At 49.7% G+C, this 72,089-nt stretch overlaps 4 protein-coding genes across 4 annotated transcripts in view; 2 read left to right on the top strand and 2 right to left on the bottom strand.

Moving 5' to 3' along the window:
* LOC123756985 (mucin-4-like) overlaps positions 1–1,483 on the bottom strand; it is a 9,858-nt gene extending 8,375 nt beyond the window's left edge. Inside the window, exon 1 of the mRNA XM_069331607.1 lies at positions 1,464–1,483. Coding sequence (XP_069187708.1) covers positions 1,464–1,483 — 20 coding nt within the window. The remainder of the gene's footprint in view (positions 1–1,463) is intronic.
* A 282-nt stretch (positions 1,484–1,765) lies between these two features.
* Positions 1,766–5,547, top strand: LOC138368890 (proteoglycan 4-like). Its single transcript, XM_069331606.1, has 2 exons — positions 1,766–1,830; positions 4,197–5,547. The coding sequence occupies exons 1-2, from the start codon at positions 1,766–1,768 to the stop codon at positions 5,545–5,547; spliced, it is 1,416 nt and encodes a 471-aa protein (XP_069187707.1).
* A 106-nt stretch (positions 5,548–5,653) lies between these two features.
* LOC138368889 (uncharacterized) lies at positions 5,654–7,400 on the top strand. Its single transcript, XM_069331605.1, has 2 exons — positions 5,654–6,279; positions 6,512–7,400. The coding sequence occupies exons 1-2, from the start codon at positions 5,654–5,656 to the stop codon at positions 7,398–7,400; spliced, it is 1,515 nt and encodes a 504-aa protein (XP_069187706.1).
* Positions 7,401–43,819: 36,419 nt separating this feature from the next.
* Positions 43,820–68,561, bottom strand: LOC138368888 (fap1 adhesin-like). The gene is made up of 2 exons (XM_069331603.1): positions 68,264–68,561; positions 43,820–44,085 (listed from the first exon to the last, which is right to left on the bottom strand). The coding sequence occupies exons 1-2, from the start codon at positions 68,559–68,561 to the stop codon at positions 43,820–43,822; spliced, it is 564 nt and encodes a 187-aa protein (XP_069187704.1).
* Between the last annotated feature and the right edge of the window lie 3,528 nt (positions 68,562–72,089).

Raw genomic sequence — 72,089 nt, 5'->3', positions numbered from 1 at the left:
GAGTACTGACCCAGAAGTATGGGGGACGTGTGAGTACTGACCCAGAAGTATAGGGGACGTGTGAGTACTGACCCAGAAGTATGGGGGACGTGTGAGTACTGACCCAGAAGTATGGGGGACGTGTGAGAACTGACCCAGAAGTATGGGGGGACGTGTGAGTACTGACCCAGAAGTATGGGGACGTGTGAGTACTGACCCAGAAGTATGGGGGACGTGTGAGTACTGACCCAGAAGTATGGGGGACGTGTGAGTACTGACCCAGAAGTATGGGGGACGTGTGAGTACTGACCCAGAAGTATGGGGGACGTGTGAGTACTGACCCAGAAGTATGGGGGGACGTGTGAGTACTGACCCAGAAGTATGGGGGACGTGTGAGTACTGACCCAGAAGTATGGGGGACGTGTGAGTACTGACCCAGAAGTATAGGGGACGTGTGAGTACTGACCCAGAAGTATGGGGGACGTGTGAGTACTGACCCAGAAGTATGGGGGACGTGTGAGAACTGACCCAGAAGTATGGGGGGACGTGTGAGTACTGACCCAGAAGTATGGGGGACGTGTGAGTACTGACCCAGAAGTATGGGGGACGTGTGAGTACTGACCCAGAAGTATGGGGGACGTGTGAGTACTGACCCAGAAGTATGGGGGACGTGTGAGTACTGACCCAGAAGTATGGGGGACGTGTGAGTACTGACCCAGAAGTATGGGGGGACGTGTGAGTACTGACCCAGAAGTATGGGGGACGTGTGAGTACTGACCCAGAAGTATGGGGGGACGTGTGAGTACTGACCCAGAAGTAGGGGGGACGTGTGAGTACTGACCCAGAAGTATGGGGGGACGTGTGAGTACTGACCCAGATGTATGGGGGGACGTGTGAGTACTGACCCAGAAGTATGGGGGGACGTGTGAGTACTGACCCAGAAGTATGGGGGACGTGTGAGTACTGACCCAGAAGTATGGGGGGACGTGTGAGTACTGACCCAGAAGTATGGGGGGACGTGTGAGTACTGACCCAGAAGTATGGGGGAACGTGTGAGTACTGACCCAGATGTATGGGGGGACGTGTGAGTACTGACCCAGAAGTATGGGGGGACGTGTGAGTACTGACCCAGAAGTATGGGGGACGTGTGAGTACTGACCCAGAAGTATGGGGGACGTGTGAGTACTGACCCAGAAGTATGGGGGGACGTGTGAGTACTGACCCAGAAGTATGGGAACCTTGTGAATATTGGCCCAGAAAAAGAGAAATGATGGTGTTGGACTGTCATTAGCTCGTCGTGCAGAGTTATAGTACCAATAGCAACTAGTGATGAACTGTACAAAATAATGACAGTTGTAACTGTAAAAGTTTGCGTTTTCAACTGCTGGTATACTGAAGACAATGACATGTAGGACCAATATACAGAATCTAAGGCTTAATTTAGCACATATATAATCCCCTTCTCGGGGGCAGGAAGCCTGTACTTAGGGTTATGGAGGTCCATCTTGGTCTAGTTATGATGTTCCTTCAGGATGAAGCATGCAGCTATTATTTAACTCTGAGACATCAGGTGGAAGAAAACGTGCCTAACCGTTTCTAGCCTGCCCGAGGATTGAACCCGGGGCCCTCGAGTGTGAGCTGAGGACATAGATCACTGTGCTACAGGAACCATTTAGGATATGTACTCAACTAGGCCTAGGCAAGGTAGTAAATGGGTCAAGACATTTGCTACAAAATAATTAATAATTAATATAAAGAAACAATAATAAGGAATGAGTGTATGATAATGTCAAGCCACAAGTGCTTCAGTTCGGACAGACAAAAGGCACTCCAAGTACCGGAGTGTAAGAGGTGAGGGACTCACAACTGCTCCTCAAGGATGGGTCTGCCAGCGAAGGTCTTGCACACCACCCGACGACACCCTGGCGGGTACACTCGCTGCCCCAGCTCCATCACACCCCAGGGGTGTACACAGCCGACACCTGCAACACCACACCACCGGTCAGCATCACCACACCACACCATCTCTACACTTTGTGAAAGTGTCGACTACACCATGTGTCAACATTGTGAAAGTGTCAACTACACGATGTGTCAACATTGTGAAAGAGAAAACATGCACTCCATTGAACATTATATTGTAAAAAGTCCTATATAGGCAGACTTTCGCCCCCTTGGGTAAAGATATGATGAACTCTATAAATACTATATGATTTTTATTAATTTACTAGCTGTACCCGGCCACGCGTTGCTGTGGCTAAGCAACGCATGTGCATTGCTGAGCCACAGCAACCTCCCCCTGTCCCCTCGTCCTCCCCACCATCCCTCACTTCCGTCCCCTCGTCCTTCCCATCATTCCTCACTCCCTCATCTGATGATCAAATGATCTGATGTTCCCATCAGATAATTGGGAACATCAAATGATCTGTGGCTAGATTCACAAAGAAGTTACGCAAACACTTACGAACCTGTCCATCTTTTCTCAATCTTTGGCGGCTTTGTTTACAATTATTAAACAGTTAATGAGCTCCGAAGCACCAGGAGGCTGTTTATAACAATAACAACAGTCAATTGGCAAGTTTTCATGCTTGTAAACTGTTTAATAAATATAACCAAAGGCATCAAAGATTGAGGAGAGATATACACGTTCGTAAGTATTTGCGTAACTGCTTCGTGAATCTGGCCCCAGATTTTCCCATCACTGAAATATAAGAAAAACATTTAAAAAAACGAAATGAAAAATAATGAAAAAAAAATAAACTATACTCAGGAAATGAACGGTATGGTAAACAACACAGCTCAATTCTAACGCAATGTCATACAAAGAAATTAAATCAAAATGAAAATAAATCGAAATCTATGATAATTCAATTTATCAATGAAATCAGAAACATTGAAATAGAATTGTAACATAATTAGTATAGCGTGTGTTAGCCTTATGTGCAACAGATGGCGCTGTTTTACAAAAACGCATGTTTTTACCTGTCACAGGGGTTGCATCTATATAGTAGGTATATAAAAACACGCGCGTATTCGAATGGAACGTTGTGTCAAAATTTCAAAGCAATCGGTGAAGAACTTGCAGAGATTACAGCGTGTGTTGCTACTACGTCCAACAGATGGCGCTGTTTAAAAAAAAAACGAATGTTTTTTCCTGTCACAGGTGAGGCATGTATATAGTATGCATATTAAAAGACGCGCCTATTTGAGTACAACATTGTGTCAAAATTTCAAAGAAATCGGTAAAGAGGTTTCGAAGATTTCCCTCACATGAAAAACACAGTTAAAAAAACAAGACGTTTTTTTTTTTATCGTCACAGACGTGACCTCTATATAGTACGTATATAAAACTTGATCGGATACGAATGGAACGTTGTGTGAAAATTTCAAAGCAATCTGTGAAGAACTTTCAGAGATTAGCGGTTATGAACAAACGAACATTTACATTTTTATTTATAAAGATTATATATATATATATATATATATATACAGTTCAGAAGTGACTCGAACCCATACTCCCAGAAGCAACGCAACTGGTATGTACAAGACGCCTTAATCCACTTGACCATCACGACCGGACATAATGAGGTGATAGCCGAGGCTATTTGAACCACCCCACCGCCGGCACTCGGATAGTAATCTTGGATTACTTGTAATCCAAGTAATCTTGTTACTTGATAGTAATCTTGGATAGTAATCCAAGATTACTATCCGAGTGCCGGCGGTGGGGTGGTTCAAATAGCCTCGGCTATCACCTCATTATGTCCGGTCGTGATGGTCAAGTGGATTAAGGCGTCTTGTACATACCAGTTGCGTTGCTTCTGGGAGTATGGGTTCGAGTCACTTCTGGGGTGTGAGTTTTCAGTTGCATATTGTCCTGGGGACCATTCAGGCTTGTTCGCATATATACAGTTCTCTACAGTCTTGTGCGGTCACTAGCACGCATAGCGTTTCGAGCGAGTCCTTAATCCTAATTTTCACACACACATTCCCAGGAAGCAGCCTGTAGCAGCTGTCTAACTCCCAGGTACCTATTTACAGCAAGGTGTACAGTTGCATCAGGGTGAAAGAAACTCAGCCTATTTGTTTTCGCCTCCGCTGGTGATCGAACCCGGACCCTTAGTACTACGAACCCCGAGCGCTGTCCACTCAGCTGTCAGGCCCCCCTAAATACTGCAACGCTTGACGATATACTGAACGTCATAATGAAATCACAGCAAATCCCGCCTCTGTCGGTCTCTTGCCGGCGTGCCAGGAAGTGGGAGCTATACCCCAACTTCCTCTCCTGCCACACCCAATATTGCCTCTCCTGCGACTCCTAATATTGCCTCTACTGCCACACCCAATATTGCCTCTACTGCCACACCCAATATTGCCTCTACTGCCACACCCAATATTGTCTCTCCTGCCACACCCAATATTGCCTCTGCTGCCACACCCAATATTGCCTCTACTGCCACACCCAATATTGCCTCTACTGCCACACCCAATATTGCCTCTACTGCCACACCCAATATTGCCTCTACTGCCACACCCAATATTGCCTCTCCTGCCACACCCAATATTGCCTCTCCTGCCACACCCAATATTGCCTCTCCTGCCACACCCAATATTGCCTCTACTGCCACACCCAATATTGCCTCTACTGCCACACCCAATATTGCCTCTCCTGCCACACCCAATATTGCCTCTACTGCCACACCCAATATTGCCTCTACTGCCACACCCAATATTGCCTCTCCTGCCACACCCAATATTGCCTCTACTGCCACACCCAATATTGCCTCTACTGCCACACCCAATATTGCCTCTACTGCCACACCCAATATTGCCTCTCCTGCCACACCCAATATTGCCTCTGCTGCCACACCCAATATTGCCTCTACTGCCACACCCAATATTGCCTCTACTGCCACACCCAATATTGCCTCTCCTGCCACACCCAATATTGCCTCTCCTGCCACACCCAATATTGCCTCTCCTGCCACACCTAATATTGCCTCTCCTGCCACACCTAATATTGCCTCTCCTGCCACACCTAATATTGCCTCTCCTGCCACACCTAATATTGCCTCTACTGCCACACCCAATATTGCCTCTCCTGCCACACCCAATATTGCCTCTCCTGCCACACCCAATATTGCCTCTACTGCCACACCCAATATTGCCTCTCCTGCCACACCTAATATTGCCTCTACTGCCACACCCAATATTGCCTCTACTGCCACACCCAATATTGCCTCTCCTGCAACACCCAATATTGCCTCTACTGCCACACCCAATATTGCCTCTCCTGCCACACCCAATATTGCCTCTCCTGCCACACCCAATATTGCCTCTACTGCCACACCTAATAGTTCCTCTTTCTCCACTGGACTTCGTAATTCCTTGTGGTCTGTACAAACTGGCCGCCATTCACGACGTCGCCCCTGGCTTCACCGGCTTGCTGGCCGGTCGGTGTGGAGGAGCAGAGTAAGGAAGACACAGAAGCTGCCCGTCCTCTACTGCTTCTCACTCTCACTGTCTATGGGCCTCTTGCTGGCCGTTGCAAGTAGAATTCCCACCTAAAAATGGAAGAGCAACGAACTACATCTCCAGCCTCCAGCTTCCACTACTCAAGTGCTTTCCAGCCAATCAGCGACCTTCATCTTCCACGTTACAGTTGTTACGGAGGATGACGGCACTTTACCCATATGTTGCCCAGGAGCACAAGGACCTCAGCAACAACACAGGGACCTCAGCATCAACACAGGGACCTCAGCAACAACACAGGGACCTCAGCAACAACACAGGGACCTCAGCAACAACACACGGACCTCAGTATCAACACAGGGACCTCAACAACAACACAGGGACCTCAGCATCAACACAGGGACCTCAATATCAACACAGGGACCTCAGCATCAACACAGGGACCTCAGCATCAACACAGGGACCTCAGCATCAACACAGAGACCTCAGTATCAACACAGGGACCTCAGTATCAACACAAGGACCTCAATATCAACACAGGGACCTCAGCATCAACACAGGGACCTCAGCATCAACACAGAGACCTCAGTATCAACACAGGGACCTCAGTATCAACACAAGGACCTCAATATCAACACAGGGACCTCAATATCAACACAGGGACCTCAATATCAACACAGGGACCTCAGCATCAACACAGGGACCTCGGCAACAACACAGGGACCTCAGCAACAACACAGGGACCTCATCAACAACACAGGGACCTCAGCATCAACACAGGGACCTCAATATCAACACAGGGACCTCAGCATCAACACAGGGACCTCAGTATCAACACAGGGACCTCAACAACAACACAGGGACCTCAATATCAACACAGGGACCTTAATATCAACACAGGGACCTCAGTATCAACACAGGGACCTCAGCATCAACACAGGGACCTCGGGAACAACACAGGGACCTCGGTATCAACACAGGGACCTCAGCAACAACACAGGGACCTCAGCACTAACACAGGGACCTCAGCAACAACACAGGGACCTCAGCACTAACACAGGGACCTCGGCAACAACACAGGGACCTCAGCACTAACACAGGGACCTCGGGAACAACACAGGGACCTCAGCATCAACACAGGAACCTCAGCAACAATACAGGGTCCTCAGCATCAACACACGGACCTCAGGAACAACACAGAGACCTCAGGAACAACACAGGGACCTCAGGAACAACACAGGGACCTCAGGAACAACACAGGGACCTCAGGAACAACACAGGGACCTCAGGAACAACACAGGGACCTCAGGAACAACACAGGGACCTCAACAACAACACACGGACCTCAGGAACAACACAGGGACCTCAGGAACAACACAGGGACCTCAGGAACAACACAGGGACCTCAGGAACAACACAGGGACCTCAACAACAACACACGGACCTCAGGAACAACACAGAGACCTCAGCAACAACACAGGGACCTCAACAACAACACACGGACCTCAGGAACAACACAGAGACCTCAGCAACAACACAGGGACCTCAACAACAACACAGGGACCTCAGGAACAACACAGGGACCTCAACAACAACACAGGGACCTCAGGAACAACACAGAGACCTCAGCAACAACACAGGGACCTCAACAACAACACAGGGACCTCAGGAACAACACAGGGACCTCAACAACAACACAGGGACCTCAACAACAACACAGGGACCTCAGGAACAACACAGAGACCTCAGCAACAACACAGAGACCTCAGCAACAATACAGGGTCCTCAGCAACAATACAGGAACCTCAGCAACTCTGGCAGTGTCACTCACAGCGTCACTGGGGGTCCGGTATTACCGGGGTGGACGCCTCTACACCCAGGACGTCCACTCCTATAACATCAACCACACCAAAAATAACATTGGAGGTGAGGAGACCCCGATGTCGTAGGTCCTATTCCGGGTGAGGCTGGCCATGGCGCCGCCCGTAACGTCTCATGTAACACCGCTAAGACTGGACCAGGCGGGCACGGGTTGCCTTCACTTCACTTATAGCCTCACTCTCCTCCACACACAAATTTGTCAGTGATTGACTAATTTCAGTGATATTGTAAAATGGTTACAGTCTCTCACATGGATCAGATCATGGTCGAGCCGGTCGGCCGAGCGGACAGCACACTGGACTTGTGATCCTGTGGTTCCGGGCTCGATCCCGGGCGCCGGCGAGAAACAATGGGCAGAGTTTCTTTCACCCTATGCCCCTGTTACCTAGCAGTGAAATAGGTACCTGGGTGTTAGTCAGCTGTCACGGGCTGCTTCCTGGGGGTGGAGGCCTGGTCGAGGACCGGGCCGCGGGGACACTAAAGCCCCGAAATCATCTCAAGATAACCTCAAGATGGTATAGTTGAAATAGAGGTGCAGGGAAGCAGTGTTTAAAGCTGATACCAACATTTACTAAAGAATAATATACAAATGCAAAATAATAACGTGTAAGCACAACGGAAGGCCCCGTCCGTTGTTAAACTTAACGGCCACTCACGGCTCTAATCACATTAACGTTACTGGAACAGTTCTGGCAGCTGTGATAATACTTTAGTACATTAATTTACCTTCTCAAGAAATAAGGATGCTTCAAACCATATTTTAAATTCTATTACATAATAATTATTTGTGAATAATCTCTCAGCAACACTAGGCTGCCCTCAGTTGTGAAAATTAAACTTTACAGTCTTTAATTATTCCTCCACAGTTCCTCATATACACTCTTACACACATATATATTCGTCCTAGTACAAGAATTATAATATAGTTATACCTAACTGTTCCTTAAAGGAACCTCACGATAAAGATGGGCATTGGGAGGGAAGAGTACGTAGTTACCTGTTTGATGGGGTTCTGGGAGTTCTTCTACTCCCCAAGCCCGGCCCAAAGCCAGGCTTGACTTGTGAGAGTTTGGTCCACCAGGCTGTTGCTTGGAGCGGCCGCAGGCCTACATACCCACCACAGCCCGGCTGGTCCGGCACTCCTTGAAGAAAACTATCTAGTTTTCTCTTGAAGATGTCCACGGTTGTTCTGGCAATATTTCTTATGCTCGCTGGGAGGACGTTGAACAACCGCGGACCTCTGATGTTTATACAGAGTTCTCTGGTTGTGCCTATGGCACCTCTGCTCTTCACTGGTTTTCTTCTGCATTTTCTTCTATATCGTTCACTCCAGTATGTTGTTATTTTATTGTGCAGAGTTGAGACCTGTCCCTCCAGTATTTTCCACGTGTATATTATTTGACACCTCCCGTCGTCTTTCTAGAGAGTACATTTGGAGAGCTTTGAGACGATCCCAATAATTTAGGTGCTTTAACTCGTCTATGCGTGCCGTATATGTTCTCTGTACTCCCTCTATTTCAGCAATCTCTCCTGCTCTGAATGGAGAAGTAAGTACTGAGCAGTACTTAAGACGGGACAGCACAAGTGATTTGAAGAGTACAACCATTGTGATGAGATCCCTGGATTTGAAAGTTCTAGTAATCCATCCTATCATTTTTCTGGCTGTCGCAATACTTACTTGGTTATGCTCCCTAAACGTTAGGTCGTCGATCATCATTATTCCCAAATCCTTTACTTGTTGCTTTCCTACTATGGGCAAATTTGATTGTGTTTTGTACCCTGTATTATGTTTAAGGTCCTCATTTTTGCCGTACCTGAGAACCTGGAATTTATCGTTGTTAAACATCATGTTATTTTCTGCTTCCCAGTCGAAAACTTTATTAATATTTGCTTGTAGGTTTTCAATGTCTTCAGCAGAGGTAATTTTCATGCTGATTTTCGTGTCATCTGCAAAGGATTACACGAAGCTGTGCCTTGTATTCGAGTCTATATCTGATATGAGAATAAGGAAAAGCAGTGGTGCAAGGACTGTACCTTTAGGTACAAAGGTTTTAACTGCGCTTGGACTCGATTTTATATGGTTGACTGTTTCTTTTTGTGTTCTGTTCGACAAAAAACTGAGTATCCAGCGTCTTACTTTACCAGTTATTCCCATTGACCACATTAAATACATCAGGTAGACAGCTGATGTATTCAACGTTGATGATGCGTTGAGTTACATTCCGGTCACTGCCTCGCTGTTGCGGCTGCTGCTTCCGTGACGTCACTCCTCCACCTGCTGTTTTGTGACGTCAGAGCTGTTTCCTAGAGTCCTCTTCTTCCACTACACAACCTCGAGGTTGTCGCTGACGTCTCACAAGAGTTCCTCTCCAACGACACTCACGACTGTCCTCGGTCCTCATAGATATTTATTATTAACATCTTTATTGACAAAATTAATTACAATTTTGCCTAATCTGAGGATTTTGATAGGTCTTATTAAAGTGAGGATAATGCTAGTATTCACTGTCACGCAGGACAGAGGGTCATACATAAGACAATAGGTCTAAACTGTAGGCTGAAGCACATATATATCATGGTTACAATCAATGTTTTAATGTATGGATACGTGAAAACAACTTTCTATTGTGCACTGCCACACAAGGGCAGGGATGGGTTCATAAGTGATACAGCTTAGAAGTAATATAAATAAAAATTGTTCTTCATTCTTTAAAATGGACAAGCAAATTTTGGGTAAATTGTTAGGATGTCGTCCAGAACACCTGAGTCAATAAAATAGTTACACAGTTGGTGGTACAAGAGGCCAGGAGGTCTAAAGTCCTTTACGGTTTCACATTCAACAATATAGTGTTCTAGTGAATGCATTAAAGGTTTATCACAGAGTTTACAATCTGAGCATTCTGGTAGTGGCTCAGCCTCACTAACCTGCCAGATGTGTCTATAGCCAAGGCGAATTCGCGCAATGACTACATCACATTGCCTGGTCCGGTTACTGTGGTGACCATACAAATACCTATTATTACAAAACTTGTCATAACTTTTAATACTACAGCTTTCAGGTCTCTGGGCATTTCTTAGTTCTTCTAAATCTGAATTAATTTCTTTAATTTGTATGTTTCTAATAACTGAATTAGATAGTCCAAAGTCATAATCCATGTTTTCTTTCCTGCAAGCCTCATTGGCCAATTGATCTACAAAGTCATGTTTCCCAACTCCAACATGGGATGGGATCCACACAAATTTTATACAAGAGTTATTATCATTGGCAAAAATTCCATTCCATTTAATATTACAAGCTACTTCCGACATACATTGTGATGGGTTATTTAAGGACTGCAGAGCACTTTTAGAGTCACAGAAAATAACTCCACCACCATTGAGCTTAAGGTATTCAGTGGCTAGATAAATGCCCAATAGCTCGGTCTGTGTCGTGCTTGCCCAGTTGTTCAATCTCTGTGTACTAATCATGATCATTTCATCCCCTTTATACACTGCACATGCACAACCTGTTCTACCAGTGCCTAACTGCACAGAGCCATCAGTAAAGGCATAGGATTCAGTCGGTTTGAGAATTTGAAGATGACTGTCAATAGCTTCTAATGTTATACATCTCAAAATGTCAGTGTTATACATTTGTTTTACACTGATGGGAGTATAATGCAGAGACCTCCACATCTTTCCAAGGGGGAATATAGTGAACAGTTTTATCAGGGTTAAGAGATACATTCAGTTTCTGAAGATTATAGGCACAACAACTGAGCCACACACTGTAGGGAGCTTTTTGCGGCGGATTGAGGGAACAGTCAGAATTGTTTAGAATGGATCTTAATTTAATTTGAATAGAGCTGGGGGGCCCATTATTTTTCAAAGTTTTGGCGCAAAACATAGTGTCCTCATAGAGCGATGTGGGTCTGGTCCACGGGGCGCTCCCCCGCCTCGTTTGGTACTATACTTCCGTATGGTCGTGTTCTTCACAGATCTTCACCACTCTCCTCGCTCGTGTATTGGGAAGTGTCGTCCACAGTGATAAACTACGACGGCTTGGAGTCCCTCCACCACTGTCTCTACTACTTGGGCCAACAGTTACCACATGTTCTCTCACTTCTGATTATTGTCCGTTCATCTGGGCAGGTAAACACTCAGTAATCACTGGTCTTGCTCTAAGTGACAGAGTTACTTACACTTGTCGTCCCGTTGAAGTGTTGCAAGCTTCTTGATATTTCCTCCTTCCTGCCAATTGCTTAAAATCAAATTTTACACCAAACTTGTGCCTCTTGCACTTTCATTTATAACTCTAAACATTCTTTGGGCAGTCTAGTATCTCCTTATAGTGGGAATAAATGACTCTTGATGACGGAGAGGACTTAAATAGACGGGGATCATAACACAGTCCTGCCCCTTCCTAGGGACAGAGGCTGTGTGCACATTACCCCTGTGTGTTTACCTTAGAGCACAGCCTTGCTTGGTGATGCCAACTTTCCTCTTGACCAGACTGCCTCCCGCTCTCACCATCTTCCCCAAACCCAGTACTTAGCCACGGTCCATAACACTCCACACTGCACACAGAGATCACACTAACGTGATGCATCAACTGAACAAATTCACAAGGGCCGTGTCGAGGATTCGAACCTGCGTCCGGGAGCATCCCAGACACTGCCTTAATCGACTGAGCTACGACAGGGTAAAAGGGTTGAAATCGAAGTTCAACTGAACTTACTGGATCCCGTAGCCTTTCCGAGGCACAAACCAGGATTTTACACAACCCCCCCCCCCCTGAACCCGAGCTATGTCAATAGGCCGTTTACCCTGTCGTAGCTCAGTCGATTAAGACAGTGTCTGGGATGCTCCCGGACGCAGGTTCGAATCCTCGTCACGGCCCTTGTGGATTTGCACCTCCACACTGGTCCCTCCTCCTCAATATGACCTCAGAATGGCCTCATGGAACACAAGCCAGCCCTCCTGCGCCAGGCCTGAACGTTCAGGAATGGAGAATAACTCTGACACCAGGAGAGCCAGATATTATATCATGAGTGAGAATCATAACACCACCCACCGCCCTCCCACACCACCCACCGTCTGCCACACCACCCACTGTCCGCCCACACCACCCACCGTCTGCCACACCACCCACCGTCTGCCACACCACCCACCGTCCACCCACACCACCCACCGTCTGCCACACCACCCACCGTCCGCCCACACCACCCGCCGTCCGCCCACACCACCCGCCGTCTGCCACACCACCCACCGTCCACCCACACCACCCACCGTCTGCCACACCACCCACCGTCTGCCACACCACCCACCGTCCGCCCACACCACCCACCGTCTGCCACACCACCCACCGTCTGCCACACCACCCACCGTCCACCCACACCACCCACCGTCCACCCACACCACCCACCTTCCGCCCACACCACCCACCGTCTGCCACACCACCCACCGTCCACCCACACCACCCACCGTCTGCCACACCACCCACCGTCCGCCCACACCACCCACCGTCTGCCACACCACCCACCGTCCACCCACACCACCCACCTTCCGCCCACACCACCCACCGTCTGCCACACCACCCACCGTCCACCCACACCACCCACCGTCTGCCACACCACCCACCGTCCACCCACACCACCCACCGTCTGCCACACCACCCACCGTCCGCCCACACCACCCGCCGTCCGCCCACACCACCCGCCGTCTGCCACACCACCCACCGTCCACCCACACCACCCACCGTCTGCCACACCACCCACCGTCTGCCACACCACCCACCGTCCGCCCACACCACCCACCGTCTGCCACACCACCCACCGTCTGCCACACCACCCACCGTCCACCCACACCACCCACCGTCCACCCACACCACCCACCTTCCGCCCACACCACCCACCGTCCGCCCACACCACCCGCCGTCCGCCCACACCACCCGCCGTCTGCCACACCACCCACCGTCCACCCACACCACCCACCGTCTGCCACACCACCCACCGTCTGCCACACCACCCACCGTCCGCCCACACCACCCACCGTCTGCCACACCACCCACCGTCTGCCACACCACCCACCGTCCACCCACACCACCCACCGTCCACCCACACCACCCACCTTCCGCCCACACCACCCACCGTCTGCCACACCACCCACCGTCCACCTACACCACCCACCGTCTGCCACACCACCCACCGTCCGCCCACACCACCCACCGTCTGCCACACCACCCACCGTCCACCCACACCACCCACCGTCCACCCACACCACCCACCTTCCGCCCACACCACCCACCGTCTGCCACACCACCCACCGTCCACCCACACCACCCACCGTCTGCCACACCACCCACCGTCCACCCACACCACCTACCGTCTGCCACACCACCCACCGTCCACCCACACCACCCACCGTCCACCCACACCACCCACCTTCCGCCCACACCACCCACCGTCCACCCACACCACCCACCGTCTGCCACACCACCCACCGTCCGGCCACACCACCCGCCGTCCGCCCACACCACCCGCCGTCCGCCCACCGTCCACCCACACCACCCACCGTCCACCCACACCACCCACCGTCCGCCCACACCACCCACCGTCCACCCACACCACCCACCGTCTGCCACACCACCCACCGTCCGCCCACACCACCCACCGTCCACCCACACCACCCACCGTCCACCCACACCACCCACCGTCCACCCACACCACCCGCCGTCCACCCACACCACCCACCGTCCGCCCACACCACCCACCGTCCACCCACACAACCCACCGTCCACCCACACCACCCACCGTCCACCCACACCACCCACCGTCCACCCACACCACCCGCCGTCCGCCCACCGTCCACCCACACCACCCACCGTCCGCCCACACCACCCACCGTCCGCCCACACCACCCACCGTCCGCCCACACCACCCACCGTCCACCCACATTACCCACCGTCCACCCACACCACCCACCGTCCGCCCACACCACCCACCGTCCGCCCACACCACCCACCGTCCACCCACACCACCCGCCGTCCGCCCACCGTCCGCCCACCGTCCACCCACACCACCCACCGTCCGCCCACACCACCCACCGTCCACCCACACCACCCACCGTCCACCCACACCACCCACCGTCCACCCACCGTCCGCCCACACTACCCATCGTCCACCCACACCACCCACCGTCCACCCACACTACCCACCGTCCACCCACACCACCCACCGTCCACCCACCGTCCGCCCACACTACCCACCGTCCACCCACACCACCCACCGTCCACCGACACTACCCACCGTCCACCCACACCACCCACCGTCCGCCCACACCACCCACCGTCCACCCACACCACCCGCCGTCCGCCCACCGTCCATCCACACCACCCACCGTCCGCCCACACCACCCACCGTCCACCCACACCACCCACCGTCCGCCCACACTACCCACCGTCCACCCACACCACCCACCGTCCACCCACCGTCCGCCCACACTACCCACCGTCCACCCACACCACCCACCGTCCACCCACCGTCCTCCCACACTACCCACCGTCCACCCACACCACCCACCGTCCACCCACACCACCCACCGTCCGCCCACACTACCCACCGTCCACCCACACCACCCGCCGTCCGCCCACCGTCCGCCCACACTACCCACCGTCCACCCACACCACCCACCGTCCACCCACACCACCCACCGTCCTCCCACACTACCCACCGTCCACCCACACCACCCACCGTCCACCCACACCACCCACCGTCCGCCCACACTACCCACCGTCCACCCACACCACCCACCGTCCACCCACCGTCCGCCCACACTACCCACCGTCCACCCACACCACCCACCGTCCACCCACACCACCCACTGTCCGCCCACACCACCCACCGTCCACCCACACCACCCACCGTCCACCCACACCACCCACCGTCCACCCACACCACCCACCGTCCACCCACACCACCCACCGTCCACCCACACCACCCACCGTCCACCCACACCACCCACCGTCCTCCCACACCACCCACCGTCCGCCCACACCACCCACCGTCCACCCACACCACCCACCGTCCACCCACACCACCCACCGTCCTCCCACACTACCCACCGTCCACCCACACCACCCACCGTCCACCCACACCACCCACCGTCCGCCCACCGTCCACCCACACCACCCACCGTCCACCCACCGTCCACCCACACTACCCACCGTCCGCCCACACCACCCACCGTCCGCCCACACCACCCACCGTCCACCCACACCACCCACCGTCCACCCACACCACCCACCGTCCACCCACACCACCCACCGTCCACCCACACCACCCACCGTCCACCCACACCACCCACCGTCCACCCACACCACCCACCGTCCATCCACACCACCCACCGTCCACCCACACCACCCACCGTCCGCCCACACCACCCACCGTCCGCCCACACCACCCACCGTCCACCCACACCACCCACCGTCCGCCCACACCACCCACCGTCCACCCACTCCACCCACCGTCCACCCATACCACCCGCCGTCCACCCACACCACCCACCGTCCGCCCACACCACCCACCGTCCACCCACACCACCCACCGTCCGCCCACACCACCCACCGTCCACCCACTACACCCACCGTCCACCCACACCACCCACCGTCCGCCCACACCACCCACCGTCCACCCACTCCACCCACCGTCCACCCACACCACCCACCGTCCGCCCACACCACCCACCGTCCACCCACTCCACCCACCGTCCACCCACACCACCCACCGTCCGCCCACACCACCCACCGTCCGCCCACACCACCCACCGTCCACCCACACCACCCACCGTCCACCCATACCACCCACCGTCCGCCCACACCACCCACCGTCCGCCCACACCACCCACCGTCCACCCATACCACCCACCGTCCACCCACTCCACCCACCGTCCACCCATACCACCCACCGTCCACCCACACCACCCACCGTCCGCCCACACCACCCACCGTCCGCCCACACCACCCACCGTCCGCCCACCCCACCCACCGTCCGCCCACACCACCCACCGTCCGCCCACACCACCCACCGTCCGCCCACACCACCCACCGTCCGCCCACACCACCCACCGTCCGCCCACACCACCCACCGTCCACCCACTCCACCCACCGTCCGCCCACAACGACGCCTCGAAAATATTGATATAGTTAACGGCGCTATCTATAATCAAGACGTCGGCGTGACAACCTTCCTGTTGGAGCTCACTGGAGCGTCCAGGAGCGCCGACCTTCCTGTTGGAGCTCACTGGAGCGTCCAGGAGCGCCGACCTTCCTGTTGGTGCTCACTGGAGCGTCCAGGAGCGCCGACCTTCCTGTTGGAGCTCACTGGAGCGTCCAGGAGCGCCGACCTTCCTGTTGGTGCTCACTGGAGCGTCCAGGAGCGCCGACCTTCCTGTTGGTGCTCACTGGAGCGTCCAGGAGCGCCGACCTTCCTGTTGGTGCTCACTGGAGCGTCCAGGAGCGCCGACCTTCCTGTTGGTGCTCACTGGAGCGTCCAGGAGCGCCGACCTTCCTGTTGGTGCTCACTGGAGCGTCCAGGAGCGCCGACCTTCCTGTTGGTGCTCACTGGAGCGTCCAGGAGCGCCGACCTTCCTGTTGGGGCTCACTGGAGCGTCCAGGAGCGCCGACCTTCCTGTTGGGGCTCACTGGAGCGTCCAGGAGCGCCGACCTTCCTGTTGGGGCTCACTGGAGCGTCCCAGATCTCTGGTAATACGCTATACTCAACCCACGATTCGTACTTCACAGATGACATGGGATGTGGAATAGGAGCCGATCTTTCTTAAAGGGAGGCATGGTGGTCGACCCAGGCCCCACTATGACTCTCGCCATACATCAGCCCAGTCACTTCTGGGGTGTGAGTTTTCAGTTGCATATATGCCTGGAGACCATTCAGGCTTGTTCGCATTTGTGTTCCTCACGTGTGCCCCAATAAATGAGGTGATCTGATAAAATACCATGCTCAAGATTACCATCGGAGTGCCGGCAGGATGATGGGGAATTAGCCTAGGCTACCACCATCTTTTGTCCGGTCGTGATGGTCGAGTTGTTAAGGGGTCCTGTACATCAGTTGCAGAGTGCTCCTGGCAGTATGGATTCGAGTCACTTATGGGGTGTGAATTTTCGGTTATATATATATATATATATATATATATATATATATATATATATATATATATATATATATATATATATATATATATATATATAATGTAGTAGGTACACTGCTCGCACGAGAAGCAGAAAGCAGAAAGGAAAACGAACATTTTGTGGGTTAATTATGTTACAGATGTCACTTATCTAATTAACTTACTCAACTGGAGTGACCGGGTTAACGATTTCGTTCGCTTCGTTGAGTCTGTATCGGTGTCAGGAGCTTTCTGGGTTCGTTATAACATTACAACAGAGTAGCATATATGTCTCTGTTTCTCTCTAGCTGTCTCTACCGTTTTTCCTCTGTAACTCTCTCTCAGTCTCCAGCAAATTTCATCGCGATTATCATAGAAATCGAGAGAAAGTCAGAGGCACTAAATGAAACACACACACACACACACACACACACACACACACACACACACACACACACACACACACACACACACACACACACACACACACACACACACACACACACACACACACACACACACACACACACACACACACATACACACACACACACATACACACACACACACACACACACACACACACACACACACACACACACACACACACACACACACACACACACACACACACACACACACACACACACACACACAGGGGCCTTGGAGCCTGGTGGATAGCGCGCAGGACTCGTAATTCTGTGGCGCGGGTTCGATTCCCGCACGAGGCAGAAAGAAATGGGCAAAGTTTCTTTCACCCTGAATGCCCCTGTTACCTAGCAGCAAAAGGGTACCTGGGAGTTAGTCAGCTGTCACGGGCTGCTTCCTGGTGTGTGTGTGTGTGTGTGGTGTGGAAAAAAAGTAGTTAGTAAACAGTTGATTGACAGTTGAAAGGCGGGCCGAAAGAGCAAAGCTCAACCCCCACAAACACAACTAGGTGAATACAACTAGGTGAATACACACACACACACATCGGAACCGCATGGAGGCGAGGATACGTGGAGAGCCAAACTATTGGAGGTGGTGACAAGAAACTTTTTAACCCAGCATGTCAGAGAACTTACAAGGGTGAGAGGAAATGACGAACCAGCGAGACTCGATCTAGTCTTCACTCTGAACGACTACGACATAAGAGAAATCGGTTTTGAGGCCCCAGTAGGAATGGGCAACCACAGTGTACTGGTGTTTGAGTACCTGATTGAAGAAGGGGGTATTGAACTCGAGGAGGGGTACCGAAACCAAAAGGTTAGCATACCGAAAGGGAAGCTATGAGGAGATAAGAAAATTGCTAACAGATATAGCATAGGAAACAGAGCTCAGAGGGAAAGACGGCCCAAGATATGATGGATTACATCACGCAGAAGTGCAAGGACGCAGCACACAAGTTTGTCCCAGTCCAAAAGATAAACAGTGAAATGAAGATTAGAAACCCATGGTTTAATCAGAGATGTAGGCTAGCTAAGCAGCAAAGTAAAAGGGCATGGAGAAACTATAGGAATAACAGGACACTTGAGAGCAGAGAAAGATACCAGAATGCCAGGAATGAATATGTCAGGATGAGAAGAGAGGCAGAAAGACAATACGAAAATGACATCGCAAGCAAGGCAAAGACTCAACCTAAATTACTGCATAGCCAATTCAGGAGAAAAACAACAGTAAAGGAACAGGTTATGAAATTAAGGATAGGGGCGGAAGGATTCACTACAAACGACAAGGAAGTGTGTGAGGAACTGAATAAGAAATTCCAGGAGGTCTTCACCTTAGAGCAAGGAAAAATCCCAGAGATAAGAGAGGGAATAGCTAACCAGGAACCACTAGAAGAGTTTGAGATTACCAGCGGGGAAGTAAGGAAGTGTTTACTAGAGTTGGATGTGACAAAGGCTATAGGCCCAGATGGAATCTCCCCTTGGGTTCTAAAGGAAGAAGCAGAAGAACTGTGCCTACCACTCTCCATAGTGTATAACAAATCACTGGCAAAAGGGGAACTGCCAGAAATTTTGAAAGCAGCTAACGTAGTCCCGATATACAAGAAAGGGGATAGACAGGAGGCACTGAATTACAGGCCAGTGTCCCTAACCTGCATACCATGCAAGCTGATGGAAAAGAGTGTGCGAAGAAAGCTAGTGGAGCATCTGGAGCGAAAGAACTTTGTAACACAGCATCAACATGGGTTCAGGGAAGGCAGGTCCTGCCTCACAGGGTTACTTGAATTCTACGACCAGGCAACAAAAATAAGGCAAGAAAGAGAAGGGTGGGCAGACTGCATATTTTTGAATTGTCAGAAAGCCTTTGATACAGTGCCACACAAGAGGCTAGTGAAAAAGCTGGAGATGCAGACTGGAGTGAAAGGGAAGGTACTCCGTTGGATAAAGGAGTACCTAAGCAACAGGAGACAACGAGTCAGTGTGAGGGGTGAGGTCTCAGATTGGCGACACGTTACGAGTGGAGTCCCGCAGGGGTCAGTCCTTGGACCTATACTGTTTCTGATATATGTAAATGATCTCCCAGAGGGTATAGAATTGTTTCTCTCAATGTTTGCCGATGATGCAAAAATTATGAGGAGGATTGAAACTGAGGACGATAGTAGGAGGCTACAGGAAGACCTAGACAGACTGAGTGAATGGTCCAACAAATGACTGTTGAAGTTCAACCCGAGTAAATGCAAAGTAATGAAACTAGGCAGTGGAAACAGGAGGCCAGACGCAGGATACAGAATAGGAGATGAAGTACTTAATAAAACGGACAGAGAGAAAGATCTAGGAGTTGATATCACACCAAACCTGTCTCCTGAAGCCCACATAAAAAGAATAACGTCTGCGGCATATGCGAGGCTGGCTAACATCAGAACAGCGTCCAGGAACCTGTGTAAGGAATCATTCAGAATCTTGTACACAACATATGTAAGACCAATCCTGGAGTATGCGGCCTCAGCATGGAGCCCGTACCTTGTCAAGCACAAGACGAAGCTGGAAAAGTCCAAATTTATGCCACTAGAGTAGTCCCAGAACTAAGAGGCGTGAGTTACGAGGAAAGGCAGCGGGAAATGCACCTTACGACACTGGAAGACAGAATAGTAAGATGAGACATGATCCCAACCTACAAAATCCTCAGAGGAATCGACCGGGTAAACAAGGATAAACTATTCAACACTGGTGAGACGCGAACAAGGGGACACAGGTGGAAACTGAGTACCCACATGAGCCACAGAGACGTTAGAAGGAACTTTTTCAGTGTCAGAGTAGTTAACGGATGGAATGCATTAGGCAGTGATGTGGTGGAGGCAGACTCCATAGACAGTTTCAAATGTAGATATGATAGAGCCCAGTAGGCTCAGGAATCTGTACACCAGTTGATTGACAGTTGAGAGGCGGGACCAAAGAGCCAAAGCTCAACCCCCGCAAGCACAAATAGGTGAGTACAAATCGGCGAGTACACACACACACACACACACACACACACACACACATCATCTGGGAGGGGAAATCCTGCAAGAATCAAATAGAGAGAAGGATCTGGGGGTTGATATCACACCGAACCTGCCCCAGAGGCCCACATCAAAAGAATATCATCAGCGGCATATGCTAGACTGACCAACACAAGAACTGCCTTCAGAAACTTGTGTAAGGAATCTTTCAGAACCCTGTATACCACTTATGTAAGACCAATCCTGGAGTATGCAGCTCCAGCCTGGAGTCCATACCTAGTTAAACACAAGACAAAGTTAGAGAAGATTCACCGGTATGCCACCAGGCTCGTCCCGGAACTGAGAGGATTGAGCTACGAGGAAAGGCTAAAGGAGCTGAACCTCACATCCCTGGAAAACAAAAGAGTAAGGGGAGACATGATAACCACCTACAAAATTCTCAGGGGAATTGACAGGGTGGACAAAGACAAACTCTTCAGCACGGGTGGGACACGAACAAGGGGACACAGGTGGAAACTTAGTACCCAGATGAGCCACAGAGACGTTAGAAAGAATTTTTTCAGTGTCAGAGTAGTTAATAAATGGAGTGCACTAGGAAGTGATGTGGTGGAGGCTGATTCCATACACAGTTTCATATATAGATATGATAGAGCCCAGTAGGCTCAGGAATCTGTACACCAGTTGATTGACAGTTGAGAGGCGGGACCAAAGAGCCAAAGCTCAACCCCCGCAAGCACAATTAGGTGAGTACAATTAGGTGAGTACACACACACACACACACACACACACACACACACACACACACACACACACACACACACACACACACACACACACACACACACACACACACACACACACACACACACACACACACACACACACACACACACACACACACACACACACACACACACACACACACAAACACACACACACACACACACACACACATACTGAAGGGAATTGATAGGGTAGATAAAGACAGGCTATTTAACACAAGGGGCACACGCACAAGAGGACACAGGTGGAAACTGAGTGCCCAAATGAGCCACAGAGATATTAGAAAGAACTTTTTTTGTGTCAGAGTGGTTGACAAATGGAATGCATTAGGAAGTGATGTGGTGGAGGCTGACTCCATACACAGTTTCTAGTGTAGATATGATAGAGCCCAATAGGCTCAGGAATCTGTACACCTGTTGATTGACGGTTGAGAGGCAGGACCAAAGAGCCAGAGCTCAACCCCCGCAAACACAACTAGGTGAGTACACACACACACACACACACACACACACACACACACACACACACACACACACACACACACACACACACACACACACACACACACACACACACACACACACACACACACACACACACACACACACACACACACACACACACACACACACACACACACACACACACTCACACACACACACACACACACACACACACACACACACACACAGTTGGTCCAGATGGGATCTCACCATAGATACTGAAAGAGTGTGCAGAGACACTTTGCTCACCACTCTCCATAGTGTATAGTAAGTCACTGGAGACGGGAGACCTACCAGAAATATGGAAGACAGCGAATGTGGTCCCAATATACAAAAAGGGCGACAGGCAAGAGGCACTGAACTACAGGCCAGTGTCCTTGACTTGTATACCATGCAAGGTGATGGAGAAGATCGTGAGAAAAAACCTGGTAACACATCTGGAGAGAAGGGACTTCGTGACAAATCGCCAACATGGATTCAGGGAGGGTAAATCTTGCCTTACAGGCTTGATAGAATTCTACGATCAGGTGACACAGATTAAGCAAGAAAGAGAGGGCTGGGCGGACTGCATTTTCTTGGATTGTCGGAAAGCCTTTGACACAGTACCGCATAAGAGGCTGGTACATAAGCTGGAGAGACAGGCAGGTGTAGCTGGTAAGGTGCTCCAGTGGATAAGGGAGTATCTAAGCAATAGGAAGCAGAGAGTTACGGTGAGGGGTGAGACCTCCGATTGGCGTGAAGTCACCAGTGGAGTCCCACAGGGCTCTGTACTCGGTCCTATCTTGTTTCTGATATATGTAAATGATCTCCCGGAGGGTATCGATTCATTTCTCTCAATGTTTGCGGACGATGCTAAAATTATGAGAAGGATTAAAACAAAAGAGGACTGTTTGAGGCTTCAAGAAGACCTAGACAAGCTGAAGGAGTGGTCGAACAAATGGTTGTTAGAGTTTAACCCAACCAAATGTAATGTAATGAAGATAGGTGTAGGGAGCAGGAGGCCAGATACAAGGTATCATCTGGGAGAGGAAATTCTTCAGGAGTCAGAGAAGGAAAAAGACTTGGGGGTTGATATCACGCCAGACCTGTCTCCTGCAGCACATATCAAGCGGATAACATCAGCGGCATATGCCAGGCTGGCCAACACACGAACGGCATTCAGAAACTTGTGTAAAGAATCATTCAGAACTTTGTATACCACATATGTCAGGCCAATCCTGGAGTATGCAGCCCCAGCATGGAGTCCATATCTAGTCAAGGATAAGACTAAACTGGAAAAGGTTCAAAGGTTTGCCACCAGACTAGTACCCGAGCTGAGAGGTATGAGCTACGAGGAGAGACTACGGGAATTAAACCTCACTTCGCTGGAAGACAGAAGAGTTAGGGGGGACATGATCACCACATTCAAGATTCTGAAGGGGATTGATAGGGTAGATAAAGACAGTCTATTTAACACAAGGGGAACACGCACAAGGGGACACAGGTGGAAACTGAGTGCCCAAATGAGCCACAGAGATATTAGAAAGAACTTTTTTAGTGTCAGAGTGGTTGACAAATGGAATGCATTAGGGGGTGATGTGGTGGAGGCTGACTCCATACACAGTTTCAAGTGTAGATATGACAGAGCCCGATAGGCTCATGAATCTGTACACCTGTTGATTGACGGTTGAGAGGCGGGACCAAAGAGCCAGAGCTCAACCCCCGCAAACACAACTAGGTGAGTACAACTAGGTGAGTACACACACACACAATGTGTAAGGAATCTTTCAGAACATTATATACCACATATGTCAGACCAATCCTGGAATATGCGGCTCCAGCATGGAGTCCATATCTAGTCAAGCATAAGACTAAACTGGAAAAGGTTCAAAGGTTTGCCACCAGACTAGTACCCGAGCTGAGAGGTATGAGTTACGAGGAGAGACTACGGGAATTGAACCTGACTTCGTTGGAAGACAGAAGAGTTAGGGGGGACATGATCACCACATTCAAGATTCTCAAGGGAATCGACAGGGTTGATAAAGATAGGCTATTTAACACAAGGGGCACACGCACTAGGGGACACAGGTGGAAACTGAGTGCCCAAATGAGCCACAAAGATATTAGAAAGAACTTTTTTAGTGTCAGAGTGGTTGACAAATGGAATGCCTTAGGAAGCAATGTGGTGGAGGCTGACTCCATACACAGTTTCAAGTGTAGATATGATAGAGCCCAATAGGCTCAGGAACCTGTACACCTGTTGATTGACGGTTGAGAGGCGGGACCAAAGAGCCAGAGCTCAACCCCCGCAAGCACAACTAGGTGAGTACAACTAGGTGAGTACCCACACACACACACACACACACACACACACACACACACACACACACACACACACACACACACACACACACACACACACACACACACACACACACACACACACTCACACACTCACACACTCACACACTCACACACTCACACACTCACACACACACACACACACACACACTCACACACACACAATCGCAATCAAAGCGAAAAAGCAACGTAAACTACTACATAGCCATATAAGAAGGAAGATGTCGGTAAATAACCAAGTGACAAGACTGAGGAAAACAGAAGGGGCATATACAGAAAGCGACAAGGAAATCTGCGAGGTACTGAATGCAAGTTTCCATGGAGTGTTCACAACCGAGCCTGAGCAGCTCCCATTGTTAGAAGCGATTACCCTAGATGTAAGACTATCAGATATAGAGGTGACGGCAGAGGAGGTAATGAAACAGTTGACAACACTGGATGCAAATAAAGCTGTTGGACCAGACAAAGTATCACCGTGGATACTAAAAGAGGAAGTGCAGGCCCTCAGCGTGCCTCTGGCAATGATCTTTAATGAGTCACTTATGTCGGGAGAATTGCCCAATTACGGGACGGTGGCAAATGTACCGATTTTCAAGAAAGGTGATAGGGAGGAGGCACTTAACTACAGACCCGTATCACTGACAAGCATCTCCTGCAAAATACTTGAAAGAATAATTAGGCTAAGACTTGTTGAGCACCTGGAGAGCATTGGGTTTGTAAACAAGCACCAACATTGGTTCTGGACAGGGAAATCATGCCTAACAAACCTTTTAGAATTCTATGACAAAGTAACAAGGATAAGGCAGGACAGAGAAGGCTGGGCAGACTGCATATTTCTTGACTGCCAAAAGGCCTTTGATACAATACCGCACATGAGACTGCTTTACAAACTTGAGAGGCAGGCAGGAGTAAGCGGAAAGGCCCTAGCATGGGTGAGGAACTACCTAACAGGAAGAAGCCAGAGGGTAATGGTAAGGGGCGAGAAGTCGGACTGGCGAACAGTAACGAGTGGAGTACCTCAAGGATCGGTGCTGGGCCCAATCCTCTTTCTAATTTACGTAAATTATATGTTTACAGGAGTGGAATCATACATGTCAATGTTTGCGGATGACGCAAAATTAATTATTATTATTAACATCTTTATTGACAAAATTAATTACAAATTTGCCTAATCTGAGGATTTTGATAGTCTTATTAAAGTGAGGATAATGCTCGTATTCACTGTCACGCAGGACAGAGGGTCATACATAAGACAATAGGTCTAAACTGTAGGCTGAAGCACATATATATCATGGTTACAATCAATGTTTTAATGTATGGATACGTGAAAACAACTTTCTATTGTGCACTGCCACACAAGGGCAGGGATGTGTAAGTGATACAGCTTAGAAGTAATATAAATAAAAATTGTTCTTCATTCTTTAAAATGGACAAGCAAATTTTGGATAAATTGTTAGGATGTCGTCCAGAACACCTGAGTCAATAAAATAGTTACACAGTTGGTGGTACAAGAGGCCAGGAGGTCTAAAGTCCTTTACGGTTTCACATTCATCAATATAGTGTTCTAGTGAATGCATTAAAGGTTTATCACAGAGTTTACAATCTGAATATTCTGGTAGTGGCTCAGCCTCACTAACCTGCCAGATGTGTCTATAGCCAAGGCGAATTCGCGCAATTACTACATCACATTGCCTGGTCCGGTTACTGTGCTGACCATACAAATACCTATTATTACAAAACTTGTCAACTTTTAATACTACAGCTTTCATGTCTGGGCATTTCTTAGTTCTTCTAAATCTGAATTAATTTCTTTAATTTGTATGTTTCTAATAACTGCATTAGATAGTCCAAAGTCATAATCAATGTTTTCTTTCCTGCAAGCCTCATTGGCCAATTGATCTACAAAGTCATGTTTTCCAACTCCAACATGGGATGGGATCCACACAAATTTTATACAAGAGTTATTATCATTGGCAAAAATTACATTCCATTTAATATTACAAGCTACTTCTGACATACATTGTGATGGGTTATTTAAGGACTGCAGAGCACTTTTAGAGCCACAGAAAATAACTCTACCACCATTGAGCTTAAGGTATTCAGTTGCTAGATAAATGCCCAATAGCTCGGTCTGTGTCGTGCTTGCCCAGTTGTTTAATCTCTGTGTAATAACAAAACAAAACCTCACATGGTAAGAAACCTCCACATGACATTACTGGTCTCCTCCTCCTCCTCCTTCGGGAGGTTTGGCAAAATTAATGAGAAGAGTTGTGACAGACGAGGATTGTAGGATCCTCCAAGAGGACTTAAACAGGTTGCAGAGATGGTCAGGGAAATGGCTACTGGAGTTCAACACCAGTAAATGTAAAGTTATGGAAATGGGATCAGGTGATAGACGACCAAAAGGACAGTACACAATGAAGGGGAACAGCCTACCTGTAACGATTCGAGAAAGAGACCTAGGAGTGGATGTGACACCTAATCTAACTCCTGAGGCACATATAAATAGGATAACGACAGCAGCGTACTCTACACTGGCGAAAATTAGAACTTCATTCAGAAACCTAAATGAGGAAGCTTTTAGGGCGCTTTACACTGCCTACGTGAGACCCGTCTTAGAGTATGCCGCGCCATCATGGAGCCCCCACCTGAAGAAACACATAAGGAAACTAGAGAAGGTTCAGATGTTTGCGACGAGGCTTGTCCCAGAGTTACGAGGGATGGGATATGAAGAACGTCTGAGGGAACTGAACCTTACGACACTAGAGAAAAGAAGGGAGAGAGGAGATATGATAGGAACATATAAAATACTCAGAGGAATTGACAAAGTGGAAATAGATGAAATGTTCTCACGTAATAATAACAGAACGAGGGGACATGGGTGGAAACTGGAAACTCAGATGAGTCACAGAGATGTTAGGAAGTTTTCTTTTAGCGTGAGAGTAGAGGGAAAATGGAATGCACTTGGGGAACAGGTTGTGGAAGCAAATTCTATTCATAATTTTAAAATTAGGTATGATAGGGAAATGGGACAGGAGTCATTGCTGTAAACAACCGATTGCTGGAAAGGCGGGATCCAAGAGTCAATACTCGATCCTGCAAACACAAATAGGTGAGTACAAATAGGTGAGTACACACACACATCGTTTCTGATGTGATATTGTTTCTTCTCGCGCTCAATAAAACTTTTCTCCCTAGCTGGTGGGTGTAAGAGTGCGTCCCTACCCGCTCGTAGCTGGCGGGTGTAAGAGTGCGTCCCTACCCGCTCGTAGCTGGTGGGTGTAAGAGTGTGTCCCTACCCGCTCGTAGCTGGTGGGTGTAAGAGTGCCTCGCTACCCACTCGTAGCTGGTGGGTGTAAGAGTGTGTCCCTACCCGCTCGTAGCTGGTGGGTGTAAGAGTGTGTCCCTACCCGCTCGTAGCTGGTGGGTGTAAGAGTGCCTCGCTACCCGCTCGTAGCTGGTGGGTGTAAGAGTGCCTCGCTACCCACTCGTAGCTGGTGGGTGTAAGAGTGTGTCCCTACCCACTCGTAGCTGGTGGGTGTAACAGTGTGTCGCTACCCGCTCGTAGCTGGTGGGTGTAAGAGTGCCTCGCTACCCGCTCGTAGCTGGTGGGTGTAAGAGTGCCTCGCTACACGCTCGTAGCTGGCGGGTGTAAGAGTGCGGCGCTACCCGCTCGTAGCTGGTGGGTGTAAGAGTGCCTCGCTACCCGCTCGTAGCTGGTGGGTGAAAGAGTGTGTCCCTACCCGCTCGTAGCTGGCGGGTGTAAGAGTGTGTCCCTACCCGCTCGTAGCTGGCGGGTGTAAGAGTGCGTCCCTACCCGCTCGTAGCTGGCGGGTGTAAGAGTGTGTCCCTACCCGCTCGTAGCTGGCGGGTGTAAGAGTGTGTCCCTACCCGCTCGTAGCTGGCGGGTGTAAGAGTGCGTCCCTACCCGCTCGTAGCTGGCGGGTGTAAGAGTGTGTCCCTACCCGCTCGTAGCTGGCGGGTGTAAGAGTGTGTCCCTACCCGCTCGTAGCTGGTGGGTGTAAGAGTGCCTCGCTACCCGCTCGTAGCTGGTGGGTGTAAGAGTGCGTCGCTACCCGCTCGTAGCTGGCGGGTGTAAGAGTGCCTCGCTACCCGCTCGTAGCTGGTGGGTGTAAGAGTGTGTCCCTACCCGCTCGTAGCTGGTGGGTGTAAGAGTGCCTCGCTACCCGCTCGTAGCTGGCGAGTGTAGGAGTGTGTCCCTACCCGCTCGTAGCTGGTGGGTGTAAGAGTGTGTCCCTACCCGCTCGTAGCTGGCGGGTGTAAGAGTGTGTCCCTACCCGCTCGTAGCTGGCGGGTGTAAGAGTGTGTCCCTACCCGCTCGTAGCTGGCGGGTGTAAGAGTGCCTCGCTACCCGCTCGTAGCTGGTGGGTGTAAGAGTGTGTCCCTACCCGCTCGTAGCTGGTGGGTGTAAGAGTGCGTCCCTACCCGCTCGTAGCTGGCGGGTGTAAGAGTGTGTCCCTACCCGCTCGTAGCTGGCGGGTGTAAGAGTGTGTCCCTACCCGCTCGTAGCTGGCGGGTGTAAGAGTGTGTCCCTACCCGCTCGTAGCTGGCGGGTGGAAGAGTGTGTCCCTACCCGCTCGTAGCTGGCGGGTGTAAGAGTGTGTCCCTACCCGCTCGTAGCTGGCGGGTGTAAGAGTGTGTCCCTACCCGCTCGTAGCTGGCGGGTGTAAGAGTGTGTCCCTACCCGCTCGTAGCTGACGGGTGTAAGAGTGCCTCGCTACCCGCTCGTAGCTGGTGGGTGTAAGAGTGTGTCCCTACCCGATCGTAGCTGGTGGGTGTAAGAGTGTGTCCCTACCCGCTCGTAGCTGGCGGGTGTAAGAGGCGTCCCTACCCGCTCGTACCTGGCGGGTGTAAGAGTGCGTCCTTACCCGCTCGTAGCTGGCGGGTGTAAGAGTGCCTCGCTACCCGCTCGTAGCTGGCGGGTGTAAGAGTGTGTCCCTACCCGCTCATAGCTGGCGGGTGTAAGAGTGTTTCCCTACCCGCTCGTAGCAGGTGGGTGTAAGAGTGTGTCCCTACCCGCTCGTAGCTGGCGGATGTAAGAGTGCCTCGCTACCCGCTCATAGCTGGCGGATGTAAGAGTGCCTCGCTACTCGCTCGTAGCTGGCGGGTGTAAGAGTGCGTCCCTACCCGCTCGTAGCTGGCGGGTGTAAGAGTGTGTCCCTACCCGCTCGTAGCTGGTGGGTGTAAGAGTGTGTCCCTACCCGCTCGTAGCTGGCGGGTGTAAGAGTGCGTCGCTACCCGCTCGTAGCTGGCGGGTGTAAGAGTGCCTCGCTACCCGCTAGTAGCTGGCGGGTGTAAGAGTGTGTCCCTACCCGCTCATAGCTGGCGGGTGTAAGAGTGTGTCCCTACCCGCTCGTAGCTGGCGGATGTAAGAGTGCCTCGCTACCCGCTCATAGCTGGCGGATGTAAGAGTGCCTCGCTACCCGCTCATAGCTGGCGGGTGTAAGAGTGTGTCCCTACCCGCTCGTAGCTGGCGGGTGTAAGAGCGCGTCCCTACCCGCTCGTAGCTGGTGGGTGTAAGAGTGTGTCCCTACCCGCTCGTAGCTGGCGGGTGTAAGAGTGCGTCGCTACCCGCTCGTAGCTGGCGGGTGTAAGAGTGTGTCCCTACCCGCTCGTAGCTGGCGGGTGTAAGAGTGCGCCCCTACCCGCTCGTAGCTGGCGGATGTAAGAGTGCCTCGCTACCCGCTCATAGCTGGCGGGTGTAAGAGTGTGTCCCTACCCGCTCGTAGCTGGTGGGTGTAAGAGTGTGTCCCTACCCGCTCGTAGCTGGCGGGTGTAAGAGTGCGTCCCTACCCGCTCGTAGCTGGTGGGTGTAAGAGTGTGTCCCTACCCGCTCATAGCTGGCGGGTGTAAGAGTGTGTCCCTACCCGCTCGTAGCTGGCGGGTGTAAGAGTGCGTCCCTACCCGCTCGTAGCTGGCGGGTGTAAGAGTGTGTCCCTACCCGCTCATAGCTGGCGGGTGTAAGAGTGTGTCCCTACCCGCTCGTAGCTGGCGGGTGTAAGAGTGCGTCCCTACCCGCTCGTACCTGGTGGGTGTAAGAGTGTGTCCCTACCCGCTCGTAGCTGGCGGGTGTAAGAGTGCGTCCCTACCCGCTCGTAGCTGGCGGGTGTAAGAGGCGTCCCTACCCGCTCGTAGCTGGTGGGTGTAAGAGTGCGTCGCTACCCGCTCGTAGCTGGTGGGTGTAAGAGTGTGTCCCTACCCGCTCGTAGCTGGCGGGTGTAAGAGTGTGTCCCTACCCGCTCGTAGCTGTCGGGTGTAAGAGTGCGTCCCTACCCGCTCGTAGCTGGAGGGTGTAAGAGTGTGTCCCTACCCGCTCGTAGCTGGAGGGTGTAAGAGTGTGTCCCTACCCGCTCGTAGCTGGCGGGTGTAAGAGTGTGTCCCTACCCGCTCGGAGCTGGAGGGTGTAAGAGTGTGTCCCTACCCGCTCGTAGCTGGCAGGTGTAAGAGTGCGTTCCTACCCGCTCGTAGCTGGTGGGTGTAAGAGTGTGTCCTTACCCGCTCGTAGCTGGCAGGTGTAGGAGTGCGTTCCTACCCGCTCGTAGCTGGTGGGTGTAAGAGTGCCTCGCTACCCGCTCGTAGCTAGTGGGTGTAAGAGTGTGTCCTTACCCGCTCGTAGCTGGCAGGTGTAAGAGTGCGTTCCTACCTGCTCGTAGCTGGTGGGTGTAAGAGTGCCTCGCTACCCGCTCGTAGCTGGTGGGTGTAAGAGTGCCTCGCTACCCGCTCGTAGCTAGTGGGTGTAAGAGTGTGTCCCTACCCGCTCGTAGCTGGTGGGTGTAAGAGTGTGTCACTACCCGCTCGTAGCTGGTGGGTGTAAGAGTGCGTCCCTACCCGCTCGTAGCTGGCGGGTGTAAGAGTGCGTCCCTACCCGCTCGTAGCTGGCGGGTGTAAGAGTGTGTCCCTACCCGCTCGTAGCTGGCGGGTGTAAGAGTGTGTCCCTACCCGCTCGTAGCTGGTGGGTGTAAGAGTGCGTCCCTACCCGCTCGTAGCTGGTGGGTGTAAGAGTGTGTCCCTACCCGCTCGTAGCTAGTGGGTGTAAGAGTGAGTCCCTACCCGCTCGTAGCTGGTGGGTGTAAGAGTGTGTCCCTACCCGCTCGTAGCTGGTGGGTGTAAGAGTGTGTCCCTACCCGCTCGTTGCTAGTGGGTGTAAGAGTGCGTCCCTACCCGCTCGTAGCTGGTTGGTGAAAGAGTGCCTCGCTACCCGCTCGTAGCTGGTGGGTGAAAGAGTGCCTCGCTACCCGCTCGTAGCTAGTGGGTGTAAGAGTGAGTCCCTACCCGCTCGTAGCTGGTGGGTGTAAGAGTGCCTCGCTACCCGCTCGTAGCTGGCGGGTGTAAGAGTGTGTCCCTACCCGCTCGTAGCTGGTGGGTGTAAGAGTGCGTCCCTACCCGCTCGTAGCTGGTGGGTGTAAGAGTGTGTCCCTACCCGCTCATAGCTGGCGGGTGTAAGAGTGCGTCCCTACCCGTTCGTAGCTGGCGAGTGTAAGAGTGCCTCGCTACCCGCTCGTAGCTGGTGGTTGTAAGAGTGCGTCCCTACCCGCTCATAGCTGGCGGGTGTAAGAGTGCGTCCCTACCCGCTCGTAGCTGGTGGGTGTAAGAGTGTGTCCCTACCCGCTCGTAGCTGGTGGTTGTAAGAGTGTGTCCCTACCCGCTCATAGCTGGCGGGTGTAAAAGTGCGTCCCTACCCGCTCGTAGCTGGTGGGTGTAAGAGTGTGTCCTTACCCGCTCGTAGCTGGCGGGTGTAAGAGTGTGTCCTTACCCGCTCATAGCTGGCGGGTGTAAGAGTGCGTCCCTACCCGCTCGTAACTGGCGGGTGTAAAAGTGCGTCCCTACCCGCTCGTAGCTGGCGGGTGTAAAAGTGCGTCCCTACCCGCTCGTAGCTGGCGGGTGTAAAAGTGCGTCCCTACCCGCTCATAGCTGGCGGGTGTAAGAGTGCGTCCCTACCCGCTCGTAGCTGGTGGGTGTAAGAGTGCGTCCCTACCCGCTCGTAGCTGGTGGGTGTAAAAGTGCGTCCCTACCCGCTCGTAGCTGGCGGGTGTAAGAGTGCGTCCCTACCCGCTCGTAGCTGGCGGGTGTAAGAGTGCGTCCCTACCCGCTCGTAGCTGGTGCGTGTAAGAGTGCGTCCCTACCCGCTCGTAGCTGGTGGGTGTAAGAGTGCGTCCCTACCCGCTCGTAGCTGGCGGGTGTAAAAGTGCGTCCCTACCCGCTCGTAGCTGGTGGGTGTAAGAGTGTGTCCCTACCCGCTCGTAGCTGGCGGGTGTAAAAGTGCGTCCCTACCCGCTCGTAGCTGGCGGGTGTAAGAGTGCGTCCCTACCCGCTCGTAGCTGGCGGGTGTAAGAGTGCGTCCCTACCCGCTCATAGCTGGCGGGTATAAGAGTGCGTCGCTACCCGCTCATAGCTGGCGGGTGTAAAAGTGCGTCCCTACCCGCTCGTAGCTGGTGGGTGTAAGAGTGTGTCCCTACCCGCTCGTAGCTGGTGGGTGTAAGAGTGTGTCCCTACCCGCTCGTAGCTGGTGGGTGTAAGAGTGTGTCCCTACCCGCTCGTAGCTGGCGGGTGTAAGAGTGTGTCCCTACAAACTCGTAGCTGGCGGGTGTAAGAGTGTGTCCCTACTTGCTCGTAGCTGGCGGGTGTAAGAGTGCGTCGCTACCCGCTCGTAGCTGGCGGGTGTAAGAGTGTGTCGCTACCCGCTCGTAGCTGGTGGGTGTAAGAGTGCGTCGCTACCCGCTCGTAGCTGGCGGGTGTAAGAGTGCCTCGCTACCCGCTCGTAGCTGGTGGGTGTAAGAGTGCGTCGCTACCCGCTCGTAGCTGGTGGGTGTAAGAGTGCGTCGCTACCCGCTCGTAGCTGGCGGGTGTAAGAGTGTGTCGCTACCCGCTCGTAGCTGGTGGGTGTAAGAGTGCGTCGCTACCCGCTCGTAGCTGGCGGGTGTAAGAGTGCCTCGCTTCCCGCTCATAGCTGGCGGGTGTAAGAGTGTGTCCCTACCCGCTCGTAGCTGGTGGGTGTAAGAGTGCGTCCCTACCCGCCCGTAGCTGGCGGGTGTAAGAGTGCGTCCCTACCCGCTCGTAGCTGGTGGGTGTAAGAGTGTGTTGCTACCCGCTCGTAGCTGGCGGGTATAAGAGTGCGTTGCTACCCGCTCGTAGCTGGCGGGTGTAAGAGTGCGTTGCTACCCGCTCGTAGCTGGCGGGTGTAAAAGTGCGTTGCTACCCGCTCGTAGCTGGCGGGTGTAAGAGTGCGTCCCTACCCGCCCGTAGCTGGCGGGTGTAAGAGTGCGTCCCTACCCGCTCGTAGCTGGTGGGTGTAAGAGTGTGTTGCTACCCGCTCGTAGCTGGCGGGTGTAAGAGTGCGTTGCTACCCGCTCGTAGCTGGCGGGTGTAAGAGTGCGTTGCTACCCGCTCGTAGCTGGCGGGTGTAAGAGTGCGTTGCTACCCGCTCGTAGCTGGCGGGTGTAAGAGTGCGTCCCTACCCGCCCGTAGCTGGCGGGTGTAAGAGTGCGTCCCTACCCGCTCGTAGCTGGTGGGTGTAAGAGTGTGTTGCTACCCGCTCGTAGCTGGCGGGTGTAAGAGTGCGTCCCTACCCGCTCATAGCTGGCGGGTGTAAGAGTGTGTCCCTACCCGCTCGTAGCTGGCGGGTGTAAGAGTGCGTCCCTACCCGCTCGTAGCTGGCGGGTGTAAGAGTGTGTCTCTACCCGCTCGTAGCTGGCGGGTGTAAGAGTGCGTCCCTACCCGCTCGTAGCTGGCGGGTGTAAGAGTGTGTCCCTACCCGCTCGTAGCTGGCGGGTGTAAGAGTGCGTCCCTACCCGCTCGTAGCTGGCGGGTGTAAGAGTGTGTCCCTACCCGCTCGTAGCTGGCGGGTGTAAGAGTGCGTCCCTACCCGCTCGTAGCTGGTGGGTGTAAGAGTGCGTCGCTACACTCAACAAGGCTCGTACTCAGCAGGAGTGTGCGACAGTCGTGGCTGTAACTAACGCACCAGACCTGCCACGAGTCAGTAGGCCACAACAAGCGCAGGTCACAGCCAACCTTCACACCGTGACTCTAAATAATTCCTCAAGGGCAAGAAACCTGTGAAAGTTATCACACCCGAGACAATATGGCGACTATTGTCTGCCGGCCGCCAGTTAACGCTGGGTAATGTCTGCCGGCTGCCAGTTAACGCTGGGTATTGTCTGCCGGCTGCCAGTTAACGCTGGGTATTGTCTGCCGGCTGCCAGTGAACGCTGGGTAATGTCTGCCGGCTGCCAGTGAACGCTGGGTATTGTCTGCCGGCTGCCAGTGAACGCTGGGTATTGTCTGCCGGCTGCCAGTGAACGCTGGGTAATGTCTGCCGGCTGCCAGTGAACGCTGGGTATTGTCTGCCGGCTGCCAGTGAACGCTGGGTAATGTCTGCCGGCTGCCAGTGAACGCTGGGTATTGTCTGCCGGCTGCCAGTGAACGCTGGGTAATGTCTGCCGGCTGCCAGTGAACGCTGAGTATTGTCTGCCGGCTGCCAGTGAACGCTGGGTAATGTCTGCCGGCTGCCAGTGAACGCTGGGTATTGTCTGCCGGCTGCCAGTGAACGCTGGGTAATGTCTGCCGGCTGCCAGTGAACGCTGGGTAATGTCTGCCGGCTGCCAGTGAACGCTGGGTATTGTCTGCCGGCTGCCAGTTAACGCTGGGTATTGTCTGCCGGCTGTCAGTGAACGCTGGGTATTGTCTGCCGGCTGCCAGTGAACGCTGGGTATTGTCTGCCGGCTGTCAGTGAACGCTGGGTATTGTCTGCCGGCTGCCAGTTAACGCTGGGTATTGTCTGCCGGCTGCCAGTTAACGCTGGGTATTGTCTGCCGGCTGCCAGTTAACGCTGGGTATTGTCTGCCGGCTGCCAGTTAACGCTGGGTATTGTCTGCCGGCTGCCAGTTAACGCTGCGTATTGTCTGCCGGCTGCCAGTTAACGCTGGGTATTGTCTGCCGGCTGCCAGTTAACGCTGGGTATTGTCTGCCGGCTGCCAGTGAACGCTGGGTATTGTCTGCCGGCTGCCAGTTAACGCTGGGTATTGTCTGCCGGCTGCCAGTTAACGCTGGGTATTGTCTGCCGGCTGCCAGTTAACGCTGGGTATTGTCTGCCGGCTGCCAGTTAACGCTGGGTATTGTCTGCCGGCTGCCAGTGAACGCTGGGTAATGTCTGCCGGCTGCCAGTGAACGCTGGGTATTGTCTGCCGGCTGCCAGTGAACGCTGGGTAATGTCTGCCGGCTGCCAGTGAACGCTGGGTATTGTCTGCCGGCTGCCAGTGAAGGCTGGGTATTGTCTGCCGGCTGCCAGTGAACGCTGGGTATTGTCTGCCGGCTGCCAGTGAACGCTGGGTAATGTCTGCCGGCTGCCAGTGAACGCTGGGTATTGTCTGTCGGCTGCCAGTGAACGCTGGGTAATGTCTGCCGGCTGCCAGTGAACGCTGGGTAATGTCTGCCGGCTGCCAGTGAACGCTGGGTATTGTCTGCCGGCTGCCAGTGAACACTGGGTATTGTCTGCCGGCTGCCAGTGAACGCTGGGTAATGTCTGCCGGCTGCCAGTGAACGCTGGGTATTGTCTGCCGGCTGCCAGTGAAGGCTGGGTATTGTCTGCCGGCTGCCAGTGAACGCTGGGTATTGTCTGCCGGCTGCCAGTGAACGCTGGGTAATGTCTGCCGGCTGCCAGTGAACGCTGGGTATTGTCTGCCGGCTGCCAGTGAACGCTGGGTAATGTCTGCCGGCTGCCAGTGAACGCTGGGTATTGTCTGCCGGCTGCCAGTTAACGCTGGGTATTGTCTGCCGGCTGTCAGTGAACGCTGGGTATTGTCTGCCGGCTGCCAGTGAACGCTGGGTATTGTCTGCCGGCTGTCAGTGAACGCTGGGTATTGTCTGCCGGCTGCCAGTTAACGCTGGGTATTGTCTGCCGGCTGCCAGTTAACGCTGGGTATTGTCTGCCGGCTGCCAGTTAACGCTGGGTATTGTCTGCCGGCTGCCAGTGAACGCTGGGTATTGTCTGCCGGCTGCCAGTGAACGCTGGGTATTGTCTGCCGGCTGCCAGTTAACGCTGGGTATTGTCTGCCGGCTGCCAGTTAACGCTGGGTATTGTCTGCCGGCTGACAGTTAACGCTGGGTATTGTCTGCCGGCTGCCAGTTAACGCTGGGTATTGTCTGCCGGCTGCCAGTGAACGCTGGGTATTGTCTGCCGGCTGCCAGTGAACGCTGGGTATTGTCTGCCGGCTGCCAGTGAACGCTGGGTATTGTCTGCCGGCTGCCAGTGAACGCTGGGTAATGTCTGCCGGCTGCCAGTGAACGCTGGGTATTGTCTGCCGGCTGCCAGTGAACGCTGGGTAATGTCTGCCGGCTGCCAGTGAACGCTGGGTATTGTCTGCCGGCTGCCAGTGAACGCTGGGTAATGTCTGCCGGCTGCCAGTGAACGCTGGGTATTGTCTGCCGGCTGCCAGTGAACGCTGGGTAATGTCTGCCGGCTGCCAGTGAACGCTGGGTATTGTCTGCCGGCTGCCAGTGAAGGCTGGGTATTGTCTGCCGGCTGCCAGTGAACGCTGGGTATTGTCTGCCGGCTGCCAGTGAACGCTGGGTAATGTCTGCCGGCTGCCAGTGAACGCTGGGTATTGTCTGTCGGCTGCCAGTGAACGCTGGGTAATGTCTGCCGGCTGCCAGTGAACGCTGGGTAATGTCTGCCGGCTGCCAGTGAACGCTGGGTATTGTCTGCCGGCTGCCAGTGAAGGCTGGGTATTGTCTGCCGGCTGCCAGTGAACGCTGGGTATTGTCTGCCGGCTGCCAGTGAACGCTGGGTAATGTCTGCCGGCTGCCAGTGAACGCTGGGTATTGTCTGCCGGCTGCCAGTGAACGCTGGGTAATGTCTGCCGGCTGCCAGTGAACGCTGGGTATTGTCTGCCGGCTGCCAGTGAACGCTGGGTATTGTCTGCCGGCTGCCAGTGAACGCTGGGTATTGTCTGCCGGCTGCCAGTGAACGCTGGATATTGTCTGCCGGCTGCCAGTGAACGCTGGATATTGTCTGCCGGCTGCCAGTGAACGCTGGGTATTGTCTGCCGGCTGCCAGTGAACGCTGGGTAATGTCTGCCGGCTGCCAGTGAACGCTGGGTATTGTCTGCCGGCTGCCAGTGAACGCTGGGTAATGTCTGCCGGCTGCCAGTGAACGCTGGGTAATGTCTGCCGGCTGCCAGTGAACGCTGGGTATTGTCTGCCGGCTGCCAGTGAACGCTGGGTATTCCGGTTTAGACAACAACGGACGTCCGGATGTCGATGACTTGTGGCCGCTGCTGGCGACTCAATCTCTTGAATCTGTGTCTCAATAATCAGTATTTTTGTGAGTTGATCTTTGTCATAACCATTGTGTCATGTTCATCACTGACTCATCTATTTGTTCTCACTTTCATCCTATGATGAGCAACCTCTCTGCCTTTCTTGTTTCAAACTTTATCATTACCACTACCGAGCGGCCATCAACACTGAGAATTATCACTACCATGTAGTCATCAACACTAACAACACTGTCATATCGTCATCAACACTGTGTAACAGATGAACTACCAGAAATTTGGAAGGCTGCAAATGTAGTCCCGATATACAAGAAGGGGGGGATAGACAGGAGGCACTGAACTACAGTGGTCAGTAACCTGCATACTATGCAAGCTAATGGAGAAAATTGTGCGAAAAAACTAGTGGAACATCTGGAGCGAAAGAACTTTGTTTCACAACACCAACATGGTTTCAGGGACGGCAAGTCATGCCTCACAGGGTTAATTGAATTCTACGATCAGGTAACAAGCATCAGACAAGCAAGAGAGGGGTGGGGCAGACTGCATATTTTTGGATTGCCAGAAAGCCTTTGACACAGTGCCACACCAGAGACTAGTGCGAAAGTTGGAGATGCAGGCAAGAGTAAAAGGGGAGGTACTCCTTTGGATAAGGGAGTACCTAAGTAACAGAAGGCAGCGAGTCACTGTGAGGGGTGAGGTCTCAGATTGACAAGACGTCACCAGTGTCAGAGTCCCGCAGGGTTCAGTCTTTGGACCAATACTGTTTCTTATATATGTAAATGATCTTCCAGATGGTATAGAATCATTCCTCTCATTATTTGCTGATGATGCAAAAATTATGAGAAGGATTAAGACGGAGGAAGACAGTATGAGACTATAAGATGACCTAGACAGACTGCATGAATGGTCCAACAAATGGCTACTAAAGTTCAACCCAAGTAAATGTAAGGTAATGACACTAGGCAGTGGAAACAGGAGGCCAGACCCAGGATACAGAATGGGAGCTGTATTCCTTCATGAAACGGACAGAGAGAAGGATCTAAGAGTTGATATCACACCAACCCTGTCTCCTGAAGCCCACATCAAAAGAATAACATCTGCGGCGTATGCGAGGCTGGCTAACATCAGAATTGCCCTCAGGAACCTGCGTAAGGAATCATTCAGAACCTTGTATACCACATATGTCAGAGTGGAGTATGGTATGGAGTATGCAGCCCCAGCATGGAGCCCGTACCTTGTCAAGCAAAAGGCGAAGCTAGAAAGTGTTCAGAGATATGCCACTAGGCTAGTTCCAGAACTAAGAGGCATGAGTTACGAGGAAAGGCTGCGGGAAATGCACCTCACGACACTAGAAGACAGAAGAATAAAGGGGGAGACATGATCACTACCTACAAAATTCTCAGAGGAATTGACAGGGTAGATAAAGATAAACTTTTTAACACGGTTGGTACGCGAAAAAGGGGACACAGGTGGAAACTGAGTACTCAAATGAGCAACAGGGACGTTAGAAAGAACTTTTTCAGTATCAGAGTAGTTAACAGGTGGAATGCATTAGGCAGTGATGTGGTGCAGGCTGACGCCATACACAGTTTCAAATGTAGATATGACAGAGCCCAGTAGGCTCAGGAACCTGTACATCAATTGATTGACGGTTGAGAGGCGGGTCCAAAGAGCCAGAGCTCAACCCCCGCAAGCACAATTAGGTGAGTACTGTCATATCGTCATCAACACTGTCATAAGAACATAAGAACAAAGGTAACTGATTAAAAAAATAGAGGCTCATGGTATTGGGGGTGCTATATTAAGTTGGATTAGGGCATGGCTATTCCAAAGGAAACAGAGAGTTAGTATAAATGGGGTTAAGTCAGAGTGGGATAATGTTGTTAGTGGAGTACCTCAGGGCTCTGTCCTGGGACCTCTGTTGTTTATAATATATATAAATGATTTAAATTCAGGTTTGAGTAGCAACATTTGCAAATTTGCCGATGATACAAAAATCGGTAGGGAAATTAACACAGAAGAAGACTCACTATCACTTCAAGTTGATCAAAATAGGGTTTTGAAATGGTCAAAAGATTGGCAGATGCAGTTTAATGCTGATAAATGTAAAGTTTTGAGGCTAGGTAATGATGATAGAGTTACAAGATACGAGCTAGATGGTGTTGAGATTGCGAAAGGGATCTGGGAGTTATGATTAGTAGGAATTTAAAACAAAAGGATCAATGCATGAATGTTCGTAATAAGGCAAATAGGACACTGGGATTTATTAATCGAAGCGTTAGTAACAAGACACCTGGTGTGGTTCTTCAGCTATATCTTGCTCTGGTTAGGCCCCATTTAGATTATGCAGTTCAGTTTTGGTCGCCGTATTATAGAATGGATATAAATTCACTTGAACGTGTCCAGCGTAGGATGACTAAGTTAATTCCCCAAATTAGAAATCTTTCATATGAAGAAAGATTAACAAAACTTAAACTACATTCACTGGAAAGGCGAAGAGTTAGGGGTGACATGATAGAGGTTTACAAGTGGATGAATGGACATAACAAAGGGGATATTAATAGGGTATTAAAAGTATCAACACAAGACAACACGAAACAATGGGTATAAATTGGATACGTTTAAATTTAGGAAAGACTTGGGTAAATACTGGATCGGTAACAGGGTTATTGATTTGTGGAACCAATTGCCGCGTAACGTGGTGGAGGTGGGGTCCCTCGATTGTTTCAAGCGCGGGTTGGACAAGTATATGAGTGGGATTGGGTGGTTATAGATAGGAGCTGCCTCGTATGGGCCAATAGGCCTTCTGCAGTTATGTTCTTAAATCAAAACTTATCAAATTTATACCCATTGTTTCGTGTTCTGTCTTGTGTTGATACTTTTAATACCCTATTAATATTGTCCATTCATCCACTCTCTCTCTCTCTCTCTCTCTCTCTCTCTCTCTCTCTCTCTCTCTCTCTCTCTCTCTCTCTCTCTCTCTCTCTCTCTCTCTCTCTCTCTCTCTCTCTCTCTCTCTCTCTCTCTTTCTCTCTCTCTTTCTCTCTCTCTTTCTCTCTCTCTTTCTCTCTCTCTTTCTCTCTCTCTCTTTCTCTCTCTCTTTCTCTCTCTCTTTCTCTCTCTCTTTCTCTCTCTCTTTCTCTCTCTCTTTCTCTCTCTCTTTCTCTCTCTCTTTCTCTCTCTCTTTCTCTCTCTCTTTCTCTCTCTCTTTCTCTCTCTCTTTCTCTCTCTCTTTCTCTCTCTCTTTCTCTCTCTCTTTCTCTCTCACTCTCTCTCTCTCTCCCCACACCCGCTAATATAGTTAGACCCTCATAAGCTGTCAGGAGTGCCCCGCCACTAGCTGTAGAGAGGATTCAGTCCTAGCACAGTAACTTGAAGCTCACCTGATATTCTTCTCCTGGGTGCTGCTGGTATCCACCTGGTGCCGGCCTGAGCCCCCGGCACCCCCGTCAACACCACCGTCAACACTGCTGTCAACACCGCCGTCAACACTGCCGTCAAGTGGAACGCCATCGCTCTCCACACCACTGGCCACTAGTAGCAGTCTACTGCAGAGGCCAAGATGAGCCTCTGTTGTCTTGTGTTACGGCCACAGGTCTGCCTCAAGTAGTAGCAGTGGCACACTGCCTCAAGTAGCAGCAGTGGCAGACTGCCTCAAGTAGCAGTAACGTAGTAATACCTTAAAAGAAAGTAACGTAATTCTCCATGCAATATGCAGCAGCAACACCGCTCGAGGAACAGCAACACCGCTCGAGCAACAGAGCCGTCGCTAACATTGACTTAGGGAGCATCAACGTCACACTTCAGGTAGCAACCCCTCCTCACACACTCGCATGACGTAACAACGTCACACTGCGTTAACAAGCAAACGTGTCACCTTTTATCACGTCACTGTTGCGTCACACTTTAGTTCATTACAGTTGTACGTCACTAGCGTCACACTGTACAACGTCACTGTTGCGTCACACTGTACTACGTCACTGTTGCGTCACACTGTACTACGTCACTGTTGCGTCACACTGTACTACGTCACTGTTGCGTCACACTGTACTACGTCACTGTTGCGTCACACTCTACTACGTCACTGTTGCGTCACACTGTACTACGTCACTGTTGCGTCACACTGTACTACGTCACTAGCGTCACACTGTACTACGTCACTAGCGTCACACTGTACTACGTCACTGTTGCGTCACACTGTACTACATCACTAGCGTCACACTGTACAACGTCACTAGCGTCACACTGTACTTCGTCACTGTTGCGTCACACTGTACTTCGTCACTGTTGCGTCACACTGTACTACGTCACAGGAGCGTCACACTGTACTACGTCACACTGTACAACGTCACTAGCGTCACACTGTACTTCGTCACTGTTGCGTCACACTGTACTACGTCACTGTTGCGTCACACTGTACAACGTCACAGGAGCGTCACACTGTACTACGTCACACTGTACAACGTCACTAGCGTCACACTGTACTACGTCACTGTTGCGTCACACTGTACTTCGTCACTGTTGCGTCACACTGTACTACGTCACAGGAGCGTCACACTGTACTACGTCACACTGTACAACGTCACTAGCGTCACACTGTACTTCGTCACTGTTGCGTCACACTGTACTACGTCACTGTTGCGTCACACTGTACAACGTCACAGGAGCGTCACACTGTACTACGTCACACTGTACAACGTCACTAGCGTCACACTGTACTACGTCACTGTTGCGTCACACTGTACTTCGTCACTGTTGCGTCACACTGTACTTCGTCACTGTTGCGTCACATTGTACTACGTCACTGTTGCGTCACACTGTACTTCGTCACTGTTGCGTCACACTGTACAACGTCACACTGTACAACGTCACAGGAGCGTCACACTGTACTACGTCACTAGCGTCACACTGTACAACGTCACAGGAGCGTCACACTGTAAAACGTCACTAGCGTCACACTGTACTACGTCACTAGCGTCACACTGTACTACGTCACAGGAGCGTCACACTGTACAACGTCAATAGCGTCACACTGTACTACGTCACACTGTACAACGTCACAGGAGCGTCACACTGTACTACGTCACACTGTAAAACGTCACTAGCGTCACACTGTACTACGTCACACTGTAAAACGTCACTAGCGTCACACTGTACTACGTCACTGGCGTCACACTGTACTACGTCACAGGAACGTCACACCCTCAGTATAAAGTATTACTAATGAGCAATAAACCAATGTCTATTTACCTCTTGGAAGGAATATGAGGACAAGGAGCTGGGATATGAGGACAAGGAGCTGGGATATGAGGACAAGGAGCTGGGGTATGAGGACAAGGAGCTGGGATATGAGGACAAGGAGCTGGGATATGAGGACAAGGAGCTGGGATATGAGGACAAGGAGCTGGGATATGAGGACAAGGAGCTGGGATATGAGGACAAGGAGCTGGGATATGAGGACAAGGAGCTGGGATATGAGGACAAGGAGCTGGGATATGAGGACAAGGAGCTGGGGTATGAGGACAAGGAGCTGGGATATGAGGACAAGTAGCAGGGATATGAGGAGAAGGAGTTTACAACTAGAGGTTCCTGTAGTTGTGACGTAGGTAGCACCAGAGACAGCCCACGGAACACACAAGTACACAACCCACAAGTGTGTACAAACAAGGAACTTTTTTGTTTTAGTTGAAAATTTTCGGCTGGAGTGATGTGGAAGTTTCCGGCGCGGCGGGACTCGCTCTCCAAGTGTGATGAGTGGCGTTACTGTGCGCTGCTCGGCTCCACTTTCATTATTGGCCAGAGTTTTGGGGTGAAACTTGCAGTAGGAAGGTTTCAGGACGCTGTCAGCAACAAATGTCTGTATCAGAGTCTGCGCGTCTGTCTGCGTGTGAGTCTGCGTCTGAATTATTTCAAGGGTGCTGCCTGCTTCCTGGGTGTTAGACAGGTCTCCTCCACCTTGTACAGCGCTGCACCTCACCACTTCCCACTTACAGCAAAGTTGCCTTGAGGAGAAGAGTGTGCCACTCCAAGCAACGGCGACCCGCAGGAGCAATACTGACGCCAACAGTCGCAGTGGCCGCGGCAGGAGTAGCAGCAACAGTGGCCGCAGCAGCAGCAACAGTGGCCACAGCAGCAGTAGCAGCAACAGTGGCCGCGGCAGGAGTAGCAGCAGCAGTGCCGGGCTGCACGCGGTCCTCCCCGCCATCACGATTTCTCCGTGACCCCGACGCTGCCACCGTCAGCCAGGCGGTTCCTGAGCGGAGTATTGTGTCTCTTAGCGCGTTCCCAGCGCTTAGCGGTCTAGTTAACTCTCCCTCATCTCTCGCACCCATCCCCCACCCTCTACACCCCCCCCCCTTCACTGCTCAACCCCCACCCCCTCAACACACACAGAGGCCTCAGCAACGCATGTGTATTGCTGAGCCACAGCAACCTTCTCTGTCCCCCAGTCCTCCCCACTATTCCCCTTTCACCCATCCCCTCGTCCTCCCCACTCCACCATCCCCTCGTCCTCCCCACTATTCCCCACTCCACCATCCCCTCTTCCTTCCCACCATGCCCCACTTCCCTGTCCCTATGTCCTCCCTCCATGCTCCACTCTCCGGTCTCTTTGTCCTCCCCACCATTCTCCATTCCCCCATCCCCTTGTCCCCACCATACCAAACTCCCCCGCCCCTTCGTCCTTCCCAAACATTACCTCCTCCCTTGGCCCCTCCTCCTCCCCACCATCTCTCACTTCTGTCCCCTCGTCATCCCCACAATTCCCCACTCCCTCGTCCGATACCTTCCCAAATGGTCTGATGTTCCCATCAGAAAATTGGGATAATCAAGTGATCTGATATTCCTATCACTGAAATATATTAAAAACAGTTAAAAAATGATATGAAAATATGAAAAAATATAAAAATAAACTATTCTCACGAAATGAACGGTATGGTAAACAACACAGCTCAATTCCAACGTAATTCACACAAAATAATTAAATCAAAATCTTGGAAAATTAAATTTATGAATTCAATCAGAACCATTGAAATTCAATTGTAACATATCTAGTATAGCATGTATGTTGCTCTTACATGCAACAGATGGCGCTGTTTTTCAAGAACAGCATAGTTTTACCTGTCACAGGTGTGGCATCTATACTTATACTTACAAAATAAACGGTATGGTAAACAACACAGCTCAATTCCAACACAATGTCACACAAAATAATTCACTATAAAATAAAATAAATCGAAATGTATGAAAATAAAATTTATCAATGAAATCGGAAACATTGAAATGGAATTCGTGATATATTTAGTATAGCATGCATGATGCCATTATGTGCAACAGATGGCGCTGTTTTTCAAAAACGTATGTTTTTACCTGTCACAGGGCAGGGGTTTTCATCTATATAGTAGGTATATAAAAAAGATGCGCCTATTCGAATGCAACGTTGTGTCAAAATTTCAAAGCAATCGGTAAAGAGGTTTCGAAGATTTCCCTCACATGAAAAACACATGTATATAAAAAACACAAACGTATATAAAAACCTGTTCGAATGCGAATGGAATGTTGTATGAAAATTTCAAAGCAATCGGTGAAGTACTTTTGGAGATAATCGATTTTGAACAAACAAACATTTATATATATATATATATATATATATATATATATATATATATATATATATATATATATATATATATATATATATATATATATATATATATATATATATATATATATATATATATATATATATATATATATATATATATATATGCGGAAAATCCACAGAGAAATATGAAATGAGGTGAACGTTTCGGCTTGTTAAAGCCTTTGTCAACACCAGACTGACTAAAGGAGAAGGGAGAAGGGGGGAGGATATATAGGCCGACACCTGACCAACCCATCCCTAGGGAAATAATTAACCAAGAAACAGGTAAAGCTTAGCTTAGAATGGTCAAAGAGGATTAAGCAGTCAGAGAATAAGGATGAAAGATTAAAGAAAAGCCTCATGAACACACAATATATGAATATAAAATTATAATGAGACATTCTAAGCCTCTCTATCAAAGTTTTTTCTTAAACTGTTGTGCAATATTATAACTTAACAATGGATCAAGTTTGTACATTCCAGTACTAACATTAAGAAGATTTGGACACTGCTTAGAGCAGACTCAATTAAATTCCGTTCCACGAAATCCCCACAATTGGTAATGCTTTTTGCCCCATTCCAGTTAATATTGTGATCGCATAAACTCGTATGTAGATACAATGCATTAGACGTTTGGGCAGTTCTAATACTATAAGCATGTTGTGACAACCGCAATTGTAAGGACTTTCCTGTTTCCGATCGTGCTACAGTGGGGACTCTAAGCTTCTTTTTGGGGAGCATGAAATAAACTCCTGTGAAGGTGTCCAACAAGGTGACCCCTTAGCCCGCCTCCTTTTCTGCCTAGCTATCAAAGAGGTCACTGATAGTCTGACAAGCGAGCTAAACATCTGGTACCTGGATGATGGCACTCTAGCTGGAACTCCGGAAACCATTTTGGAGGATATAAGGAAAATCCAGGAGCAGGGAGCAGCCTTAGGCCTCATTCTCAATGCATCCAAATGTGAAATAATCTCCCGCAACCCAGACATCACTGGGCAAATACAAAATGTTCTTCCAGACATTCTCGTTGTCGTGCCACCGGACTGCACTCTCCTGGGTGCCCCCATTGGCCCACCAGCAATCGAGGAGGTCCTGGTTGCAAAAATCACTGACCTAAAGAGAATGCAGGACAGGATTGACAAGATTGATGCCCATGATGCTCTCTTTCTCCTTACAAGATGCCTGTCTCTCCCTAAGTTGACCTACTTTCTGAGATGTTCTCCATCCTACAGCAGCCCTAAGTTAAATGTGTATGACACCCTTCTGAGGTCCATGCTGGTGAAAGTCCTGAACCTGCCATTGGACGACTCTCAGTGGGAGCAAGCAACCCTTCCTGTAAGACTCGGCGGCCTTGGTGTCCGCACAGCCTCCCAAATTGCTCTACCAGCCTTCCTTTCCTCCTCTCATGCATCGCACGACCTCGTCAGAGATATTTTACCTGCAACCCTGAGGGATTCAGCAGGAATACACGATCTTGCTTTCACTGAATGTTCAAATCAGTGGGATGTTCTTGCAGCCCCAGCAACCATTATAGAGCCAACAAAACAACACAAACAGTCCGGCTGGGACCACCCTCTAGTGGAAAAAGTAGCTGATGCCATGCTCGGCGCCGCAACATCAGACAAGGAGAAAGCCCGCCTCAGAGCAGTGCGTGCCTCCCATGCAGGAGACTTCCTCCTGGCAGTACCCATGTCAGCAATGGGCACGCGCCTAGATCCAGAATCCCTTCGTGTAGCAGTGGCCCTCCGCCTTGGTGCCCCAATTCACACTGAATACAAGTGTATTTGCAACAGGGTGGAAGCAGACCAATACGGACTGCATGGGTTGCATTGCGGAAGCACAAAGGGCTGGCATGCAAGACACAACGAGGTCAATGACATCATCAAGAGAAGCCTCGTCTCAGCTGGGTGCCCAGCGGAGAGAGAACCCCGCATCCTATGGGTCCAAAACCCGGATTTCCCCGCACTTCGCCCTGATGGCATCACCATATACCCATGGAAGGAGGGTAGACAGTTGGTGTGGGACTACACATGTGTATCCACCCTGGCTGACACCTATGTACACTTCGGAGCTGATCAAGCAGGTGGGGCGGCCAACCACAGGGAAACAGCAAAATCACTCAAGTACAGGCGACTGGAAGGTCAATACCTCTTTGTTCCCATAGCGTCTGAGACGCATGGCCCCTGGGGCAAGAGTGCCTTGGGATTTCTCAAGGAATTGGGTTCCAGGCTCATTGACGTCACCAGAGACCCAAGGGCTTCCAGTTTTTTATTTCAGCGTCTCAGTGTGGCGATCCAGAGGGGAAATGCTTGCTGCGTCCTCGGTTCCTGTCCAGAAGCGGAGGAGCTTCAAGAGATCCATAATCTTTAGGCATTTGTCTTGTATGTTTTGTAACTTTTAAATACACAATAAAGGAAAAAAAAAAAAAAGGGAAGGGGGTGGTAGGAGAAAAGCACACAGAAACTGTATTGGAGGGGACCTACATTCCCTCCAATGCGTTATGTGTGGTTTCCTCCGAGGCATGGGTCCCCCTTCTTCCAGCCAGAGGTGGTATATATATATATATATATATATATATATATATATATATATATATATATATATATATATATATATATATATATATATATATATATATATATATATATGTCGTACCTAGTAGCCAGAACGCACTTCTCAGCCTACTATGCAAGGCCCGATTTGCCTAATAAGCCAAGTTTTCCTGAATTAATATATTTTCTCTAATTTTTTTCTTATGAAATGATAAAGCTACCCATTTCATTATGTATGAGGTAAATTTGTTTGATTGGAGTTAAAATTAACGTAGATATATGACCGAACCTAACCAACCCTACCTAACCTAACCTAATCTATCTCTATTGGTTAGGTTAGGTCATGTAGCCGAAAACGTTAGGTTAGGTTAGGTTAGGTAGGTTAGGTAGTCGAAAAACAATTAATTCATGAAAACTTGGATTATTAGGCAAATCAAGCCATGCATAGTAGGCTGAGAAGTGTGTTCTGGCTACTAGGTACGACATATATATATATACAGGGGGTACCACGTCTGGTGCAGTTATAGGGACCCACAGCCTCAGAGAAGGGAACACAGAGCATTCAGGGAAAAACTTGCCATTTAACTCTGAATACGTAAGAGTGTTCGCTGCTCCTACCACACCCCTTTTTATGGTGTACACTTTATTATGCAAGGTTATACAGTTACATATCTGATTTTATACAAAAAATGAACATTAAGAGGACACAAAAAAAAGTTCGATTCCTAGAGGCTGTAGATTTCCTCAAACTCCTCCGACGCTGGTCAGGAACCGAGGATGCAGCGAGCGTTCCCCCACTGGATCGCGACACTGAGGCGCTGAAAGAGAAAACTTGCTGCTCTAGGGTCTCTTGTGGTGTCAATGAGCTTGGAACCAAGATCCTTAAGAAACCTTCTTGCACTCTCTCCCCATGGGCCTAGGGTCTCAGACCCTATTGGAACGAAGTTGTACCGATGATCTAATTGCCTGTACTTGGCTGACTTGTCTCTTTCTCTGCGTGTCGCCGCGGCTCCTGCTGTGCCGGCAGAGAGGTTGATGTATGTGGTTGCCAGGGTGGATACACAAGTATAGTCCCATGCCAACTGTCTGCCACCCTTCCACGGTCGCAGTGTGATTCCGTCTGGTCGGCCGGCAAAGCTAACAGAGTCACGGCTCAGTAGGTTGCGGAGCTCTCTCTCCGCTGGACACTGAGCAGAGGCAAGGCTTCTTTTAATGATGTCATTGACTTCGTCGTGTCTAGTGTGCCAACCACCAGATTTTCTGCAGTGCAGGCCATGCAATCCATATTCGTCATCATCTGCCTCGCCGCAAATACACCTATGAACAGTGTGGATAGGGGCAGCAAGACGGAGAGCGACTGCAATACGGAGCTCCTGCGGATCAAGACGTGTGCCTGTCGCAGACATAGGGACTGCCAAAAGGAAGTCCCCTGCATGGGGAGCCTGCACAGCTGTGAGGCGTGCACGATCACTGGGGGTTGTTGCTGCCTCCAGCAAAGCTGTGGCTTCTTTGTCTACAATGGGGCTGTCCCAACTGGATTGTTTCTTGGCTTTCGGCATGGCTGGTCTGAGTGCTGGGTCTGCCATGGCACCCCATTTCGTGTCGCATTCCGTGTAGTGGGGGTCCTGTATCCCCGCTACATCACTCAGGGTGTCAGGTAGAATTTCCTTAACCAGGTCATCTGATGCTGAGGAGGAAGACAGGAAGGCTGGGACAGCAATTTGGGTAGCAGTGCAGACACCCAAGCCACCGAGCCTAACAGGAAGAGTGGCTTGTTTCCACTGGCATTCGTTGAGGGAGAGGTTAACAACTTTTTCCAGCATGGTCTTCAGTAAGAGGTCATAATCTTCACGCTTTCGGCTGTCGTAAGATGGGGTGCACCTCAGAAAGTAGGTTAGCCTCGGAAGGAATAGGCATTTGGTGAGGAGATAAAAAGCATATATATATATATAGTAGTAGGCATCCTTCAGTCTCGGGAGACTATGGAGTTGCGCCCTAGTTGTTAATCCTGGAGCAGCGTCTGGTGTGACTGATGAGGCCAATCCGAGAGTGGCAGTCCATCCCACACCGAGCACAAACGAAGTCCGATTTTGGTCTGTCTTCCTTGATACCGGCTTTCCTCCTCTGTCTCTTTGCCTCCGATTCCTTGGCAAGTGACTCCTCGAACTTGGAGAGACCTCTTTGAACAGACTGCCTCCAGGCTGAACGGTCTGCAGCCTGTGTCTCCCATATAGCTAGATTGACGTCCATGGCTTTCTGGTCCCTCTTGCATACGTCTTTGTACCGTAGCTGGGGCTTGCCTGTTGGACGCTTTCCCTGCCTCAGCTCTCCGTACAGGAGATCCTTGGGGATCCTGCCGTCGCCCATTCTCACAACGTGCCCGAGCCAGCGCATTCGTCTCTGTTTCAGCATTGTGTACATGCTGGTGATTCTTGCTCTCCCCAAGACGTTGTTGTTTGTCACCTTGTCCTGCCAGGTGATGTCCAAGATGTGTCGAAGGCAGCGCATGTGGTAGGCATTCAGCTGTCTTTCCTGACGGGCGCGGAGTGTCCAAGACTCACTGCCATAAAGGAGAGTGCTCAGGACACAGGCTCTGTAAACCTGAATCTTAGAATACGCAGTTAGCCTATTGTTGGTCCACACTCTCTTTGTCAGTCTGGACATGGTAGTAGATGCCTTACTGATGCGTTTGTTTAGCTCCGTATCAAGAGAGAGGGAGTCAGGGAGAGGGAGACTCCCCCCTCTCTCTCTCTCTCTCTCTCTCTCTCTCTCTCTCTCTCTCTCTCTCTCTCTCTCTCTCTCTCTCTCTCTCTCTCTCTCTCTCTCTCTCTCTCTCTCTCTCTCTCTCTCTCTCTCTCTCTCTCTCTCTCTCTCTCTCTCTCTCTCTCTCTCTCTCTCTCTCTCTCTCTCTCTCTCTCTCTCTCTCTCTCTCTCTCTATATATATATATATATATATATACACGCACTGCTACCCAAATATATATATATATATATATATATATATATATATATATATATATATATATATATATATATATATATATATATATATATATATATATATATATATATATATATATAGAAAGAACACTTTCCCACCAGGAGACTCGAACCCTAGCCAGCACAGAAGCCTTCCAGCAACTGGCATAACTGGTACGCCTTTAACCCACTACACCACGCTCAGACCCTTAAAAGACCCTTAACCCACTGCACCACGTGGTGCAGTGGATTAAAGGCGTACCTGTTATGCCAGTTGCTGGAAGGCTTCTGTGCTGGCTAGGGTTCGAGTCTCCTGGTGGGAAAGTGTTCTTTCTATATATATATATTGTGACGATAATCTCCTTCAAGAGATTGAGCCTGCTCTTCCCTCCAAAATTACGTCTTCACAATTATATAAAAAGACTATGGAAGAAATGTCCAACAACGACAACAACACCAGCACCAGCAAGGCTTGCCAGGGTGAGCAGAAACGTATGCAACCAGCCACCTGTTCGAACTCCAACCACCAAACTACCCGTTGATCGCTACGGCTCCGCTGATTGGTCGCCGGTCTGGCTGCACCTGCACTCGCCCCCAATACTACCTGATGTCTGGGGTCGCCCCAACATCAGTCCTGAGAATGTTCCGTGCTTTCGTAGCCAGCACTCCTCCCAGCTAGACGTTAGCGTGTACTGAGAGAGGTGGTGGCTTTAAGCCAATATTCCAGCACCTCCCACTTAACTTTTGTGTTGCACTTCTTGTTATTTTGCCTTAACGTAACTTTTCATTGTGTCATTTAAGTATTCTTATTATTTTGATTCATTGATTTTATTATACATATTTGTTTGTGCATTATTTTCATGTTTTGATTTATTTAACGTAATTAAAATTTCATTGTTAAAGTTTACTTGTGTTTTGTGTGTCTTCTCCTTACCTTACCACAGACGAAGTTCCAGTTTTTTCTATTTTTTTTTTTATAACTATGTGACGAGGCCATACCCCTAGCCTTAAACAGCCGAACACCAACGCGTTACCGTCACAAGTTTTATGGGGGCCTGTCCTAGGAGCCTCACTCAGGTACTGGTGCCAAGTGGTAATTTATGGTAAGCGTATTTAACTCTGTTAACGTAGCTTTACTATTTTTCATTCAATTTCATTTTTTATAAGGTGCGGTGTATTGTGCATTACGAGAGTAACATATAGTGAAGGTGAGACAACTTTGGATTACGTGGTGACTGTAGGCCTCAGTCATACTCTTAATTGGTCATCTCTCCCTCCATGTTATTACTCGTATTTACCATCTATGTCCCTTGAATATTTCTCATTCTGACAGATCATCATATTGGTACCCTGGTACTGTGGTCTGCCCCGGGTCAAGAGTACCCAATCTTCTGCAATCTGACTGTAGGAGGACAAAGAGGGCCATAGTTCCTCTAGCTCGAACTTTAGTTGCTGAATTGGGACCTCAGCAGCAGTTCTCGTCACCAGTTGACACCTCGCACCCCTACACGTCAGTCAGAGATGATGATACATACAACGGTAGGGAATTAGCTTATTTTTTCAGAGCACAAAAGTTCGCTAATTCTGTAAGTATCATATTAAATTCAGTAGGAAAAACTTGCTTTATGTCCTATAGAGACTTGGCAAGGTATGCCTACATCCTTGGACTACCAATTTTACTTTTGAAGCATTTAACTGTTTCATTTGTTTTCGAAACTTTGTTTCATTTGTTAGTAGGATTTTCTTGCCCTTATTCTCTTACATGAGTACCGGGTACAAGATTTCCTGCGCCCTTGATTTAATTTAATCATTTAATATCTTTCACTTAACGTTAATTGTTAAAGATCACACAGGATAGGTACCAGTTGCCACGTTGTCCTGTTTCTGACATTTCATTATTGAACATTCGTGTACCTTTATTTGCTAATTTCACCATGTTTCGTCTCCAAACTTTCCGTGCAAATCCAGCAGGTGAAATAGGGACTTTAAGTCGTGCCAAGAGGACTGAACTACAAACTCTTGCACATGAGTATCAACTAGAAGTTCCCTACCAAGCCAACAAAAATGACCTACACAACCTGTTGATGGATTACTATTTAGAGCAAGGTAAGATAGACTCTGAAACTCATGAAACTTACTATATTGCAGATAAAACTGACTTGGCAACGCTGAAACTCAAACTAGAGCTGGCCAAGATTGAACGTGAGCAGCAAAGGGAAGCCCTCGAACAACAAGAACGAGCTGCTGCCATACGAAGAGAGGAACAAGAACGAGAAATCACCCTCAGAGAACGTGAAGCTGCCTTGAGGAGAGAAGAACATGAACGTGGACTCGCCCTCCAGGAACGTGAGGTTGCACTACTCCAGGAGCGGGAACGAGTACAGCTTGAAACCAAACGACGCGAGTTGGAGATGCAACGCGAACATGACAAGCAACAAGCGACTCTGGCTCTAGAGTGTCGTCAACGGGAATACACGTTGGAAACTTCACACCTCGCTCAACGACAGCAAGCTACTGCCAATCTTCCCGTCAGTTTTAATATATCACATGCAAGTAAGTTAATGCCATCCTTTGTAGAAGCAGAAGTTGATGTGTTCTTTACCACCTTTGAAACCCTTGCTAATCAACTCAGTTGGCCTGTCGACCAATGGGCCACACTTCTCAGAGTCCATCTTACAGGTAGAGCTGCAGTCACACTCAGTACTTTGGCGTCTGAGAATGACTACTACACTCTGAAACAAGCAGTGTTGGACGCCTACCTCCTCTCTACTGAAAGTTATAGAAGGAAATTTCGTGACCACCTGAAGGCAAGTACCACTACCTTCCTTGAGTTTGCTAACACGAAACGGAGGTATTTCATGAAATGGCTGGAAGCAGCACATGTCTCTACTTTTACAGAACTCGTCAACCTGATGCTTGTTGAAGAATTCTTGAGACGTGTGCCGCCTCCTGTCCGCCTCTACTTAGCAGATAAAGAAGAAACCGACTACCTGAAGTGTGCTAAGTCGGCTGACACTTACAGCCTCATCCACCGGCTGACACCTGAACCATCCTCCAGTAAGAAGTCGTGGTACAGTTACGAGAAGGTGAGCCCCGATCAAGCTGGTTCACAACTGTACTGCAAATATTGTAGACTCTATGGACATACCATAGACAAGTGTGGTAAGTCTCAATACAAGGGAACCACTGACCAACAACGACCCAAACCAACTCCTCCTAAGTCCGGTAAGCCTGTGATGAATGTTGGTGTTGATGTTAATGATCTTTCTCTTTTCAGTAACCACCTGTATACTGGAACTGTCTCTGCCAACGGTTCAAATCCGGAGGGACGTTTCAAATTGAAGATCTTGAGGGACACAGCGGCTCTACAATCGATCATCTTGAAGTCGGCTGTGCCCAACATAGTCTACACCGGGGAAACAGTCTTCATCACTGACCTCACTGCTACCACTCCATACCCTCTCGCCAGAGTCCACCTGGATTGTCCCTACGTGAACGGGGAAGTCCAAGTCGCCGTCAGGGAAAAGCCTTTTCCCATGCCTGGAGTGCAACTTCTCCTAGGCAACGACTTGGCAGAAGACCTGCAACCGACCAACCTGATCGTCATGGACAAACCCCAGGTGTGTAACTCTGTGCCCATAAATCCTATTCTCGAGTATGTTCCAGCAGAGGTTCAAGAGAGTGATGAAGTTTCTCCTCCGGTTCTCGTGACCACCCGTGCACAAGCCGCACGTCCACAGCCAGCTGACTCTACTGCTACCGCTGTCCCTCAAGACCCTCAGAAACTACCCCCGCATCTGACCAAGTTGGAGTTCCGTAAGTTGCAGAGGGAAGATCTTACTTTAACACCATTGTTTTTCCAGGCTGAGACTCAACCCGACAGTATTCCTGGGTTCTTCCTAGAGAACGACTTGCTCTACCGCAGATATAGACCCAGTAAACTGAAGGAGGAGGACGATTGGGCCAACACCGAACAACTTGTGATTCCCACCAGCCTGCGGCCCACTATTCTACACCTGGCCCACGGAGCATTCTCCCACTACGGCTTCAACAAGACTTACCATGGGATTCGTCAAGACTACTACTGGCCAGGTATGGTAAACAACGTCAAACAGTACGTAAAACAGTGTCATACATGTCAGATGGCAGGCAAACCGAACGTCTCCATTCCCAGAGCACCACTGATTCCCATACAGGTGTCTGCGGAACCTTTCCACAGACTCATAATAGACTGTGTTGGTCCTTTACCTCGGACCAGTTCAGGTAACGCCTACATCCTAACCATCCTGTGTCCTACCACCAGATTTCCCATAGCAGTTCCAGTGAAGAACATCACGGCTGCTACGGTTATCAAACATCTATTGAAGATCTTCACTCAATACGGATTTCCCAGGGAGATTCAAAGTGACTGTGGCACCAACTTCACCAGTGATCTCTTCAAAAGGACACTGGAGGAGTTCAACATCAAACAGGTATTGTCCAGCCCCTATCATCCTGCTTCACAGGGTTCTCTTGAACGTAGTCATCAGACCATCAAAGCACTCTTGAAAAAGTTTTGTAGTGAAACCTCAAAGGATTGGGATAAGCAGATTGACCTAATAATGTGTATTTTCAGAAGTCTCCCCAATGAGTCCCTAGGAGTATCTCCTTATGAGATGCTCTACGGCCGTAAGTGCCGTACTCCCCTTAAGGCTTTCAAAGACTCTCTCAGAGATGCCACCTTCAGTGAGCATCAGAATGTGCCCCAGTTTCTTCAAAACCTTCAACACATTCTAGAGAGAGTCCACCGCTTTGCCCATGATAATCTATTGAAAGCCCAGGTGAGAATGAAGACTCATTACGACCAGACCAGCAAAGTAAGAAAATTCAAGCCGGGAGACTTCGTCCTTGCTTATTTCCCTATCCCAGGTTCACCTTTACAGAACAGATTTTCAGGACCCTACTGCGTCAAAGAGTGCAGGAATAATAATAATTATGTGATAGAGACTCCAGATAGGCGGCGGAAGACCCAGCTGTGCCACGTCAACCTCCTGAAGCAATATAATGGTACTCCTCCCACTGTCTTGATTAATTGTTCTACCTTCACAGAACCCTACATCCACAGTGAGACCATCCCGGCTTCTTCTCCCGAAAGCACTGACAAGGAGTCGGCGCTTTCTAATTCCAAAATCCTTAATGATCTTCCCAAATGCTTTCAGGATAATAATCGTGCTCCTATGCCCTCTTCTAATTCCACTCTCACCTCGTCAGATAAGCCCTTCATCCTCCATGTCGACGCCAATGGTACCGACGTGGGTGGTGTCGTGATGCAGCAACGAGGCGAGAAGAATTCACCTGTCAGCAACTACTGCTACAAGGAACGACGGAACAATTGGCAAGGAGCTACTCTTCCTCATCCTGAAGCTTCAGCACTTCACTCCACACCTGAAAAGTGCTCGGTCCACCATCAATACGGACCACACCACCCTACACCTCCTGCAGCACGCCCACTTCTCATCTCAACGTCTTCTACTATGGGCTTGCTAACTGCAGAAATTCAACCTGGAGACACGCTATACCAAGAGTCTGACAACATCTTAGCCCATGATCTCTCCAGAGTTTATGAAGTAGAAGCAACTCCATCCATTACTCCACCACATAACGACGTACTTCTTCCAGAACCGCAGGCTTCGGGGGAGAGTTGTGACGATAATCTCCTTCAAGAGATTGAGCCTGCTCTTCCCTCCAAAATTACGTCTTCACAATTATATAAAAAGACTATGGAAGAAATGTCCAACAACGACAACAACACCAGCACCAGCAAGGCTTGCCAGGGTGAGCAGAAACGTATGCAACCAGCCACCTGTTCGAACTCCAACCACCAAACTACCCGTTGATCGCTACGGCTCCGCTGATTGGTCGCCGGTCTGGCTGCACCTGCACTCGCCCCCAATACTACCTGATGTCTGGGGTCGCCCCAACATCAGTCCTGAGAATGTTCCGTGCTTTCGTAGCCAGCACTCCTCCCAGCTAGACGTTAGCGTGTACTGAGAGAGGTGGTGGCTTTAAGCCAATATTCCAGCACCTCCCACTTAACTTTTGTGTTGCACTTCTTGTTATTTTGCCTTAACGTAACTTTTCATTGTGTCATTTAAGTATTCTTATTATTTTGATTCATTGATTTTATTATACATATTTGTTTGTGCATTATTTTCATGTTTTGATTTATTTAACGTAATTAAAATTTCATTGTTAAAGTTTACTTGTGTTTTGTGTGTCTTCTCCTTACCTTACCACAGACGAAGTTCCAGTTTTTTCTATTTTTTTTTATAACTATGTGACGAGGCCATACCCCTAGCCTTAAACAGCCGAACACCAACGCGTTACCGTCACAATATATATATATATATATATATATATATATATATATATATATATATATATATATATATATATATATATATATATATATATATATATATATATATATATGTCGTACCTAGTAGTCAGAACGCACTTCTCAGCCTACTATGCAAGGCCCGATTTGCCTAATAAGCCAAGTTTTCAAGAATTAATTTTTTTGACTACCTAACCTAACCTAACCTAACTTTTTCGGCCACCTAACCTAACCTAACCTATAAAGATAGGTTAGGTTAGGTTAGGTAGGGTTGGTTAGTTTCGGTCATATATCTACGTTAATTTTAACTCCATTAAAAAAAAAATGACCTCATACGTAATGAAATGGGTAGCTTTATCATTTCATAAGAAAAAAATTAGAGAAAATATATTAATTCAGGAAAACTTGGCTTATTAGGCAAATCGGGCCTTGCATAGTAGGCTGAGAAGTGCGTTCTGGCTACTAGGTACGACATATATATATATATGTAGACATATATTATTAAATATGACCGAAAAAGTAAGATTAATAATTCTAACACGAATTTTCTCGATCTTTCATATGTTTCTTTTCACTGTTGATGGTAATTCAAAAATCAATTCTCCAAAATTCATTTTTATTTCTAGTCTGACGCGACACTTGAGCGCGTTTCGTGAAACTTATTATATTTTCAAAGACTTTAGTTTACACACACACAACTGAACTATAACTGAATAGAGCTTAAACATCTTCGATTTTCATACCTGCATTTGGGTGAGGTGATATGTTACAACAGTTTTGGATGAGGTGAAAAAACACAAGACAGAACACGAAATAATGGGTATTGAAGGTAAGAATGGAAGTAATTGCAGAGGGCCTATTGGCCCATATTTTTTGATGCTTCTATATTGGAGCGGAGTCTTGAAGTGGGTAGAATATAGTTGTGCATTAATTGGCTGTTGATTGCTGGTGTTGACTTCTTGATGTGTAGTGCCTCGCAGATGTCAAGCCGCCTGCTATCGTTGTATCTATTGATGATTTCTGTGTTGTTTGCTAAGATTTCTCTGGTGATGGTTTGGTTGTGGGAAGAGATTATATGTTCCTTAATGGAGCCCTGTTGCTTATGCATCGTTAAACGGCTGTAAAGAGATGTTGTTGTCTTGCCTATATACTTGCCTATATATTTCTTGGCGTTCACAGTTTCGATCAATTTATTGACCTTTGCTTTCAATTCCGAAATGAAAGCAAAGGTCAACATATTGATCAAAACTGTGAACGCCAAGAAATCCGGACTCCACCTGCCAAAGATTATTGGGGAATACAAACCTGGATACGCGTATGGAAATGTCAAGACACATAAGCCTGGAAACCCACTTCGGCCAATCATCAGCCAGATACCCCACACCCATGTACAGACTGGCGAAACGACTCAACGGCATGTACAACTCCTTATGTCCCTTGCGCCTTCAGCCTGAAGTCTCCAAAGGAATTTGTTGACTTACTGCGGGGAACACGGGCCACAGGGATAAGAGCCTCGTTGGACGTAGAATCACTGTTTACCAACCTGGTTGATACCTGGTTGATGGGGTTCTGGGAGTTCTTCTACTCCCCAAGCCCGGCCCGAGGCCAGGCTCGACTTGTGAGAGTTTGGTCCACCAGGCTGTTGCTTGGAGCGGCCCGCAGGCCCACATACCCACCACAGCCCGGTTGGTCCGGCACTCCTTGGAGGAATAAATCTAGTTTCCTCTTGAAAATGTCCACGGTTGTTCCGGCAATATTTCTTATGCTTGCTGGGAGGACGTTGAACAACCGCGGACCTCTGATGTTTATACAGTGTTCTCTGATTGTGCCTATGGCACCTCTGCTCTTCATTGGTTCTATTCTACATTTTCTTCCATGTCGTTCACTCCAGTACGTTGTTATTTTACTGTGTAGATTTGGTACTTGGCCCTCCAGTATCTTCCAGGTGTATATTATTTGATATCTCTCTCGTCTTCTTTCTAGTGAGTACATTTGGAGGGCTTTGAGACGATCCCAATAATTTAGGTGCTTTATTGCGTCTATGCGTGCCGTATATGTTCTCTGTATTCCCTCTATTTCAGCAATCTCTCCTGCTTTGAAGGGGGAAGTGAGTACTGAGCAGTACTCAAGACGGGACAACACAAGTGCCTTGAAGAGTACAACCATTGTGATGGGATCCCTGGATTTGAAAGTTCTCGTAATCCATCCTATCATTTTTCTGGCTGTCGCAATATTTGCTTGGTTATGCTCCTTAAACGTTAGGTCGTCAGACATTATTATTCCCAAATCCTTTACATGCTGTTTTCCTACTATGGGTACATTTGATTGTGTTTTGTACTCTGTATTATGTTTAAGGTCCTCATTTTTACCGTACCTGAGTACCTGGAATTTATCACTGTTAAACATCATGTTATTTTCTGATGCCCAGTCGAAAACTTTATTAATATCAGCTTGAAGTTTTTCAATGTCCTCAGCCGAGGTATATATAGTATAAATCATACTGATTTTTGTGTCATCTGCAAAGGATGATACGAAGCTGTGACTTGTATTTTTGTCTATATCAGATATGAGAATAAGGAAAAGCAGTGGTGCAAGGACTGTACCCTGAGGTACAGAGCTTTTCACTGCACTTGGACTAGATTTTATATGGTTGACAGTTACTCGCTGAGTCCTGTTTGACAGAAAACTGAGTATCCAGCGTCCTACTTTACCGGTTATTCCCATTGACTTCATTTTGTGTGCTATCACGCCATGGTCACATTTATCGAAGGCCTTTGCGAAGTCCGTGTATATCACATCAGCATTCTGTTTCTCTTCTAATGCCTCAGTGACTTTGTCGTAGTGCTCAAGTAGCTGTGAGAGGCACGATCTTCCCGCTCGAAATCCATGTTGGCCTGGGTTATGAAGGTCATTGGTCTCCATGAAATTGGTGACCTGACTCCTAATCACTCTCTCAAATACTTTTATGATGTGCGATGTTAGTGCAACTGGTCTATAATTTTTTGCCAATGCTTTGCTCCCTCCCTTGTGTAGAGGGGCTATGTCTGCTACTTTAAGTGCATCTGGTATCTCCCCCGTGTCCAAGCTCTTCCTCCACACTATACTGAGTGCCTGTGCTACCGGCACTTTGCATTTCTTTATAAATATTGAATTCCATGAGTCTGGACCTGGGGCCGAGTGCATGGGCATGTTTTCAATTTCTTTTTCAAAATTTAGTGCGCTCGTGTTTATATCAGTTATATTTACAGGGGTTTGAATATCCCGCATAAAGAAATTGTCTGGATCTTCCACCTTCATGTTGTTTATTGGAGTGCTAAACATGTCCTCATACTGCTTTTTTAGGATTTCACTAATTTCTTTGTCATCCTCCGTGTATGAACCTTCACTTGTACGAATAGGTCCAATACTGGCAGTGGTTTTTGCTTTTGATTTCGCATATGAGAAGAAATATTTTGGATTTTTCTTTATTTCCTGAATTGCTTTCTGTTCTAACTGCCTTTCTTCAGTTTCATATGAGTGTTTCAATTTCCGCTCGATTTCTTCAATCTCCCTATTTAAATTATTCCTTCTTTGACGGGAAATTCGTGTCTGCATAAGCAGTTCCGTTATTTTTTTCCTGCGTTTAAAGTGTCGTCTGCGTTTCTCTTTCTACGTTAGATCTCTTTCTGGCTTTCCTCAAAGGAACATGTTTCAGACAGACTTGATACGCTTCTGAAGTAAGTTTTTCTATTCCTTCTGTAGGACTTGTATTATTTAGAACAGTTCCCCATGGAATGTTTGTAAGTTCCCTGTTTATTATCTCCCAGTCTATCCTTTTATTATTAAACGTACCTGTGGATGAAACAATCGGGATGATAGCGGACAGAGTGTATCGTGATCCGGCCTGTACTCCTCTTGACATACCAGAAAACATTCTAAGGAAACTACTCCAAGCTTGTACAAAAGAGGCACCCTTCTTGAGCCCGGATGGGCACATGTATAAGCAAGTAGATGGGGTCGCCATAGGTTCTCCCCTAGGTGTCCTGTTTGCGAACTTCTACAGGGGTGCCATCGAGCAAAAAGTCTTAGTCGACATGAACTTGAAACCGGCCATATACTGCAGGTATGTTGACGACATTTTTACACAGGTACCTGATGTCAGACATTTGCAGGAGCTGAAGGAGGCATTTGAACAGAATTCTGTGTTGCAGTTTCAGTTACGAGATGGAGACGGATGGGAAGCTGCCCTTTCTAGATGTAACAGTCATGGAAAGGAGCGGAGGTTTCCACACTGCAGTCTACACTAAGGAAACAAACATAGGAATGTGCCTTAAATGCCAACAGTGACTGCCCAGACAGGTACAAGAGGAGTGTTGTTAACGCTTATGTCGACCGTGCTCTCAGCCACAGCTCAGGATGGAAGCAAGTCGACGAAGAACTCTGTAGGGTAAGGCAGGTCATAGTCAACAACGGCTTCTCCAATGGTTTCGCTATTGGCCCAGATGGAATATCACCATGGATACTAAAGGAAAGAGCAGAAGCACTGTGCCTGCAACTCTCCATGGTGTATAACAAATCACTGGTAACAGGTGAACTACCAGATATTTGGAAGGCTGCAAATATAGTCTCGATATACAAGAAGGTGGATAGACAGGAGGCACTGAACTACAGGCCAGTGTCCATAACTTGCATACCATGCAAGCTAATGGAGAAAATTGTGCGAAAAAAGGTAGTCAAACATCTGGAGCAAAGGAACTTTGTGTCACAACACCAACATGGTTTATGGGATGATAAGTCTTGCCTCACAGGATTAATGGAATTTTACGACCAGGCAACAAGTATCAGACAAGAAAGAGAGGGGTGGGCAGACTGCATATTTTTGGATTGCCAGAAAGCCTTTGACACAGTGCCACACCGGAGACTAGTGCAAAAGCTAGAGCTATAGGCAGGAGTGAAAGGGAAGATACTCCATTGGATAAGGGAGTACCTAAGTAACAGAAGACAGCGAGTCACTGTGAGGGGTGACGTCTCAGATTGGCGAGACGTCACCAGTTGGGTCCCGCAGGGGTCAGTCCTTGGACCCATACTGTTTCTTATATATGTAAATGATCTTCCAGATGGTATAGAATCATTCCTCTCATTGTTTGTTGATGATGCAAAAATTATGAGGAAGATTAAGACGGAGGAAGATAGTATGAGACTACAAGATGACCTAGACAGACTGCATGAATGGTCCAACAAATGGCTACTAAAATTCAACTCGAGTAAATGTAAGGTAATGAAACTAGGCAGTGGAAACAGGAGGCCAGTCACAGGATACAGAATGGGAGATGAAGTTCTTCATGAAACAGACAGAGAGTAGGATCTAAGAGTTGATATCACACTAACCCTGTCTCCTGAAGCCCAAATAAAAATAATTACGTCTGCAACATATGCGAGGCTGGCTAACATCAGAACAGCCTTCAGGAACCTGTTTAAGGAATCTTTCAGAATCTTGTATACCATATATGTAAGATTAATAATGGAGTATGCGGGCCCAGCATGGAGCCCGAACCTTGTCAAGCACAAGACGAAGCTGGAAAAAGTACAGAGGTATGCCACTAGAATAATCCTAGAACTAAGAGGCATGAGTTACGATAAAAGGCTGCGGGAAATGCACCTTACGACACTGGACAGAAGACATAAGAGTTAGGGGAGACATGATCACTATCTACAAAATCCTCAGGGGAATTGATAGGGTAGATAAGTATAAACTATTCAACACGGGTGGTACGCGAACAAGGGGACACAGGTGGAAACTGAGTACCCAAATGAGCCACAGGGACGTTAAAAAGAACTTTTTCAGTATCAGAGTAGTTAACAGGTAGAATACATTAGGAAATGATGTGGTGAAGGCTGAGTCCATACACAGTTTCAAATGTAGATATGATAGAGCCCAATAGGCTCAGGAATCTGTACACCAGTTGATTGACGGTTGAGAGGCGGGACCAAAGAGCCATAGCTCAACCCCAGCAAGCACAACTAGGTGAATACACACACACACACAGGCGTCACCCCCATAACCCATAACACATGATCACTGGTGCAGGGAAGACCTCTGAATCCTGTGACACACTTAACTCTCTCGTCTCCCACCAGTGTTAACGTGTGACACAGTCAACCACGAGTGTTAGAGTTAGAGTTAGAGTGAGAGTGAGTGAGAGAGAGAGAGAGAGAGAGAGAGAGAGAGAGAGAGAGAGAGAGAGAGAGAGAGAGAGAGAGAGAGAGAGAGAGAGAGAGAGAGAGAGAGAGAGAGAGAGGAGAGAGAGAGAGAGAGAGAGAGAGAGAGAGAGAGAGAGAGAGAGAGAGAGAGAGAGAGAGAGAGAGAGAGAGAGAGAGAGGAGAGAGAGAGAGAGAGAGAGAGGAGAGAGAGAGAGAGAGAGAGAGAGAGAGAGAGAGAGAGAGAGAGAGAGAGAGAGAGAGAGAGAGAGAGAGAGAGAGAGAGAGAGAGAGAGAGAGAGAGAGGAGAGAGAGAGAGAGAGAGAGAGAGAGAGAGAGAGAGAGAGAGAGAGGAGAGAGAGAGAGAGAGAGAGAGAGAGAGAGAGAGAGAGAGAGAGAGAGAGAGAGAGAGAGAGAGAGAGAGAGAGAGCGAGAGAGAGAACCGTTGACATTGTTGTGGCTTAGTGGCATCAAAGCCGCTCCATGTTAACTGTTCCTTGGACTGTCATACGCTGGTCGTGTGAGGTAACGTGATGGCTGGGACTTGCACGCTATTGATGAGGTACATACACTTGAAGTGTGAGGCTTGTCTAATGGTGGGAGGGACCACCGTGGTCCACATGCCTGCTGGCGTCCCGCTGCAGCTGGCTCTCTCACGCTAATATTGTCTGACTCTCTAGAACGATGCTCGCTGGTCAGTCTCAGTGTGTTGTGGTCTCTGCTGGTGGATGGTAACGGGTCGATGGTCACAATGTTTCTCTCAACCTATCAACCCTACTCTCAACCACACTCTCAACCACCGTCTCAACCACACTCTCAACCACCGTCTCAACCACACTCTCAACCACCGTCTCAACCACACTCTCAACCACCGTCTCAACCACACTCTCAACCACCGTCTCAACCACACTCTCAACCACACTCTCAACCACCGTCTCAACCACACTCTCAACCACACTCTCAACCACCGTCTCAACCACACTCTCAACCACCGTCTCAACCACACTCTCAACCACCGTCTCAACCACACTCTCAACCACACTCTCAACCACACTCTCAACCACACTCTCAACCACACTCTCAACCACACTCTCAACCACCGTCTCAACCACACTCTCAACCACACTCTCAACCACACTCTCAACCACCGTCTCAACCACACTCTCAACCACCGTCTCAACCACACTCTCAACCATCGTCTCAACCACACTCTCAACCACCGTCTCATCCACACTCTCAACCACCGTCTCAACCACACTCTCAACCACACTCTCAACCACCGTCTCAACCACACTCTCAACCACCGTCTCAACCACACTCTCAACCATCGTCTCAACCACACTCTCAACCACACTCTCAACCACCGTCTCAACCATCGTCTCAACCACCGTCTCAACCACACTCTCAACCACCGTCTCAACCACACTCTCAACCACCGTCTCAACCACACTCTCAACCATCGTCTCAACCACACTCTCAACCATCGTCTCAACCACCGTCTCAACCACACTCTCAACCACCGTCTCAACCACACTCTCAACCACCGTCTCAACCATCGTCTCAACCACCGTCTCAACCACACTCTCAACCACCGTCTCAACCACACTCTCAACCACACTCTCAACCACCGTCTCAACCACACTCTCAACCACCGTCTCAACCACACTCTCAACCACCGTCTCAACCACACTCTCAACCACACTCTCAACCACCGTCTCAACCACACTCTCAACCATCGTCTCAACCACACTCTCAACCACACTCTCAACCACCGTCTCAACCACACTCTCAACCACCGTCTCATCCACCGTCTCAACCACACTCTCAACCACACTCTCAACCATCGTCTCAACCACACTCTCAACCACCGTCTCAACCACACTCTCAACCATCGTCTCAACCACACTCTCAATCACCGTCTCAACCACACTCTCAACCACCGTCTCAACCACCGTCTCAACCACACTCTCAACCACCGTCTCAACCACACTCTCAACCACCGTCTCAACCACCGTCTCAACCACACTCTCAACCACACTCTCAACCACCGTCTCAACCACACTCTCAACCACCGTCTCAACCACACTCTCAACCACCGTCTCAACCACACTCTCAACCACACTCTCAACCACCGTCTCAACCACACTCTCAACCACCGTCTCAACCACACTCTCAACCACCGTCTCAACCACACTCTCAACCACACTCTCAACCACCGTCTCAACCACACTCTCAACCACCGTCTCAACCACACTCTCAACCACCGTCTCAACCACACTCTCAACCACACTCTCAACCACCGTCTCAACCACACTCTCAACCACCGTCTCAACCACACTCTCAACCACCGTCTCAACCACACTCTCAACCACACTCTCAACCACCGTCTCAACCACACTCTCAACCACACTCTCAACCACCGTCTCAACCACACTCTCAACCACCGTCTCAACCACACTCTCAACCACCGTCTCAACCACCGTCTCAACCACACTCTCAACCACCGTCTCAACCACACTCTCAACCACCGTCTCAACCACACTCTCAACCACCGTCTCAACCACACTCTCAACCACACTCTCAACCACCGTCTCAACCACACTCTCAACCATCGTCTCAACCACACTCTCAACCACACTCTCAACCACCGTCTCAACCACACTCTCAACCACCGTCTCATCCACCGTCTCAACCACACTCTCAACCACACTCTCAACCATCGTCTCAACCACACTCTCAACCACCGTCTCAACCACACTCTCAACCATCGTCTCAACCACACTCTCAATCACCGTCCCTCAACCACACTCTCAACCACCGTCTCAACCCACCGTCTCAACCACACTCTCAACCACCGTCTCAACCACACTCTCAACCACCGTCCTCAACCACCGTCTCAACCACACTCTCAACCACACTCTCAACCACCGTCTCAACCACACTCTCAACCACCGTCTCAACCACACTCTCAACCACCGTCTCAACCACACTCTCAACCACACTCTCAACCACCGTCTCAACCACACTCTCAACCACCGTCTCAACCACACTCTCAACCACCGTCTCAACCACACTCTCAACACACTCTCAACCACCGTCTCAACCACACTCTCAACCACCGTCTCAACCACACTCTCAACCACCGTCTCAACCACACTCTCAACCACACTCTCAACCACACTCTCAACCACACCTCATCAAAACCACCGTCTCAACCACACTCTCACCACCGTCTCAACCACACTCTCAACCACACTCTCACAACCACCTCTCAACAACACTCTTCAACCACCGATCAACCACCGTCCAACCACACTACCTCAACCACACTCTCAACCACCGTCTTCAACCACACTCTCAACCACCGTCTCAACCAACACCTCTCAACCACCGTCTCAACCACACTCCTCAACCACACGTCTCAACCACCCCGTCTCAACCACACCGTCTCAACCACACTCGTCTCCAACCACACTCTCAACCACCCTTCGTCAACCACCCCTCAACCACCTCTCACCACACGTCTCAACCACACTCTCAACCACCGTCTCAACCACACTCTCAACCACCGTCTCAACCACACTCTCAACCACCGTCTCAACCACACTCTCAACCACACTCTCAACCACCGTCTCAACCACACTCTCACCACCGTCTCACCACACTCTCAACCACCGTCTCAACCACACTCTCAACCACACTCTCAACCACCGTCTCAACCACACTCTCAACCACACTCTCAACCACCGTCTCAACCACACTCTCAACCACCGTCTCAACCACCTCTCAACCACCGTCTCAACCACACGTCTCAACCACACTCTCAACCACCGTCTCAACCACACTCTCAACCACCGTCTCAACCACACTCTCAACCACCCGTCTCAACCACACTCTCAACCACAACTCTCAACCACCGTCTCAACCACACTCTCAACCATCGTCTCAACCACACTCTCAACCACACTCTCAACCCACCGTCTCAACCACACTCTCAACCACCGTCTCATCCACCGTCTCAACCACACTCTCAACCACACTCTCAACCACTCGTCTCAACCACACTCTCAACCACCGTCTCAACCACACTCTCAACCATCCGTCTCAACCACACTCTCAATCCACCGTCTCAACCACACTCTCAACCACACGTCTCAACCACCGTCTCAACCACACTCTCAACCACCGTCTCAACCACACTCTCAACCACCGTCTCAACCACCGTCTCAACCACACTCTCAACCACACTCTCAACCACCGTCTCAACCACACTCTCAACCACCGTCTCAACCACACTCTCAACCACCGTCTCAACCACACTCTCAACCACACTCTCAACCACCGTCTCAACCACACTCTCAACCACCGTCTCAACCACACTCTCAACCACCGTCTCAACCACACTCTCAACCACACTCTCAACCACCGTCTCAACCACACTCTCAACCACCGTCTCAACCACACTCTCAACCACCGTCTCAACCACACTCTCAACCACACTCTCAACCACCGTCTCAACCACACTCTCAACCACCGTCTCAACCACACTCTCAACCACCGTCTCAACCACACTCTCAACCACACTCTCAACCACCGTCTCAACCACACTCTCAACCACACTCTCAACCACCGTCTCAACCACACTCTCAACCACCGTCTCAACCACACTCTCAACCACCGTCTCAACCACCGTCTCAACCACACTCTCAACCACCGTCTCAACCACACTCTCAACCACACTCTCAACCACCGTCTCAACCACACTCTCAACCATCGTCTTTACCACACTCTCAACCACCGTCTCAACCACACTCTCAACCACCGTCTCAACCACCGTCTCGACCACACTCTCAACCACCGTCTCAACCACACTCTCAACCACACTCTCAACCATCGTCTTAACCACACTCTCAACCACCGTCTCAACCACACTCTCAACCACCGTCTCAACCACCGTCTCGACCACACTCTCAACCACCGTCTCAACCACACTCTCAACCATCGTCTCAACCACACTCTCAACCACACTCTCAACCACCGTCTCAACCACACTCTCAACCACCGTCTCAACCACCGTCTCAACCACACTCTCAACCACACTCTCAACCATCGTCTCAACCACACTCTCAACCACCGTCTCAACCACACTCTCAACCATCGTCTCAACCACACTCTCAATCACCGTCTCAACCACACTCTCAACCACTGTCTCAACCACCGTCTCAACCACACTCTCAACCACCGTCTCAACCACACTCTCAACCACCGTCTCAACCACCGTCTCAACCACAATCTCAACCACACTCTCAACCACCGTCTCAACCACACTCTCAACCACCGTCTCAACCACACTCTCAACCACCGTCTCAACCACACTCTCAACCACACTCTCAACCACCGTCTCAACCACACTCTCAACCACTGTCTCAACCACACTCTCAACCACCGTCTCAACCACACTCTCAACCACCGTCTCAACCACACTCTCAACCACCGTCTCAACCACACTCTCAACCACCGTCTCAACCACACTCTCAACCATCGTCTCAACCACACTCTCAACCACCGTCTCAACCACACTCTCAACCACCGTCTCAACCACACTCTCAACCACCGTCTCAACCACACTCTCAACCACCGTCTCAACCACACTCTCAACCACCGTCTCAACCACCGTCTCAACCGCACTCTCAACCACACTCTCAACCACCGTCTCAACCACACTCTCAACCACCGTCTCAACCACACTCTCAACCACCGTCTCAACCACACTCTCAACCACACTCTCAACCACCGTCTCAACCACACTCTTAACCACCGTCTCAACCACACTCTCAACCACCGTCTCAACCACACTCTCAACCACACTCTCAACCACCGTCTCAACCACACTCTCAACCACCGTCTCAACCACACTCTCAACCACCGTCTCAACCACACTCTCAACCACACTCTCAACCACCGTCTCAACCACACTCTCAACCACCGTCTCAACCACACTCTCAACCATCGTCTCAACCACACTCTCAACCACCGTCTCAACCACACTCTCAACCACCGTCTCAACCACCGTCTCGACCACACTCTCAACCACCGTCTCAACCACACTCTCAACCACACTCTCAACCACACTCTCAACCACCGTCTCAACCACACTCTCAACCACCGTCTCAACCACACTCTCAACCACACTCTCAACCACACTCTCAACCACACTCTCAACCACACTCTCATCCACACTCTCAACCACCGTCTCAACCACACTCTCAACCACACTCTCAACCACACTCTCAACCACCGTCTCAACCACACTCTCAACCACCGTCTCAACCACACTCTCAACCATCGTCTCAACCACACTCTCAACCACCGTCTCATCCACACTCTCAACCACCGTCTCAACCACACTCTCAACCACACTCTCAACCACCGTCTCAACCACACTCTCAACCACCGTCTCAACCACACTCTCAACCATCGTCTCAACCACACTCTCAACCACACTCTCAACCACCGTCTCAACCATCGTCTCAACCACCGTCTCAACCACACTCTCAACCACCGTCTCAACCACACTCTCAACCACCGTCTCAACCACACTCAACCATCGTCTCAACCACACTCTCAACCATCGTCTCAACCACCGTCTCAACCACACTCTCAACCACCGTCTCAACCACACTCTCAACCACCGTCTCATCCACACTCTCAACCACCGTCTCAACCACACTCTCAACCACACTCTCAACCACCGTCTCATCCACACTCTCAACCACCGTCTCAACCACCGTCTCAACCACCGTCTCAACCACACTCTCAACCACCGTCTCAACCACACTCTCAACCACCGTCTCAACCACACTCTCAACCACCGTCTCATCCACACTCTCAACCACCGTCTCATCCACACTCTCAACCACCGTCTCATCCACACACTCAACCACCGTCTCATCCACACTCTCAACCACCGTCTCATCCACACACTCAACCACCGTCTCATCCACACTCTCAACCCAGCCCGTCCTCCAAAAAATGGTGAGGTAAATGTAACAGCCCCATAAGTACAATTATGTACTACGTATGACAGTCAGGTACTTTACTTCTTTTCACTTAGTATTAAACCGTACTGTCAAATATATTGTGAATATTTGAGTTTACTTGAAAAGCTGAATAGAAAACCACGACCTTACCTAACCGTTTTAGTTTTTGAAGCTAAGCATTTTATTGCTCTCTCTCTCTCTCTCTCTTAATGAGAGAGAGAGAGAGAGAGAGAGAGAGAGAGAGAGAGGGAGAGAGAGAGAGAGAGAGAGAGAGAGAGAGAGAGAGAGAGAGAGAGAGAGAGAGAGAGAGAGAGAGAGAGAGAGAGAGAGAGAGAGAGAGAGAGAGAGAGAGAGAGAGAGAGAGAGAGAGAGAGAGAGAGAGTGAGGGAGAGGGGTGAGAGAGTGGGGTGAGAGAGTGGGGTGAGAGAGTGGGGTGAGAGAGAGAGGTGAGAAAGTGGGGGTGAGAGAGAGGGGTGAGAGAGAGGGGTGAGAGAGTGGGGAGAGAGAGAGAGGGGTGAAAGAGTGGGGTGAGAGAGAGGGGTGAGAAAGTAGGGGTGAGAGAGTGGGGTGAGAGAGTGGGGAGAGAGAGAGAGCGAGAGAGAGAGAGGGGTGAGAGAGTGGGGTGAGAGAGAGGGGTGAGAAAGGGGGGGTGAGAGATTGGGGAGTGGAAAGTTTTTTATTATTATTATTATTATTATTATTTTCTACCACAGACGTGGCCACACATTAACAATGCTAATCAGCATATATACATTTTCTTCTGTCCTCCATGGACAGGGTTAGAGAAGTGTTAAACATATAGTTCAAGGGTTTATTGAACAATCAACCACAGAAGGTGATTCGGTGCTTTTAAAATGCTAAGCTAACCTTCATAAGTAAATACATAGATACACAGATTTACGCATGCCCTACATAAAGTGTTCGATGTGTCATTAATGTGCATTTGCAAAGGTGAAATGTAATTCTGATCAGCTTCCATATATACTTTATACACATACATATACATACACTCACACATATATACGTACATATACATATATACATACATGTATACATACATATATATACCCCACACACACACATGCATTCACATACATTTGTCTCTTTTACTCTGACGGGGTGAGATAGCTGATAGAGAAACTAGTGTGCAATTAAGCACTTAATCACTGAAGGTGATGAAGGTGCTTTTATAAGCTCAGGTTATATAGTTACATCACATACATACATTGTATAATTGATACATTACATGGTTAATCTTGGGTACAAGTCCAATATATCATCAAGTGTTCCAGTACTCAAATAGTAATTACACAGTTCAGCATACCTTGGCCCAGGAGGGCGAAAGTCAGTCAATATGGGACATTCTACAATATAATGTTCAAGAGAGTGCATGTTTTCTCTTTCACAAAGTTGACACATTTTGTACTCGACATTTGGGTTTTGAGAAAGCTGCCAGATACGTCTATATCCCAGGCGTATTCTGGCCACTA

Source organism: Procambarus clarkii, chromosome 26, assembly GCF_040958095.1.
Source record: "Procambarus clarkii isolate CNS0578487 chromosome 26, FALCON_Pclarkii_2.0, whole genome shotgun sequence".
In the NCBI taxonomy this organism is placed as follows: domain Eukaryota; kingdom Metazoa; phylum Arthropoda; class Malacostraca; order Decapoda; family Cambaridae; genus Procambarus; species Procambarus clarkii.
The sequence above is the reverse complement of the archived record's forward strand: the minus strand, read 5'-3'. Positions and strand labels throughout refer to the sequence as shown.

Coding starts and splice junctions, on each gene's coding strand:
- LOC138368890 (XM_069331606.1), top strand. CDS start 1,766: ATGTCAAGCCACAAGTGCTTCAGTTCGGACAGACAAAAGGCACTCCAA. Junction 1,831..4,196: donor CAAGTACCGGAGTGTAAGAG/GTGAGGGACTCA, acceptor ATGAAATCACAG/CAAATCCCGCCTCTGTCGGT.
- LOC138368889 (XM_069331605.1), top strand. CDS start 5,654: ATGACGGCACTTTACCCATATGTTGCCCAGGAGCACAAGGACCTCAGC. Junction 6,280..6,511: donor GCATCAACACAGGGACCTCA/GTATCAACACAG, acceptor GCACTAACACAG/GGACCTCGGCAACAACACAG.
- LOC138368888 (XM_069331603.1), bottom strand. CDS start 68,561: ATGGTTGAGAGTGTGGTTGAGACGGTGGTTGAGAGTGTGGTCGAGACG. Junction 44,086..68,263: donor GGTTGAGACGGTGGTTGAGA/GTGTGGTTGAGA, acceptor TACTCCGCTCAG/GAACCGCCTGGCTGACGGTG.